Source organism: Acartia tonsa, chromosome 1 (assembly GCF_053477335.1).
Source record: "Acartia tonsa isolate MP-2025a chromosome 1, ASM5347733v1, whole genome shotgun sequence".
Classification (NCBI taxonomy): Eukaryota; Metazoa; Arthropoda; class Copepoda; order Calanoida; family Acartiidae; genus Acartia; species Acartia tonsa.
In genome coordinates, this window is record NC_137260.1 from 5,270,720 (window position 1) to 5,332,469 (window position 61,750).

The 61,750-nt window shown below is 33.2% G+C and overlaps 3 protein-coding genes and 1 long non-coding RNA gene across 4 annotated transcripts; 2 read left to right on the forward strand and 2 right to left on the reverse strand.

Moving 5' to 3' along the window:
* Nucleotides 1–12,101: 12,101 nt before the first annotated feature.
* LOC145304020 (uncharacterized) lies at nt 12,102–15,124 on the reverse strand. The gene is made up of 3 exons (XR_013873960.1): nt 13,784–15,124; nt 13,406–13,522; nt 12,102–12,915 (listed from the first exon to the last, which is right to left on the reverse strand). It is a non-coding gene; the product is annotated as an uncharacterized LOC145304020 (long non-coding RNA).
* A 3,331-nt stretch (nt 15,125–18,455) lies between these two features.
* LOC145303971 (uncharacterized) lies at nt 18,456–20,438 on the reverse strand. Its single transcript, XM_080145711.1, has 2 exons — nt 19,834–20,438; nt 18,456–19,647 (listed from the first exon to the last, which is right to left on the reverse strand). The coding sequence occupies exons 1-2, from the start codon at nt 20,419–20,421 to the stop codon at nt 18,586–18,588; spliced, it is 1,650 nt and encodes a 549-aa protein (XP_080001837.1). The 5' UTR covers nt 20,422–20,438; the 3' UTR covers nt 18,456–18,585.
* Nucleotides 20,439–22,715: 2,277 nt separating this feature from the next.
* On the forward strand, nt 22,716–28,998 carry LOC145304081 (uncharacterized). The gene is made up of 6 exons (XM_080145872.1): nt 22,716–22,759; nt 23,628–23,720; nt 24,310–24,390; nt 25,040–25,762; nt 26,283–26,351; nt 27,172–28,998. Exons 2-6 carry the CDS (start codon nt 23,697–23,699, stop codon nt 28,183–28,185), a joined length of 1,911 nt encoding a protein of 636 aa, XP_080001998.1. The 5' UTR covers nt 22,716–22,759; nt 23,628–23,696; the 3' UTR covers nt 28,186–28,998.
* An 8,238-nt stretch (nt 28,999–37,236) lies between these two features.
* Nucleotides 37,237–46,269, forward strand: LOC145304171 (uncharacterized). The gene is made up of 5 exons (XM_080145992.1): nt 37,237–37,353; nt 40,191–40,393; nt 40,818–40,912; nt 44,666–44,774; nt 45,195–46,269. The coding sequence occupies exons 1-5, from the start codon at nt 37,254–37,256 to the stop codon at nt 45,330–45,332; spliced, it is 645 nt and encodes a 214-aa protein (XP_080002118.1). The 5' UTR covers nt 37,237–37,253; the 3' UTR covers nt 45,333–46,269.
* The last annotated feature ends 15,481 nt before the right edge of the window (nt 46,270–61,750 follow it).

Sequence of the window (61,750 nt, forward strand, 5' to 3'; positions counted from 1 at the left end):
TGCTGTGCAGTAGTAGTCACCATTTGCTGCATCTCTGTATCTACCTTCCTTATACAGTCCATTAGATCCCTCTTATGCGAGGCCAACATATCTTTAATCCGATTATGACTGTCCGTCTGCCAAAGTTTCTGTGCAGTGTTCAAACTTTTGACTGATTCTCTTACAGCTTCACGAATTTTTTCCTCAATCATAGGCTTTAGAGTCACAGCAACAGAATTACTGATTTTACCTATATCTTCATCACTGAGCGGCGCCAAGCCACGTTTGTCATTCTTGCGCTCAGCCTTATTTCTCTCAACCTCAGCACGTAAATCTGGTAACTCCCTCTTTTGTTTAGGCCCAAGAGAATCTGCCCCAGCAGGCCGCTTGACCACGCCCCTTCTGGAAGTACCTTCCCCAGCATCATTATAAGCATTGCTGGCTCCCCTTCTGGAAGTACCTTCCCCAGCATCATCATAAGCCTTGCTGGCTCCCTTAGACCTGACCGACCCAGCAGCCTGATTTGGCACAAACTTACCAAATCTGCGCCGTCCATCACCAGAACAAGTATCTGCCACCTTTTCAGGCTTGTCCGTAGTAGGCTCAGTCCAACTGTCTATCTCCGAACCACTCTGATCACTGGGCAGACGATCCCTGGAATCAAGCTCAACTTCAAGACTCACGTTGCCAACATCGTCCTCATCATCATATCCAGGCTCATACCTGGGGGATTCTACATCATACTGCCTCCTGTCATCTCTTCTATACACAACATGCCGCCGATTAGATCTGCCAGCTTCCAACATCTCAACAGACGGTTCACGCTCCTCCCGCCGAGGTGGGGCAGACGGCCGCTGATACCGCCTTTCGTTTCCATCTCCATTTCCTGATAATAATCAATAATTAAATATTAACATTTTAATATTTTAATATTTTAACATTTTTCATATATAAGACGACATTCAAAACGAAATACTTTACATAAATTATATTTATCAGGGATGCCAAATTTTAATTACTGTTTTCCCGATAACGCGAAAATTTGACGCAATTACACAGTCTGCCTAGACAACCAACACACAGCAATCCAATAACCACCCCAGCAGCACCCATCACTGCCATAACAAAATGCTGCCAACTATTAGTCAACCAATCAATTGAGGAATTATACAAATGTACAAACCAATCTTCTGTCACCTCTACAACAAACGCATTTGAATTAGCAGCCAATTCCGAAAGTTTAGCCTCTTCCACAGACTCCAACACCTGTCCTTTCTCTCCCTTATCCAGCAGATGCTCAAAATTCAATGGTACCTTCAACCAACTATCCTCCAGCCGTTTAGTCTGAACCAGCTGCATTCCTGCCCCCTTATTGCCTAGATATAATCCAGGTTTAACTCTCACGAATACTGGATTTTTCCTACACTCGACAACCATTAACAAGGAAACATTTTTAACTAATCTTGTGAATGGTTCTACAGCAACAATTCTATCATCCATAAACAGAGAAAAATGACCAAGATAACACGGCAAATCTGCTCCTATAGTCACATTCAACCATCTTTTTTTACATACAGACACAAGCTCCATCTCCCCCAGATGTTGTACCAACAAATTTCCGACTTGCTTGATGTTGGAATGAAACAAATTATTCTCCCAACACCCCTGTTCTGCCTGTAAAATCCTTTCCACTTGATGATAGGAAGAAGTTAACTGTAATAATAAAGCACCATCCTCCTCTTTTTTTCGCATCCAAGGAAAGAAATTCTTTTTAGCAGTTGTAATCCACAAAACTACATCAGGAACGTTGGTATGAAAATAATGCAAATCAGTCAGAAAGTCAGAAAACTCCACTTTTTTCCCCAGTTTTAATCCCAACGAAAACTGTGGAGAAATCGCCAACCAACTTTGGCCACCCTGATTATTAGCATCATCCGCCATATTAGAAAATGTAAACAAAGTTAAATTTACAATTTCAACAGTCCGAAAATAACTAAAATAACGTCTATCTTCCTGTGATCTATTGTGAACTATCACTCGATCAAGCCCAAGCCGCAGATCAGACTCCAGACAGTGTGCCCCAATGAACTGGTCCTCAAGAAAACAACTGTTATCAGGTAACATTGAAATTTGTATATTTTTCAAATAACTTGTAATCTGAACTTCTTGAAAAGTATTAGGCACAAAGGTATTATTTAAATAAATACCATCTCCTCTGCACTGAGGGTCAATCCCATACGTCATCATATCATCATACAGGATGCTACCATTTATGAAATAAGTCAGTGACCGGTCATAAAACGCTACAGGCAACCGTCGTCCATCTATGTCTAACACCCTCTGTTCCTCCATCCTTTTACAATCTTCACTAGAAATTAACTCATCACTACTAACAACAGCTGGTGCCCCTAAATGTAGATGGCTATATTTGCCGCAATACCAGGTGTGAACCGTTCTGTCGACGTGACATTGTACCGCGGGCAAAAATCTCACTCCAACTTTTTTTTAACAGATGACCGCTGACTGTTCCATTAAACTCATGCTGACCAAATACTGTACATTCTGAAGCCCTCAACTCAGGACCGTCGCCAACACACTCCTTTACTTGCACAGATATCACATCAGCACCACAAGGTAACAAACACAATCCCCAAATTAAAAAATATTTACCTGATTTAAATTTATTATTATGACCAGACATTATTAGCTGATAACTGTTCACCAATTCACCCGCAAATATCAACTGATTTAGCCTTTCATTGCAGGGCAACTTTCTACCTACTAGCTTTGTCAGCACATATTTGTTATTAAAATAATCAAATAACAATTCATGAACTCTTATTATAATATATTTTTTTTAAAATATTTATATGTATTTTAATAATATTTTCTTTTCTCAAAAATAATTATTATCAGCTCTCCTTTCCCTACTTTCTCCGTCCTCGAGTTCCTATCTGAACATGTACCACAGGACCCCCTACCTGAGATCTTAACCTCCTCCCAGTGTCCCATAAATATTTCGCCACCCGTGATCCACTTTTCTTAATTGTAACTAATTTTTCAGGTGAAGATTGTGGCGGCGCCGTAGTCAAAAACGATTGTTCCGATGGAAGCTCAACCTCGTCAAAATTACCCTCAGCTACAGGAGCAGGCACCACAGATTCATCTGTCACTCCCACCTCTACTCCTTCACCTACAGGTATAATTTCTCTATTCTCATTCTCTGAAACTCTGTCATTATCAACCTCAACCTCACTCTCCTTCTCCTGAATCTCGTCACTCTGTCTTTCCTCTGCCAACTCAAAACCATCATTTTCAGATGACAAATACACAACATCTTCACTCTCTCTCTCCTCTACAGTTTCTTTCTCTACAGGCATATTGTCAACCTCCAAAAATATCTCATCGGACGGACAAATTTCAGGTAAAGGAAAAACGTTAAAATTAACCTCCTCCCCTAGAACTTCCGTTCGAGCATGAATTTTTCGAATTTTATCCCTAGCTACAACCTGATTTTTCTTGATGGGATTATTCCCAAAAGGTGCCAACTCATACAATGCATCCGAAAATTTCTTAACCACAATAAAAGGCCCTCCATAGAAAGACTGTAATTTCTTGGACATGTCAGTTTTTACAATATTAAAGAAAGCATAACAAACATCTGTAACTCTTAATGCTTCCCTCTGTACTCTGTGTTTATTTTGAACCTCTAAATATAACTTGGATTTTGTAGAAATTCTCTTAATTACATCCTCCATATTTTTCAGAAATTCCAAATACGACCGCGAGGATGAAGATTCAGCAGACGGAACTGGTGATAGGAAATCGAGAGGAATACGTGGCTGCCGACCAAAAACCAGAAAAAATGGAGAATATCCAGTTCTAGTACTCTTGGAACAGTTAATCACTAACGTAGCCAAAGGTAATTTTTTAGCCCAGTCCTTTGTTCCATGATTTTCATCTACTTTCAAAGCAGCATACAAACTTTGATTTTGCCTCTCTACAGGATTCGAATTTGGATTCCTGGGGGGAATTAGGACAGTATCCACCCCCAATCCTTTCATCACGCCTTTAAACACATTGCTTGTAAAATTTGTACCTCTATCCGATCTCAAAGCTCTAAATAAACCATAGGTAGGTACAAAATTTTCCAATATAGCCTTTACAGTTGTTTCAGTTTTAGCATCAACCAACGGACATGTAAAAACATATCTAGAAAATAGACAAACCATGATTAGGACAAATTTAACCGTCTGCCCCTGATGATAACATGGAGTCCAAGGTCCAACCAGATCTACGGACATATTAGCAAAAACTTCACTACTTTGAACAGAATGAGTTATAGGTGAAACATGTTTAGGATTACTTCCAGCCTTTTTCAAACATGTAATACAACTTCGTATTCTCGATTCCACAAACTTGTTCACGCCAGGCATAAAAAATCTCTCATTTATTTTACGTATTGTCTCCTGCACACCTCTATGTCCAGAACCATATCCACCATGAGCTGAATCAAATATATCATTGTATAAAGAAAGAGGCACTACAGGCCTCTCGACGAAACCCCCTTCGGCCAAAGGCTGTCTGAAAATTACAACCCCCTCTAGCACATACATGTGGCCAATAAGATTGTACAATAGTTCTTTTCTGCCCGATAACTCCGCCCTCTCATAAGACGACAACTGTCTCCTTTCCAATATCCATAACCTTATTTCATTTAGGATCTCGTCCTGCTGAAGACTACTTTGCCAGACAAACTCAACATCCGCCTCATCCTCTGCAGAATGTACCTGCATAATAGAGTAGATTTGATCCAGAAATGGTGAATCATCCAGGTAAGGATCCAAAATTTTATTATCTGTCTCTCTACACTCCTGACAATCCTTCAGTCGATGATTCTTACAATCTAACTCAGTTCTCGACAAATAATCTACGTTCACATGCTTAGTCCCCTGTCGATGGATAACTGTAAAGTCAAAGCTTTGCAAGAAAGTTATCCATCGATAGGTGACACCGTTTATTGATCCTTTAGCCCAACGTTTATAATGCACTAGTGAAATACTGTCTGTCCGAACCAAAAACTCACGAAACCTACAAAAGTGTAAAAAATTCTTTAATGCATATACTAATGCACCTAATTCTCCTTTATAGGAAGGATAATTTTGTTCTGCAGCATTACACTTCTTACTACAGACACCAAACACTCTCTCCACACCATCCTGTTCTTGCGAAATAATCCCTGCAAAATACTGAGAACTATAATCTACATCCACAATAAAAAGATTAGGATTATCCCATTGAGGATAGCCTTTACACATTTCAGTCTTGAACATTTCCATAAATTCAGTCCATACTCTGTTCAACTCTTCTGTCCACTTTATTATAGTGTCATTCCTGTGACTATCCAACATGCACGACCTCTTGGCATAATCAGCAAAATATCCTCTGTAATAATTAGTAAATCCCAAAAATTTCTGCAACTCCTTCCCTGTTCTAGGCTTGCCCCAATCCTTAATCCGTTCCAGATATGCAGGATTCATTTTCAATCCATCGGCACTAATAATATGTCCCAAATAATGGCATTCTCTAGTCAATAAATCACACTTATCTAAATTTAATTTCAGGTTGACCTGCCGAAGAACTTGAAACAGTGCCTGCAGATGCTCTACATGTTCCTCTGGACTTGATGAAAACACGATCAGATCGTCCAAGTAGCTGATACAGAATCCATACATACCTGGCAAGATAGACAGCACCTTATCCATCAGAGCACAGAACAGGCTGGGTGCATTACACAACCCAAATGGCAACCTGTTAAACAAATACATCCTGTTTGCTGCACTAAAAGCTGTCAACGGTTTAGAGTCTTCATCCATAGTCATCGAATGGTAGGCCGCTGTCAAATCAAGAGTACTGAACACCTTGCCAGAACCCAGCTTCGTCAGATTATCCGAGATCAGTGGCAGCGGCCACGCCACCCGCTTAGTCACGTTGTTGAGGTTGCGGAAGTCGATGACAAACCTCAACTTAGCCTCTGCTCCAGGTGCAGCCTTCTTTTTCACAGCAAAGATAGGACTGGACCAATCCGAGAAACCCTCCTCAATAATGCCAGCATCCAGCCATTTGGTCAACTGTTCCTTCAATTTAGCGTCGTACTCTGGATTCAAAGGAATATTTCTGGCCTTCACAGGTTTAGCTCCAGGTAACAATTCTATATTATATGTCATTAATCTACAATCACCAATATCTGAATCATTCATTGAAAAGATATCAAAATTTTCCAAACAAATTTTAATAATCCTGGGTTTCAATTCTGGATTTTCCTTAATCATCTGGTTTTCATCTAACTTCAACTTTTGAATAATAAACTGTACCCGTTCATGCATTTTTTGCCCCGACAACTTTTCTGGCTTATCCAATTCATTAATTGTTTTATTACAGGTAACATCTTGATTATCCATGATGAAACAATGCCCCATCTTCACATTTCTCAGCAAGGTAATAGGTTTTATTGACGCATTAACCACATTAACCACACAGGACCCATCTTTCCGTGGCTGATACACCCCCTCAATAATCATAATCCCATTGCCACTTGTCATCTTAGAAGAATTAGGGGACACGTACCAAAGCCCATCATTCTTTAATCCAGTCACATGCACCACAGCGGTAGATCCTCCAGGATAAAAAATCGTTTTATCCAGCAACTTCACATTATACTTCGTTGAATATAACTCTCCAAACCCACCCCCCTCCTTTATCCCTGGCAAGGTAGGTTTAGATGGAATTTCAGAATTCATTCGTCCGGACAAAATAGGAATTTTCTGTATCTCTGCCACCACCTGTTTCTGTAAACAGGAATTAATAGGAACAGATTCCCCACAAAATTCAAACTTATCTTCATCCAAACAAATATTAATTTTATTCTTTTTCAGGAAATCAGATCCAAGATTTACCAACCTACTCGTCACCTCAGGTACATAAAATATCTCCGTAAACACAGCTTGAGTTCCAGCAAATCTAAATTTCAACTCAACATATCCAATAATATTAACTTTCTTTAAATCTACTGAATATGCTGATAATTTAGCAGGACAAAACTCAACTCCATGTTTATCAAGAATTTCTCTAGATATCAAAGAATTAAAATTATTTCCTGTATCAATAATTCCTAACTCCTTCACCGGAATATCAGCCCCAGGCACAAGAAATTCTAAATCCGCACAAATAGGCATTTTCGTTATCTTCAAAAACCTCACAATCTCTTGACAACACTAGTCATTATAATTAATATATCCATATATTTTAGATATACATCATTCCACTACACAGCAGTCAGCCCCTCATCTGTCACCAACCGCCAACATACTGTTCAATTTATGAAATCCTGTACATCTCCCAAACTACCAGCATCACACAGCTACACTCCAAGCTTTTTTTTATACAGGTAAGTACCTCTCGAAGTATTCAACCTTGCATAGGTACTTATCAAAAAATAATATATAGTAGATATATATATATATATATAAATATATATATATAATGTTTTCATTAACACGATCACACCTTGACTGACGAATAAACAAGACAGTAATGCTTTATAAAGTTGAAAGCAATAATGTAAATACAAGACAGCAAAATTAACTATTTACAGTACTATAGCCTATATAATGAATATGAATAAAAGAACGCTCTATAAATTTCATCCTAGAATGAGATTTATACATCAAATCAATCATATCCATTACATAGGATATTGCTGGAAATTGTTTCTGGCTATGTCAGCAATCATAGCCTCATACTGTTTCTCATCTCTGCTCTTTTCAGAATCCACAACAGGCCCCACCTGATTGCCCCACCTATCCACAACAGGCCCCACCTGATTGACTGTCTTCTTCAGAAACTGCTCAGGTATTACCCTATTATTAGGCACTCCAGGACCCTCTTTCTTTTCGCTACCGGCTGAGAAAAACTTAGCTTTGGTCTTTCCTATGCGAGAATCAGGAGCTGGCGGCTTGCCATCTCTCTTCTGCCAGCAACTAGCCACTACATGACCTTTTTTCCCACAATACCAACAAATCATAGTTTTAGCCTTCGAATTCAGAGCCCCAATCACGTTCTCAACCTGATCCCAAGGAATATCATCATCCCCTTCAATCCACGCATTATTATCGCCAATCTCAGTCCTGCCCTCCATATCAGATACATGCACTTCACTGATTACAGGCCTAGCTTTCACCTCCCTAGAATCCTCTAGCCTCAACCCTTCCATAGCCTGAGAATAACAGGACGTTACATTTTCAGGTGATACGTGTCCAGAACGAGCCCAACTTACATAATGCTGACCTCTGCGAATCAAATAAGTCAAGAAAGCACTGTAATCTTCCAGGTAATGCATAGATTCAATGAAATTAGCCATATCTCTAGCTAAATCAGAAAACAGCAAATTCTTAGCCACATTATTATAGAAATCACGCCAAGATTGTCTAGAAATTTGACCAGGATGCATAAGCCTAAACAGACGCAATTTAGCATTGAAAAACACATCCACATTCTGACCACTCTTTTGTTTCAGGGCGTAAAAGAATTCGGTAGCCGACTCTGTATCAGCAAAGGGTATCACCAACCTTCTTATCAACAGGTAATAACCTAAAGCACTTAAGGAAGCATTAGCCTCCGGCGTAATCAACCTCCCCATCTTCTTCCCTTTGCACTCAAAAATCCTATTGTACAGGATGTCCTTGAAAAGCATAGGATCCTCCAACTTTGCGAACCTAGCAACCCTCCATAAGGATAAGAAATAATCCTCAAAATCAATATTTCCATCCCAAAATGGAGCATCCCGCACAAAATCACTATCCCACTTGACTCCTCTTACAAGACAAAACTCCTTAAACTGCTCCTCTACAGTCTGTTGGCTTACACTACCGCCGGCCACCTTTTTATAGGCCTTAAGCACTTCAGCCCTTTCCTCAATTAAAGGAAATATATCCAACAATTGATTTTCATATTCGGTCAGACAACTCTCACGAACATTCATCCAATTTCCATTCCCAACAGGACCTAAAAACTCAATCTGCGAAAACTTCAAATGTCCAGGAGCACTTTTCCCTCTTTTAGCCTCAAAATTTGTAGAATCCAATTTAGCCTCCACACTCAAACGATTAATGAAAGATGTATTAAACGAATCATCCCCCGTCGCCTTGACTGCAGATACACTAGCCCCCATACTTGTCTCATACAAAAACCCGCTAATATCCCCATCCACTGGCAATTGCGCCACCTTTTTCTTAATAGTAGCCAAATCAACATCATAACCTAACTTCTTATGCTCATCAGAGTTCTTAAACTCTTTCACCTTATTCTCCAGCCGTTTATTCGCCGCCGTTAACTTATCCACCTGATCTTTGACAGTCGTATGCTCCTGCAACATTGCCCTAACATATTTTTTTATGCTTTCAGGCACAACGTCATTCTCCACCTCGCCCAACGCCAACTCCACATTCGCATTGGCACCTGCACCAGCATCCTCAGCCGCAGCATCCTCCTCCTCCCAATGTTCGGGAGTTCCATCATCATCCTGACTGTCATTCTCCCGAGGACGTTTAGGCGGCCGTCCACGCTTGCCTTCAGTTTTACCCCGCTCTCCTTTTTCTCCATCAGCCATATCCGAGCACTGGAACTAGATCCGCCGTGAAATTTAGATCAAAAGAGTTAAAGAATGAAATTCCACAGAAACCTGAAATATAAATCAAGTTAGAAATATAAAAATTAAAACAAAACTGTGAAAAATCCGAGATAAAAAAATATCTCAAAAAGTGAGTGACTTCAAATTAAACACCACTTCCCCCCACCCTTAACTCAGCAGCAGGTCTAAATAACACGTAGCACAATAAGACTGCGCCAAATGTGATATAGACAAACAGCATAAGCTAATGATAGAGTAGACTTAATGTTCAATTCAAAATGCAAACAGATTTTCAAGTATTTATTATATTGGATTAAATGCAGTTTTTGAGTAAATAAGATTATATATTGATACTATATTTAGAAATGATTAAATATGTTAATAAGTCAAAACTACTGATTATTCAAAGCTGGATAGTTCTGAAGTAGCAGGATGTCTGTCTGTATATCAGGACACCAAACAACAGGATGACTGTCTGTTTAATTAATACAATGTATTAATTAACTATGCACTTTGAAGGGGTAGAATATCTGCCTATGCAAACTATCTAAAGTAGTAGGATGTCTGTAAATAGCTGTATTGGTCTTAATAAAGACTCGAACCCAAACCAGATAATGTTCTGTGTTAGGACTCTCAATATCAACTGACTTAAATATATTTTCTCTTTATTCTTTCTGAGAGCAATTAAAGAGCAATTAAGAGTAACAATTAACATATGGTCTGCAAACTTAAATATATGACATCACAACATAAATATATGACAATAGGATGCTGTGTTTTCTAATGTTGTCTTTCTTTTACAATATCTAGACTTTTTAACATCAACCGTTTCATCCTGATTTTTAAATTGTTTGTTATTAATGAAGAATATAAATTATATAAAGAATTTAAAAAATTTAAAGAAAAAAGAAGATATAGGTAGAAACAAGGATCACAACATACAAAAAAAGCAAAGCAAAAAATTAAATAAGTGAGCAATAGAGCAGTTGTTCAGTCATAAAAAAAATCACATGGTCATTGATCTGTTAATATGGAATCTCCACTGAAAATCATAGCAGCCGAGAAATTCACTTATCCCCCATTACCATTTTCTAAAGACAGATGGACATTTCGAATTAAAGTAGTTTTGCTATAAAGTTTTTTTTAAATAACTATTCTAATTCTAAAACCAACAATTTCCTTAATATTGGAGACAACTTCAAGAATAGGAGAAGCAGATTTTTCAATTGTTTCAATGACTTTTACATCTTCATTATTTTCTTCTAAGTGTTCTTCATCATAATTCTGATCTAAATTTGTGTTGGTAATTCCATTCAAGTTTTCTTTGTCACTGCTTCCCTCTCTTGATTCTGGAGTATTACTTACAACAGCTTTAATAGCTCTACCACTTCTGGATGTTTTCAGGATCTGTGAATGTGTTTTTTCATGTTTCATACAATCTCCAAGATCTGTAAACACTTTGTTGCATACATCACATGAATATGTTGAATCAGTTGCATTAAGTTTTGATGATTTATTTTCAACCTCTATATGATTAGGTTTTTTCTTATTTTTAGAAGTGTTATCTTTGCACTTGCCCGATTTTTTGTGTTTATGCACATAAGCATTAATTGTAAACCCTTTTTGGCAGAAATTACACGAATATGGATAAATTTTCAAGTGACATCTTGTATGTTGCATTAGTGTTTCATATCTTGTATAGCTTTTTTTACATTTATAACATTTTGGAGCTTTAAGCTGCTTGGGGTTACATTTATTAACATGCATTGTAAGATCTTCCATTTTATTAAAAACAGCCAAGCAATCATTACAAGGATAGATTTCTTTCAACTTATTTCGAAAATTATCTTTATTTTCACTTTTTTCAACTTCAATGTGTTTAGGTTCTTGCTCATTGTTAGATGATTCATAATTTATGTTATCTTTGCACTTTCCTAATTTTTTGTGTTTATGTATTCTACTATTACTTTCAAAACCTTTCTTGCAGATGTCACATGAATATGGATAAATTTTCAAGTGACGTCTTGTATGTTGCATTAGTGTATCATATCTTGTACAGCTCCTTTTACATTTAGAACATTTTGGATACTTCATCTGGTTGGGGTTACACTTACTAACATGTCTAGTAAGATCTCTGTAATCTTGAAAGAGAGTAGAGCAATCATTACAAGGATAGATTTCTTTTGATTCATTTCTAAATAAATTTTGCGGAGCAACTTTGCAATTGCCTTTAAATATCCTCTTGTGTTGATTCAAACTTGCCTTAGTCGTAAATGATTTGGAACCATAGTCACATAAGTAAACAGAACTGACACTGCTTTTTTCTTCCTTATGAATGTCACGCTTTTGGTTTGGTTCAACAGATTTTGTTTCATTCGTGTCATGTTGTTCTGTTCCATTTCTATCATAATTGTTACTGTTGGTATTATCCAAATTTTCTGTTTTCTCTTCTCTTTCATCAGAATTCTTATAATTAACATCTTTAAGAGTTCTGCCTCTTCTGGATGTTTTTAGCTTTTGTGAATGTGACTTTCCATGTTTCATACATTCCCCAGGATCACATTGAAATACAGAATCATTTATGGCGTCAAATTTTTTATCTTGAAGATCAACTTCCTCAATTTCATTGTCTGTTTCACCATTTGCTTGATTTTTTGGAAAATTTAAATTACAATTTTTCCTTTTATTAATGTGATTATTCAGTGCAGCTTCAGATTGAAATGTCTGTTTGCATGTTGTGCATGATATAGATTCAATTTTGTAACATCTGTTATATAGTTGATGTTGTAAGAAATATTTTTTTTGTACAAATATTTTTTTACATTTAACACATGTAAAATGATTTGCAATATGAATTTTTTTGTGGTAATTTAGGGTTTTAGCCAATGAAAATTCTTTTTCACAATAATCACATTTAAAAGGTTCTCGGTGTTTTGATCTTCTGTGGCTGTGCAAATTTGAGCTTGTTGTAAAAACTGCTTCACATAGATTACATGAAAAAGGTAAAATATTGAGATAGGCACGAGTATGTTGTATGAGGGTAAGTTCTCTTGAAAAAGTTTTATGACATAATGTACAAGTAGTTTTTGATTTGTCTGGGTGCTGGGAATCCCAGTGCTTATTCAATGTATCTTTATTTGAAAATCTTTTTTGGCAAACATTACATGGATATAAATCTTCAGTTTTGGTTGAATTTTTGTTTTCCAAATGAGCAGTAGCCTCACTAGAAAATGTCTTAACTTCTTTATCTAAAGCAAACATAAACAATATCAATGTACTTTGATAATAGTAACTTATTTATAACGATATTAAAATTTTTTTAAAAAGGGAGAGGTAGGTTGTGCTAAAGGCGTGAGTTTTGAGGCTTAAAAACTTTAATAACTTAAATTCCTCATTGAAAAGAACCATAGTATATAGATCTTTTCAATAAGGAATACACATATTTAGTGAATATTATCGTTCTACTACTGTTTTAAAGCCTTAAAACTCACCCCTTTACGGAATTTTAGCACAAACTACCTCCCCCTTTCTATTTAGCCTTTCCCAGTGCCCAATGACCTTTTTATAATCTTTCTATAAATCAATGTAAATCTCAAATTATTTCAAATATTATTAATTCATTATACATTCATTATATTAAAATAAATATTTTAAAAATAGTAGGTATAAAAGTCTTTCAGAAAAACATAACCTGATAAACAAATTCATAACTTTAAAAAAAATTTGAAATACTTTTACCTGTTTTTATGTCTGATTTCAAACTGTTTTTATCATTATGAGTTGTTACATCATCCGAATATTCTCTGGGGTCACTCTGGACTAATTCTTTTTTCAATAAAGAATCTTCTTGATCATCTAAAAAATATAACAAGGATTGACACGTCTTTAATCAAAGTTTTTGTAAAAGCTACTATTAACTTTATGAGGGCTTCTTAAAAAAAGATAGGAAAAAATAAGCGTTTTCTTTTTAAAAAGTCTCATCATTAGAAGATTAAAAGTGTAAATTAAACTGTTTTTGATTCTCAATATATATAACAACTATGACTAATGGTGAAATGATTGAATAAATACAACAAAATGACTCACAAGATAGCTGCTAGAATTAAATATATATACCTGTAATTCTTGACGTATTTTGATTACCAATAATATAAGAATTGTCCGAAATATCACCAAATTCAGAGGATTGTAACATAGTCCTAAAATCCCCAGTAATCATATCAACAAGGGCAGTGCTTTCTTCTTTGACCTTAACGTTTGTAATAAAAACTTCTTTAAAACGCCCAACATTTTTTGGCTTTGATTTTTCCTTTTGCAATTTTGATGACTTTTGATCTTTTATGATTGTATTAACTTTACTAGGAATAGTAGGGATAACTTCAACAGTATTTAAACTTGTGTAGTCATCAAAAATATCTTCAAGTACATCTTGATGCGCAATAGTTGACTTCTCGTGAATAACATCATCGTTATCTCCGTCTAGAAGCTCATCAACGGTAGCTTCACCAAAGTTATCATCATAATCTTGCATATCAGTAGGTACATGTTTAATATCAAAGCTGTTGTTTGACTTACCAAAATGATCATTAATGACAGAACCATCACAAGTATTTTTATCGTCAAATAATTCATCAATATCTTTATTTGTAGATTCATTATCACCATTTGAAATAGATTTTTCGTAGTTTTCATTATTGGTGTCAAAAGCTTCTTGGATACCAGGCTTATTTAAGAATTTTTTGAAGTTACTTAAACTTTGGTCAACTTCTTGTTTCAGATAGTCTGTTGGTAGATTAGTAGGATCAACTTCATTTAGATCATTGGCACTTGTATCTTTCACATTATTTTCAATTGGAATAATTGAATAATCTTGTTTTAAAGACAATAGTTTCACTAATTTAGATCTTAACTTTTTCAACTTCACTTCGACTTTTCTTTTGACATGACTCATAGTATGTTTAACATATTCTTCAGATTCTATAAAAGAAAAATCACAAACATTGCAAAAGAAATTTGAAGATTCAAATTCCTTATTAAACAGTTTATTTGAATTATTCTTTGTCTTTCTCTTAAATCTTTTCCTTTTTTCTGTTTTGCTCTTTTGTTTTTGCTTCTTGACGGTTGTATTACTATTCATTAATATAATATTCTTTGTAGCGGATATTTTGAAGCCTTTCTTAGAATGCTTCATTTTATGTTTAAGAAGGACGCCAATTTTGTGAAAAACATGACCGCACAATTCACAAGTATTTGTCACATCTCGGTTATTTACACTGCCGGAAAAATCTTTGTGATCAGAATGAGTTTTTATGTGTTGTCTCAAAGCAATGTTTTGAAAATAAGAATTATCACAAAAGTTGCATTTAAATGGCCTTTCTCCGGTATGGGTCCTTCTATGTGTTAACATATTACCTTTTTGTAAAACTTTTTATCGCATAAATCACATGGAAAAGGCAATTCGCCAAAATGCATTTTTCTATGGGTGTTAAGATCAGCAGATTGGGAGAACCGTTTATGGCATAGATCACAGGAGTATTTTTCATGTTTGGCATGACTTAATTTATGTGTAAGGAGATTAGTATTTGTATTGAATGCAAAATTTCAACTCGAACATCTTTTGTCCTGAAAAAAAGGATTTATTAAAATTTTCTTTTCTACAAAACTGCTAGGTATATTTTTGTTATGAAACAGAAATGACAATAATACATTGCTTTCCCTGTGAGTGCCTAGCCCGCATAGACCCCCTTCCTTATCTTTAAAATAAATTAATAATAAAAAGGGGTGTTAATTAGGGTGGGTCGATTTTGGACATTTTATTTTCTGAGACCAAAGCGAGGATCTGCAAATGATTTTTAAGAGTATAATACACCTCTGTACATAACAAAACACCAATATCAGAGAATCTTTTTCCACATATTTCACAAGAGTTATAAAAAAATTGAACAGGGGTTCCCCTTGGGACAAGTTACTTAAAAAACATAAAAAATAACGTCAGGTTTATAATAGGACAGGTTTTCTATAGATTCTTTTTAAAAAAATAAAGAAAACCCTCCGGTTTGCTTACAATATACACATAATCTCACGCGGAAATACCAACTAACCATACAATATATAAAAAGGCCATTCTCATGTAATTTATGTTGCAAATCACTAACTTTTTGAGATATTGTCAAATAAAAAAAGTTCGGTCAGGTCAATGTTAAAATTCTTTATCGCAATCATATCTATCCAATGCCCCATATATTCTACTAAAACATATAAAAAGATCACTACTCTAAGTACTATACTAAATATTTTATTGGTCATTCTTTGTTGTTATGTGTATTTTGTTGTATAAAAAGTTTGAAGTTCTATTAAGTAGTAAATGCTATCTAAAGTTGTATTTATGACAAAAAAGTTTTTGCCATATATAACATGCAACGAAGTTGAAAATAAAAATGAAAAACTCATTTTTTAAGGAAAATCCCTGGTCAAATCTTTTAATTTTAATCAATAACTTAATATTATGCACTACTACGTTATTTAAAATAGGAAAAACTTACAGTTCACTATTTTTTTAAAATGCACTTCGTGAAACTATCCCTTTATCCTAAATCTTAAAACCGCTAACGACCAGACATTCAAATGTATAGCTATTTGTAAATGGGTGTCAAAAATTTATTGAATCAGAACTATGGCTTCATGGTGCTCCCAGGAAGGGCATTGAGGAGTAGAATCAGGAACTTTTTACCGTTTCAAAAAATCTCGTTTCAAGCCTGAGAAAATCTGGACAATTATCAATAAACCTTTAAAAATGGTGGTTTTTTTTGTCATTTCTAAGGCTAGGAACAAGATATTTTGAAATGGACAAAAGTTCCTGATTCTACTCCTCAAGGCCTTTCCTGGGAGCACCATGCAGCCATAGTTCTGATTTAATAAATTTTTACTCTCATTTACAAATAGCTATACAATTGTATGTCTAGTCGTTGGTAAAAGGTTGGTAAATAAAGGGTAAGAAAGCAAAATAAAACTTTGACTGACTTATAGTCGGAAATTCATTATTAAACTGGGGAAATGCAAAAAAAATTACCACTCTAGCACTAAAAGGAATGGAGATAATAAGTGGATATGACTTAAATGTCGTCTTTGCATATTTTTTTTATTAATTAAATACATTTTTAAGTGGTCACGTTCAAAAATTTTTAAAATTCTTTTTCGGTCAGAAATTTTATTTAAGTTAGTTTTATCTGTTGCACATCCCCTCTTTGTCTAATTCCAATATGAACCCGCCCTAGTGTTAATTTTCGTTTCTTTACGTCTAACTCTGTGAAGCCTAATGTTACCAAAAGAACTACCCCCCTGCCATTTTAATTAAATTTTCTTTGCTCGACTTGGCACTTAAAGGGAAACCACCAACACAATGATTGAAATGGGTAGTTGCACAAAGTGCATTTAAACTTGAATTTAGTGAACAGCATTTTTTTCTGTTCAAAAGTTTAAATTACATCTTTAGGTCAAATATTTTAAAGAATTTAAATTTTCTACCAGGTAGTTTAAAAAATATCAGGACTTAAAAATCATATTTTTTGTACCTATGTATGCAACATAAATGACTGTGATGTTTTCACAAAAAAGCAAGATGACTATTTTGGTGGTGCCTAATTGATTGCTATTTATTGTAATCAGGGTTGGTAAAAACCCGATTTTTTTCAAAATAACCCTACCCAGTGGGTTTTATTAATAAAACCCAGGTTTTTTTGGGTTTTATTGTTTTGTAATGGTTATTACCTAGGTAGAGATTTCTAGATATAAGGATAAATCCTTATGATAAGGTAACAGGATGTTTGTCTGTACCAAAGGATCTCGCTAAATCGGTATGGTTCTTCTTTAAAGGGTAGCTTTTCATAGGTACAGGGAAAATTTATAACTATTTTGGGAGAAATCGTCCCTATAAAATTTCCTCCCCCACCAAAAAAAAAATATTCCTCCCATCTCAAAAAAGTATTCTTCTTTTTAAATCTTAATCTCAAGTGCCCCTAGAGGCCTCTAGGGGCGGAACCGTTAGTGTTCAATATTTTCGGTGTACATATTTTTAGGGGGGGTATTTTTTCTATGGGAAATTTATTTTTAGAGGATGGTGAGAAGCTACATTGTAATTGAGAACCATATGATATTGGTTCAGTGGTTAGAGAGTTATTTTGGTACATATAGACAGACATTCCGTTACTTATATATAAAAATAAGCAGTTAAAATGAAGTTATACAATAGTTAAAATAAAATGTTTCTATAATTTCTATTAGTTGTTTGAAAAAGTTACTCCTTATGAGTCAAAATAGGTTTAACATTATCGATAAAAGGTACATTTAAAAAAAAAAAACAATTTGGGTTTTTACTTAGTTTTTTTTTGCCAACCCTGATTGTAATACAAAATTATATATATGTTAGATGGTATTCTTGAAACTTATGCTTGCAATCAAAAATGTTGTTAAATGCACTTTCTGCAACTATCCCTTTGAATATAATGCATATGAACATCCGAAGCTTTGTCTCTTCTCTTCTTATCCTTTCCCTATATCCTTTAATTTTCTTTCTTGATCCTTTCTCGTCATCATTTTAATAAAAGAATTAGTATTGCCTCTACCAAATATTTTTTCAGGTAGGTAAAATTGTATAATGTAAATGAAAACAAATCTAAAAAAAGACCATTTCGATCAATTGAAAAAAAAATCGGAAATGTTTAAACATAAATCAACAAATTGTTTTATGTTTCCTTCTGTGTTGGTTTTGAAACAGATGTATGTACCCTAGATATAAAGTAGCTGTGCTAATAACACATGAATGTTAAGATCAAAATAGTTAATCATTAATAATAGTTAAATAATATTGTTGGATTTCAACAAACTTCGTTAATTTCCATACTATAGTCTGTTTCCAATGTTTAATCATCTATATGAAGTTCTATATGCAGTTTGTAATCTGTTTCCGATTTTATATCATCGATTAAAGTTTCTGTTTCTATTTTCAGATCCTCATTAATACTTTTCTGAGTGTCAGATTCACTACTTTCAAGAGAAGGTGAAAGCATAATCGTTGATGATAACTTCATATGTTTTTTTGATTTATTGTGTTTATATAATGTTGCGCTTGCACTAAAAGATTCCTTGCATAATTCACATTTAAAGGGCTTCTCGCCAGTGTGAGTGTTTAAATGCTCTAACATATTTCTTTGTTTAGAAAACTTCTTTTGGCAAATATCACAAGAGAATGGTTTTTCAGCTGTATGATATTCAATATGTGTCTTAAGAACACCTTTTGTTAAAAATCTCTTTTGACAAATATCACAAGAAAAGGCCATTTCGTCATGATTTCTTATGTGCATATTTAAAGAGTTTTTATAATGAAAGGTAACTCCGCATATTTCACATGAATATGCCGTCTCGCCAGAATGAACTCTTGTATGCTTATCCAAAGACCTTTGTTTGGCAAAATGTTTACCACAAATATTACAAGAAAATGGCTTTGTATGAACCCTAGAGTGTGCTATTAATTGGCTGTTGCTTGAGAAACCTCTACCACATGTGCTGCAATTGAACGGCAAGACACTATTGTGTGTAATCTTATGACTATTCAACTGACTTTTAATATAATATGACTTATCACACAAGTCACAAGAAAACAGTTTTTCGCCGGAATGAACTCGTTTGTGCTTGATCAAACTTGATTGCTGAGAAAATGATAATTCACAAAGATCACATGAGTAAGGCGTTTCACCATTATGAGTTCTTATATGAGTTTTTAGTGTTGTCATATTTACAAACGTCTTATCACAAATTTTACACTTACGGGCGTAATGTTCCCTTTTTGTATGAAGTGCTCTTGTGTGCCGTTGCATTGCTATCTTGGACTTAAATGACTTTGTGCAAAATTCACAATTAAAGCTTTCTGTGCTTTCCTCATCTTTGTTTGTCTGGGCGTCAGAGGTTTTCACGTTTTTAGTAGACTGAAAAAATAGTTAATAAAGTTTATTGGGAACAGATATATTGAAGTTTTTCTTAAGAATACAAATATTTAGACATTGATTTAGTAAAAGAAAAGATGTAGCATCAAAAGATAAAGGCTATCAAATAAATATGTTTCTTAAAATCAAAATTGATCAAACAATTATAATCTTTTGACAATGGAATACCTCTGAATGAATTTTCTTGTGAGTAATCAAAGCACTACGGAATGTAAATGTCTCTTTACAAATATCACATATAAATGGCCTCTCACCAGTATGGATCCTCTTGTGTGCAGTCAAAGTAGTCGTGGCAGAAAATGCCTTGTCACAAATGTCACATTTAAATGGCTTCTCTTTAGTATGCACACGCATGTGTACAGTCAAGCTAGAGCCTTGAACAAACCCTTTTTTACATATACCACACTCAAATGGCTTTTCTCCTGTATGAATCCTTTGGTGTACCGTTAAGGAGCCTGCTGTAGAAAATGTCTTATCACAAAAATCGCATTTGTACAGCTTTAAGCCGGAATGAATTTTTCTGTGGGCAAACAAATTACTCGAAGCAGAAAATGCCTTGTCACATAATTCACATGAGAATGGTTTTTCACCGGTGTGAGTTGTCTGGTGCCTTCTTAATCCGTCCGGCTGTGAAAATTTCTTGTTGCATACGTCACATGAATATGGCTTAACGCCTGTATGAATTCTCATGTGAATTTCAAGTCTGTATTTATTACACAGCACTTTATTACAAACTTCGCATGTACTCATTGTCATCTTGAGAGAATTCTGAAAAAAAAGAGATGATGATAATTACTAAAATCTTTAATAAATATTTATATAAAAATAACAGGATGGGAGTGTGTGACTGTTATAAAGGATCTCTTCAACGGCCGCTGATCCAATATGGTTCTCCTTTCAAAGGAAGCTTGTTATATGTAGTGGGAAGGATGAGGATCATTTTGAGGGAAGAAATCACTCTAGAAAAAAACCACAAAAAATTACCTAAATATTTAACAGAAACGCAAACTTTGATGTACAGAGACATACATACCTAATATAAATACTTTACCTACAAGATAGACATCATATATATTGCTAGAGAGACCGTCTGCAAAGGAAATTATTTTTCTGATACCATTAGCCTCATCGATCAAAAATTAAAATAAAAAAATGGCCAATATTCACAAAAATTAATATAGACAGACACACCTATAACCTAACCTAACCTAAAATAGTTGTTCTATGACGGGGGGGGGGGGGGGGGCTCAAATTTTCAAAATTAAAAAAAATAATTCTAAAAGGATGACGCCAGAATTTCAATTTTTTTTTGACAAGGTAGTTTTTAAAACATCAAGACTTGAAACATTATTTTAGACATATTCAACATAAATGGATGTTTAGGTGGTGCCTAACTGATTGCTATTTATTGTAATACAAAATTATTTTTGTTAGATGGTATTCTTTTATCTTATGCTTGCAATCAAACTTATTAAATGCACTTCATGCAACTATCCCTTTAGCCGTAAATATCAAAAGTTCATATATATGACAAAAAAAGTAATTCTGACGGGCACAAACTTACACAATTTTTTAATTACCATTGTTTTAGAGGTCCTCTGGGCTATACACAAAAGACGAGATAGCATTACAAATATTTCTTTCATGGAAAAGTAGAAACTAAGACTTTTAAAACACATGAATTTGTTAAAATATATTTATTTTGTTTATAAACATCAACAATTCACTAATGCCGCAAGGAAAAGAAACCTTACAAGTGTCGTCCTCTAAAAATATACAATTTATTCTCTAATCAAAATTTCCTTTAAACAATTTTACTTTAAATTTGCTCATGTTACAAAAAACAATAAATATTTGTCTACTTGTCCATTAAGATCTCGTTGACATCTTGATTGCATTCAACATTTTATGAAATCTTTATATAAGTCTTTATAAAAGAACCTTTAAGTTAGATTTTTCTTAATATATAAGTTAAGAACGCCTATAAAATATTATTTTTGCTTATATTTACTTAAATACTAGGGTTGCAGACAATTGTAAAACCTAAAATTTCACCTAAAAAAGATTGGGGACTTTTGTAACAAAGTATTTGACCAAGAATTTGTGGAGGAAAGTTTTTAGCAAAGACGACATTTATTTTGGTAATCGCTGCGGGGCAATTTCGCTTTACAAACATTATTTCTTTTTTTGTAAATAAAACATTAAAAACATAAAAATAATATATAATAAAGTAGTTAATTGAATATTTATATATGAAAAAAATATTTTTTAAAGAGAAAATTATCTAATTTATATTTTTACGGTTATTTTGTGTTTAAATGGAAAAATATTTTGTTTTACCTTAGCTTAAAGCGGCTACGCCCTTTTTGAAGCCTCTAGGCAATACAAAGAAAACACATCACCTTGTTTCTAGATTTAGAAATTTTAAAGTTTTGATAGATAGTGCATAACTTTTTAAGGCTAATAATTGATTAAATATGAAAATATTCTATATAAATCTTGGCTACTGCGCACCTTTAACATTTATTATAGTTGAGGGAGAGTTGTAAAACGGTCTTAAACTAGTATACTGGATCTATGAGAAACTTCCCTATAATAAAGATTTCAATTGATTCAATAACTTATACGTAAGATTTTGACGTATTAGGTATATTAATTGCACTTTTGTACTTTCTACAATAAATATGTGTTTTAAACCCAAAATTATTTTAACTCTCAATCTAAGTTGAAAAGAAAATCATTAAAGGATCAAATTTGATTATTTCCTCTATTAAATGACAGAGGAATAAAAGAAACTGTTTGGTATCTGACCTATACTTTCTTAAATAAAGAATAAATGAAGACACAATTAATAAAACTAGAAATAAAACACAAAAGGAAGATCTTCTTTCTGTTGAAACATCACGCGTGTAACGATATAAAAAAAAGTAGAAATAGAAAATTCACTTTCTTGTGATCAATATTCTAACTGGGAAATAACTAGTACTATTGGTATTGTTCAACTTAAAATTAAAATTTGATTTTTAATACCAACTAAACTTTATATTTTCAGACTTAATAATGATAAAGGTGATTAGAGGATAATAAAAACTTGGTAAGTATAAAGTTGTGGATACTCTTTAATTTGGAATGTCCTGAGCATAGACGTCCAAGCTTTTTATTTATTTTTTTTTATGGGGGGGGGTAATTCGCTTTTTTTTGGGGGGGGGGGGCCGGGGGGGTTGGGGTAAAATGGCGCGCGAAGCCGTTGCAATTTTTTTTACCCCCCAAAAATTTTTACCCCTGGGGTAAAATTTGCTTGGGGGGGGGGGGGGTAATTACCCCCCCTGAAATCTGTTGGCAGGGGTAAATTTAGTTTACCCCCCCCAAAAAAAATTTACCCCCGGGGTAAAATTTTTGGGAGGGGTAATTTAAATTTTATTAAATATTTAGTATTAAAAATGCGCGCGACGCGCTAAAATTTTTTTTATCAGAGATTTTTTATTTTTGGGGGGGTATTTACCCCCCAAAATTGTTTGGAGGGGGGGTAAATACCCCCTCATTAATGATTGGGGGTGCCCACGGTAGGGGTATATTTTAAATAGGGAGGGGGGGGGGGGGGGTAAAATGAAAATTTTTTTTGTAAAAAATCGTTTGGAGGGGGTAATCACCCCATTACCACCCCCCTTGGACGTCTATGGTCCTAAGTCTTTCCGCCTGTCTGCAAAATATAAACTTTGGGAGAAACATGAGTTTTTGTTCTGCTACTATTTTAAATACACTGACATTTAAAGTAATTCGCGAGAGGCATACATACTGAAAAATGAAGTGTTTACTGTTTAATTTATTTTTTCAAAAACTTCAATTTTTAGTAGTCAGGTTTTTGTACTTCAAACGATCGACCCTATCCTGAGGTCCTCAATATGCATATTTATCCTTTTCTTTTACCTATGATTTAAACTTTTTTTATTTTATTTACCTAGTGATCCTGGAAGATAAAAAGAAGATCTTGAAAAGCTATAAATTTTCTGGCAGCAAATCAACGATTAGAAATGTCGGAAGATGAAATGCCAGAGGTAAATAAATTAAATGGTGATTTCCCTTAAAATACATAGTCGAGCACAGACCCCCCTAGCTCTCACATTTTGAAATATAGGGTGATATTTTTTCATTTCTTTGTCTATTAGGTCCAGTTTGCTTGTACACCGTAGTCCCGAAGACACTACGAAAAAGATGTACCTTACCTTATAAAACGCAGATACTTAAAAAAGTTTTTATGTCATTTACGGTAATGATCCGATATTTACCTAAATGTAGTAATTTAGTGTAGGTGAAAAAGTTTTATGCAATTTGTTGCCCAATTTTAAAGACTTCTTTTTTTATGCCTTTTTGAATAAATACATCTAGTGTTCACTTTTTCCACCAATTAAAACAACATTTTAGCAGGTTTTTTGCTTGTTTTATATTTATATATTTTTCTCCGTATCTTTGGTGTTTTTGGTGATATTTTAAATTTTTTTGGTTAAGAATGTCAAAATCAAACTTCCTGCTGTTTTAAGGGATTTTTGTATTACTATTTTTACTTATAGATGAAATGACAGATAGCTTTTTTCATTTCAAAAAGGCACCGGTTTTCATTAAAACTATTCTTGTATTATATTTTAGAGGTCGTCCTGGCCAGTACCTACCATCACCCATGCAGGAGCCCACCATCCATCATTCATACATGAACCCAAGATTCTGTTTGTAAGATCTTCTTTCTTATTTAGCGATAGGCGTAATAACTAAAGAAGTTAAAAGTTGCTTTGACTAATGCAATGTCAGAAGCGAGACATTTATGTTAAGAGTAGGGAGAATGCATTGGCCCCAAAAAGGCGTAACCCATTACCATGCACAGTTAGGACTTCCAAACAGAGGTCGTGCAATCAAAGGGTTGGTTGTCTCGAAATAGTTGGGACGTTAGTGATTTGTACACATATATAAAGGTCTGCTCTTGCGTTGCATATTTTCAAACGTCCGCATAATATTAATCCGTTAAAAAAAGGGAGAGTTTTTAGTTCAATTAAAAAATATATTAGTAAGCTAAAAATTAAAAAAAATATACCTAGGTACCTGTAAACATGTTAAAAAGATCGATTTAGATTAACTTAAAACTTGTATATTGAACCTTTTTTTATTTTTTGTTTAAAAAATTTTATATTGCCTGTTAAATAAAAATAGGTATTTAGGAAATTTTACCAGTCTAGGATGTTATTTAATGTACTAAACATTGTTTTACATGATATCGTAATTTTAAAAGTAAAATCAATCTCTTTCCAAACTTTCTTTCTGCAAATTATTTGAATTTACTATACTTTCATCTGGATAGGTGATGATTTAAAAAAATATATTTTAGGGTCACAACGTTGAGGGTATGATAGACCGAGCAGGTGGAAATTATGATCAAAAATATAGGCAAATTTATGATCAACAGATGCAGAGACAAGCTCGTGATGACCAGAATTACAGACAAATGATTCATGAACAGAATAATAGACATATTAATCATGAACAAAATGATAGACCTATTAATTATGAACAGAACAGTAGACATATTGATTATGGACACAATGACAATGAGGAAGAAAATGTTGAACAGAATGTCAGTGATGAAGAGAATATTAGATATGCAAATGATGAACAGAATGATGAACATGTTGATGATGAACAGAACGATGGACATGTTCATGATGAACATAGCAATGGACATGTGCATGGTGAACCTGACGATGAACATGTTGAAGATAGACACAATGAAGGACATAGCGATGGACCCGACGTTGATGATGAACATAACGATGGACACGATGGTGATGAACATAACGGTAGACAAGTAGACGATGAGCAGATGCACAGACAACCTAGTGAAAGTGGTGATGACCAGACTGATATGGAATACAAGCCACAATTGCAAGAACAACATGAACCTGAAGAGAATGGTGGTCAGGATGATAATGAAGATGTTGATAACAAGGATGATATTGTGAATAGTAGTCATGAGAATATGGATAACAAGGAAGAGGGTAATAGTGGTAGGAACAGCCCAAACAGTCAAGAACCATCCCCTAAAAAGTTTAAGGTATGTTGATTTATTAGGAATCAATTCAGATATAAAATGTTATGTAGAATTTAAGATAAGAAGTGAGATAAGGAGATTATATTTTGTCGTTCTTAATGATCTAAGATAGGAATATGTTTTGCTATGTATAATAGTCCTAGGAATCTTCATAAAAAACTTATTTGAGTAAAATATGATGAAAATTATCATTTCCTAAGTTTTGATTTGATAAGCATGAAAGTTACTAAAATTAACTAAATGTTAGGGATCTTAAGGGATAGGGCAATGGACGAAAATTGATGTACATCCCTAGTAATACTGAAAAAAATACCTACCCCTTGTATAGATTGAAATAATTGGTTGAAAAGATTGAATGATGCAAACCGACCAAAGAAAATTTAATACGAGTACCCAAAGATTTTGATGGACCAGTATAAAATGTATTGTAAATGTCCAATTTCCCCTCCTAATCCCTGCCCAAATGTTAAGAACAGCGCATATTTTATATCTAATATATATATACATTTTTTAAATATTTTAGTTTGAAGATCCATCAGCTGTGAAATTGGAAGCAATTTCTGATTATTCAGATTATTTTAATTCTGCTGAGGTAAAAAGGGGGGGGGGGGCGAAAGTGACACTTTTTGAAACCAAAACTAAAAGTTAAAGGAACTCAACTAAAAAAAGAGTTACAGGTCTGACATTTTGCATGGCAGTTGCTTTATAGGGGTACAATATGGAACTGTGAAGAAACGGCGGCGCAACCGCCGAAAACCGCCGAGAAAAGGCAACAAAAATTACGACGGGAAACGGCGGTTTTCGGCGGTTGCGCCGCCGTTTCTTCACAGTTCCATATTGTACCCCTATAAAGCAACTGCCATGCAAAATCTCAGACCTGTAACCCTTTTTTTAGTTGAGTTCCTTTGTTGACTCTTAGTTTTGGTTTTAAAAAGTGTCACTTTCGCCCCCCCCCCCCTTTATAAAAATACAGTGATTGTTTCCCCTATAACGCACTTGGACCTCAATTGAACTTTTTCAAATATTTTTGATGGTTTTTGTAGGTTTGGTTAAGTAAACAAAGTACCTTCCGTAAAGAAAGAGCCCTCCGCAGAGTCTAGAAATATGTTTTTTTTTCTCTGCAAAATTAACGTATGGGGGGGGGGGGGGGAGCAGTGAAACCACCTTTTTTTACTGTGCTAAGATATCTGTTTGTTTACTTTTCTCACAAAAAGTAGTATTGTGGTAAGCTTTTAATTAATGCAGATTGTTTTTTTTAAGCTAAAAGCTTTTTTATGCAAATCAGTGAGAAATTTTGTTTTTACTGCCAAAAATATTAGTCTAGTTTTCTAGGTAAAAGCAGCTTTTTTTTGTGTAATACCTAATTCTTTAAGTTAATTACCTACTTCAGTTAATTCCTTGTTTATTTTTAGTTTCTGGATCCAAACTACCCAGCATCTGTAAAAATGGAAGCAGTACCAGATTATATCAATTCTCCAGATTATGGGGATGGCCAAGAATATTTGAATTCATTAGACAATAAAGCTAAAATGTTTCCTTGTGACTTGTGCGAGAAAGTTTATACCAGAAAAGACGGTTTGAAAGTGCACAGACGGATACACACAGGCGAGACGCCATATTCTTGTGAGGACTGTGACGGACAATTTGCCAGCAGCAGTGCTCTCATCTATCACAGAAGAAGTCATAGGGATATAAAGCCAATTCCATGTGGTTTCTGTGAAAAAGTTTTTGGGATGAAAAGTGATCTAACTAGGCATCTTAGGATCCACACGGGCGAGAAGCCGTACGCGTGCGACGAGTGCGAAAAGGCATTTTCGCAGAGTGGTGAACTGAAACGGCATAAACGAATCCACACCGGAGAACGGCCATTCTCGTGTGAAACGTGTGGCAAAGGGTTTCCCAGCAGTGGTGACCTGACTCGGCACATGCGGGTGCACACGGGCGAGAAGCCATATGGGTGTGACCAATGCGAGAGGGCGTTCGTGAAGGGCAGCGACTTGACGCGTCACAAAAGAATCCACACGGGCGAGAAGCCATATTCATGTGAATTGTGCGGCAAAATGTTTACAAACAACAGTGACCTAAATAGGCACAATAGAACTCACACGGGTGAAAAACCTTTTCCTTGCGTTGAATGCGGGATGTGCTTTGCTAGGAAATGTACGCTAAACAAACACGTAAAATCTGCACATAAAAAGCTGGAAGCCTTGGATGAGAAGGATGTGAAACTTGTTGGAAACATGGATCAGAAAAATATAAAATTTGTCGGCCATATGATGGATAATGAGCCAGAGCAAGAGCAATCTCAAAACACGATTCCTCCCCTAGAACCCTCGACCAGTTTTATTGATAGAAAACCTGACATTGAACATCTTGATAACAAAGCGGATATTCTATTAATGGAAAAGAGAGTGTTTCAAATGTAATTTTAAACCTTTTTTTAAATTATTAAACCAATCAAAATGATGAAATGCATAAATAAAGAAGGGGTGGAATGGATCTCGTAATCAAGTTATGAAAGACACCTTTAAAAGCATCCTTAAGACCAAACTTTTTTGTATACCTTCTTTAAAATTGCATACCTATGAAAACACAATTTGAAAATATTAATATTTTTTATGGGATAAGACGAAAAAGGGAGTAGTAGGTTGCGCTAAAAATCCGTAAAGGTGTGAGTTTTAAGGCTTAAAAATAGTAGTAGAACAGTAATATTCACTAAATATGTGTATTTCTTATTGAAAAGAACTATAGACAACTTAAATTTTTATTGTTCTACTACTGTTTTTGACTTAAAACTCACAACCTTTACGGATTTTTAGCGCAACCTACTCTTCCCTTTATCCCAAATTATGATAAATAAAAAAGCTTTTTTTTGTTTAAAAATAATGTAGGAATAGTTTGGAATCTGAAGGTTTGTACAACCCAATCAAGATTGAATTAAAAGAACCCAAAGTTTTTAAACAAAACTTTGGGTATCAGTATAACTTACATTCCAATGTCCTCCCCCCCCCCCCCCCCCCTTTATTTTAGACTGAAATCCTTAATTAATACCTATTAATGACTTTTAGTTAAGAAATTGAATATTTGCAAAATATATTTATTTTTGAATCATGTATCTAGAAATGTATACATGAAATTACAGCTTTATATGCTGTTTCTAGGACCTTTTGATAACTTGATTACGATATATTTCTATCAATCATCCCTGCCTCCCATTTTTAATAAGTACCTAACGAAAATTTTATTCCTAATTTATGATACATAGAACTAAATGTTTAATGCCTAACCTGAACCAAAAATGAACTTACATATATTATTTGTTTTTAAATGTTGTTTATTGAATTGTAACTACAATGCATTTAGACTTATTTTTATTTGCAATAAGGGGGGGGGGGGGTTGGATATCCCACTTCAGCACCCAACCTAAAACACATAGAAACTCAACTCAAAAAAGGATCGCTTTTACATGTACCTCATTAAAGTTATTCCTTTTTTTGTTGAGTTTTTTTTCTTTAAGGTTTAGTTACAAAAGTGGAATATTAACTCCACCCCCCCCCCCCCCTTTTTATTATCAAGTATTCGTCATCTTTTTATTATTTATATTTTTTAGCTACACCTATCTTAATAACCTTCTTTGTCCAGTTTATTTAAATTGATTTTTTACAAAGTATTTATAAACTAAGCACTCAGTGTATTTTTGTGTTTGACCAATCAGTGTATAATATGTTAAGTAGCGCAGTTACTCTATAATTTGAGTGTGTCATGTCCGTACTTCACTCTGAAACTAGAACTGTTGTTTGGGCCTATAGGTATACCTGTGGGTCTACCCTAACTCAATAAAACCTAACCTAAGTTAAAACAGTAAAAATGGCCCCACCCCCCTAATTTTCAATTAATCCTTATACTAAAGTAACAGGATGTTTGTCTGTCTGTGTGTCTGTCTGTGTGTACCGAAGGATCTCGCTAACCGCTGAACCGATTGGGTTCTCCTTAACAGGGTAGATTCTCATATCTCCTTGGAAGGTTTTTAACTATTTTGGGGGAGGGTACTACCACCCTCCCAAAAGAAATGACAAAAAATTGAAAATTTTCTTAAAATCTGGGAGACTTCAACGTAACATTAAGAGGTATCCGTAATATAAAGAATTATCGTAGACTTTAACAAATAAAAACATTTAAAGTGCCACTAGAGGCCTCTAGGGGCGTAGTTGCTAGTTTTAAAATAAAGTAGGATTGGGGGGAGGGGTGGTACTGTTCTCGCGAGGCAATTTGAGGAAGCCAAAATTTCTTCTAATTGACTTTGAACAATTTTGCACGTCCTTGTTTGAACTTCATTAAAAAAATCTTGTTTTAATATTGTTATAGGTGTCTTCAATTGTAAAAGTTTTTTCATCATTAAAACTGAATTAAAAATTAATATACTATATTTATAATTAATGTAGGTATATGTTATTTTATTTAATCCGAATAAAACTATTAAGTTATAAGTTTTGGTGGATTTTTCTTACCGTAGAAGCGCTACAATAATAAGACAATAATAATATGTAATTTTTCACGTAAAGTAAACATTTATGAAGATTTATTTCATAAGCATCTCTAGAAAGAAAAAACAATTTCGATGTACTTAACCTTTTTTCATTCTAAAGAATTTTCAAATGAAAAAAAACTTATACTCTATAAGAAGGAAAATATTAAATTTTGTACCTACTGCCCTGGTTAATAATTTCATTATTGGTGTGTCCGTATTGTAACGAGTAGCTCTAGTTTTATCTTAAATTTATGCATACAAATTAAAGTCTTGCCTGATAATTTCTGTAACAATAGAGGTATAATACTGAGAGCAAAGCAACTCGCTAGAAAGTTTCTATATTTGATTTTTTAGCCAATTGAAATAATATTGTTGTATTAAACAATTTGGAATGTTGGAGATTCCCAAGAATTGGTATTGGGAAATAAGTGAAGCTTCTCTACAATTACGTTTTCAAACATAGGTACGTATTGTTGTTAGTTCATATAGAAGCTATGCATTAGGAAGGATTAAAAAACTACCTTTATTTTAAAAATAGGGGAGGGGGTTCTGTTGTCGCTAGGTACTTTGAGAGAAAGCACTTTGTTTCTACAATATTAAAATCACATTGCTCTAAAAGTGATTTGTTTAGCTTTGCTGAAATGGATGTTTTCATCCTTGTTTTGCATATAATGTACATAATTTTGACTACAAATAAAAATTTATTTACGTAAGTGTACTTGTACAGCAGTGTTCAAAGTGCATTTCTTGTCAGAGAGAGGGGATAAAGGGCTGTTTACTACTAAAGTCTCCAAAATTTTCTTATTCATTGGCTTTATAACTTTGGGGACTTTTTCATTTGTTGGTTTATTAAATTGAGTGTCCATACATACGTTTTAAACACTAATTGTAATCTACAGAAGGGTAATTTTGTGTATTAACATAGGGGATGTACATTAATTATTCGGCCATTGTCTTATCCCCCATGATCCCTGATTTCTCATATCTTAGGATTGATTTTAGGCTTTTTAAAATCAACCAATGGTGTCACTTATATTAACACAGCCAAGTAGCAGAAAAAAGTTTAGAAGCAGAAGAAAGAGGTCTTTGAAAAATGAAGGGAGGTAGTTGTCTGTATTACATCTATACTATAGATCTGTTGCCTGCTGTAAACAAGTTTGCCTATTTACCTCGCTGTAACAGAAAAAGGTTACGAAATAAGTGCAATTTTTAACATGTGACTTCATTTTAGATGTGTAGCATCTTTATAAGTCTCTCATAAGGCCGCAAGGCTGCTTAAAGTTTTAGGATTGGTTATGCATTTATTGGTCTTTTATTATGACAAACAAATTTAGTGGATATATTTATGATAACTTTTTTCTTATTTTTATACCTAGCTGTTTTCAAATTTTTGTATTCCTACCATCTCTTTGCACATTTCTTTCTCAACATAATAGCGGCTACGCCCCTAGAGACCTCATTCAACTCAACTACATTTTTAATTTTAGTGTATAGATAGATAAATTTTAAAAATGTGGGGGGGGGGGCGGTAGGGGAATCTAGGAGTTATTTTCTTGGGATGGTTGGTGGTACCTTCCCTTACAATTGTTATAAACATTCCCAGGACCTATGAGAAGCTACATTGTAAAGGAGAACTATATCGTTTCAGCGGTTAGCAAGATCATTCGGTACGCATCAACAAACATAAATCATGTTATTTTTTATAAAAGGATATCTATTTTTTTCACAATATCTTACTTTGGATTACATATATACTAGCGGATTCGCCCCTAGCTGCGACCACCAAATTTTAAATTAACTGCCTAAAAAAATATTTAGGTTAATTTTTTTTTGCGGGGGGGGGTTGTGGGTGTCCCATCCCCTATAAAAATAGCTTAAAACCATCACAGGACCAGTTGGTATAATCCCTGAAGAGTAGAGCCCAATTTATTCGGCAGTGATTACCGAGATCTTAAGCTTCAGACGGACGGACGGATAGACATCAAGCTACTTTGTAGGTTGTATTACTAGTTGCTACGCCCCCTAGAGGCCTCTAGGTCAATTGAGGAGGAGAGAGTCGAATTTAATAATTCAATTTCTTATTTTTCATTTTTTTTTTTGGGGGGGGGGTTGGGGGTGTCCCACCCCCCAAGAAAATAGTTATAAACCTTCCCGGGACCTATGAGAAGCTACCCTGTTAACGAGAACCCGATCGGTTCAGCGGTTAGCGAGATCCTTCGGTACAAACATACAAACACACACACAAACATCCTGTTACTTTATTATAAGGATAGATATATTTATTATTTCCATTTTCTTTCACTTACCCGAGACAAACGCTTAATTACTCTTTTAATTACATCTGTATTGTGTTGCAAAAATAGAGAAAAATATCCATTAATAATTTCTTTGTCCGTTATAATTAACTGAAATGTCTCATTACAGAGACATTACCAAGAACAAAATGGAATAAGACAATTGACGATAATTTTCTCGTATTCATTCGAATCCGGTGGATATGAACCAGTTCTCATCCATACGAAGTAAACTATGTCTAGCATCGTATTATATCCAGCTTTCTACGAATATAAAAATGTACAATCATAAGATTAAAATCAGTTTTTTAGCCCGTGCCTTCGGCACATTGCGGCTAAAAATACTAGTTTTAATCTTATAATTGTACATTCTAAATATATCCGCGGAAAGCTGTTTATAATACGATGCGAGAAATAACTATTATTACAATGTACAGTACAAACGCAATTATGATAAACAAAATAACCACACTTTTTGTGTTTCTTGTTTATTGTATGTGTGTCTGCAAAAGTAGTAGGTTGTATTTTTGTCTGTTGAATCTAAGCGATTTGTGTTATGTACCTGGGGTTGTATTTGTAAAAACTCTAGGGCCATCAGGGAGTAGGGAGGGGACAATGGATCGAATATTCAATTTTTAGGAGTCTCAGACTTTGGGTTCTGGTTTAAAGGGAATGTGCAAAAATTTAGCAGTTTCTACTAGCGCATCAAATGCCGCTAATTCGCCGAGTTATTTTGAATATAGCAGACAAAAATTTTTTTATGACATGGATGGTAAAAAACGAAATTTCTCCAAAAAATATCATTTCATAGATAAAAACTTTATTGTGATATTTGTGTAATAAACAATCTAAGAACCCTTATCTAACAACCTAAATTTTATTCTTGTACATAGTGGAATTTAAATCTAGGAATATGGGTTGAATGAGTTCTAGGGAGATTTTTCTAGTAATTATTAATTACAGAATGGTTACGTCATTTTTTAATCTAATTTTCAAATGAGTGCTTTTTTTCTTTGAACTTTTTTCTTATTTTATAGATTTCTACATTTTATTAACACACCATTTACAATTTCCTTAAAATTTTCTGGATTAATCTGAATTTTATGGTCTTTCAGCGAAAATTCTTAAATTGAATTGATTGCTCATTGTCCCCTCCCTTACTCCCGAGGACCATAATCTTTTTTTCATTTGTTATATAGAAAGAAGATTTATTTATAACAATTTATGTTTTGGTTAAATTGGGGAAATTTTTTTTCCTGTCAACAAGTAGTTATTCATCGTGTCGTATTATAGACAGCTTTCTAAGAATATTCAGTGGATTGTGACTGAGGACTGGTTCTAATCTGGTGGATATTAATCGGTTTGAAAGCCATACTGGAAAAGATGTTTACACATCAACAGAAAAGGAACGATTGCATACATTCATAGCGAAGCCAGTATAGCTGTTTGTTGTTTATTTATTGCAAAGAGTTGTTCGTCAGTCTGACTGTCTATTTTGTGCGAAATTTAGTAACTGCAAATAAAGAAATTCAGATGTACAGACCTTACACATAAAAGCTTTGCCTTTTATTGTGATCAGAAACAGATAAAAATATTAATTGGCGCCGCCAATTGCCGTTTTTCCGCCGAAAATGGCGGTATCCGTTATTTGCCGTTTTTCGGCGATGGTCAGAAAAGTAAATAATAAAAGTTCCACCTAAAAGTTGGTGATCCTAGCTTTAAAATTGGCCGCTCTACAATTTTTTTAATAATTAGCGGCTGGCCGCTAAAAAACGGCTAAGGAGCGGTCTGACCGCTATGACTAGAAAAAGTAATTTTCTCTAAATATGCACATAAACCACCAGAAAAAAATTGTATGTCTCTAACTGTAACAGGAGCCGAGATAGAGGGGGGGGGGGTCAAATAAGCCCCCCCCCCCCCATCTATTAAGGTAGGAATTGGGGCCCGATCTGTAAGGGTTAAAAATGTATCTAATGCAAGAGAACGTTACATTTACGCAACTTTAGCCGGGTTTTATAAGTCCAACTGATTCTTTCAAATCTCAGTACATTTTATGAATATTAGAGGATGCTAGTTTACTGTTATACTCCATTATATTACGTTTCTTGGACTGAGATTTAGGCTTTCACAGACTGAATGACGTTCACCCCTTTCTATAGGTGTCAATTCAGAACATCTTATACTAAATTTTTTCTTTAAAATTTGTATTAAAAGAAAGGCAAGAACGATTTAAATTTAGGAAAAGTTTTGAAACTCTTATTTCATAGGAAAATTGTTTCATTTGGAAAATCGGAGTTTAAACACATTTATTAGATAAAACACTTATTTGATCGGTGTTTCGGACATACTGATAAATATTCAACAAAAATGTTTGTTTTGTTACAGGAATCCTCTAGAAGACGAGGTAAAAATATTTCCAGTATGGCTTCGAATCCGAATAATATCCGCTGGATTTGAAATGGATCTCAGTCATACAGAAAAATCATGTATAGCATTTATACTATTTTACAGATAATTTTCAACGAATATCAATAAAAATCATTAGCCCGGGCCTTCGGGCTTTTTATTTTATAATTTAACATTTTTATATCTATACTCATTACTCAAGTCGTGTACGTTTTATTGTTTTTCTTGCTATTCTAATATGAATACAGACAATCTTGTTTCATTATGAAAACATCTTATGCAATGACACGAGAACATAGATTAATATATAAACTTTATGCAGGAAAAGATAATTGTAAAAAGTATCCTCCTTAAAGATGATAATAGTTATTTATTGCATCGCATTCATGTAATGCAAAGAAAAGAAATAGCTACCTAAGCTCTCAACTATTATAATCTATGTTGAGTAAGAATGATTACAAGCAAAGAAAAGAATTAGCTACCTAACCTCTCAACTATTATAATCTTTGCTGAGTAAGAATGATTACATGCAAAGAAAAGAAATAGCTACCTAACCTTGCAACTATTATAATCTATGTTGAGTAAGAATGATTACAAGCAAAGAAAATAAATAGCTGCCTACCCTCTCAACTGTTATAATCTATGTTGAGTAAGAATGATTACAAACAAAGAAAAGAAATAGCTACCTACCCTCTCAACTATTAAATCTATGTTTGAGTAAGAATGATTACATGCAAAGAAAAGAAATAGCTACCTAACCTCATAACTATTATAATCTATGCTGAGTAAGAATGATTACAAGCAAAGAAAAGTAATAGCTACCTAACCTCACAACTATTATAATCTATGCTAAGTAAGAATGATTACATGCAAAGAAAAGAAATAGCTACCTAACCTCACAACTATTATAATCTATGTTGAGTAAGAATGATTACATGCAAAGAAAAGAAAGAGCTACCTAACCTCACAACTAATATAATCTAAGCTGAGTAAGAATGATTACATGCAAAGAAAAGAAATAGCTACCTAACCTCACAACTAATATAATCTAAGTTGAGTAAGAATGATTACATGCAAAGAAAAGAAGTAGAGTGTGAAAGAGAAACAGATAAGATAACTAATAATTAATGGGATATGCTTCACAAATTGAACACAGACGAAAGGACAAATATGAATATATGCAAAAGTACACGAGAAAGATTGTTTTGAAATTTAAAAGGAAATTAAGATGTTTTGAAAGATTTTTTCGCATTGCATAATCAAAAAAGGAGAGAAAAAATTATTTTTAAATGAGATAGAGGACATAATAAGATTCTATTATATGAAATAATGCCTTTTTTTCTTTTTTTTTTGCTAATTATTGAACCGATTAAGTTCTCCATTTAAAGAAAGCTTCGCATAGGTCTTGGTATGGGTATTTAAACATAAGTCTTGGGGTGGTTTTATGCCATTTTTCTGCTTTCCCTACTATTTCGAAGATGCTAGAGGCGGAGTTGCTAAAGTTAAATTCTAGTGATAAAATCTTCTTTTAACGAAAGTATTATCATGGTTCAATCCTAAAATGCATCAAAATGTTTTAATACTTTTACAGTTTTGTAGAAAGCACAACAAATCTCGTTCGATACATACATAACAGTCGGGTTCTAGAATCAAAAATACTTATCATTATCACAGTAAACCAGAAGAATTACCTGTACATATATTGTGCTGTGATAATAATGTACAACACATCTATGGAAATCACCAAGATTTGAGTCGCCTAAAAAAACCTGTAGACAAATCAGTTGCAGTTCTTATTTAATTGTGTCAAAGAGTGTGTTTTTAAATGCATTGTTTAAGTCAAATGTACATTAATTATTATGTTGTTTGTAAACATTAAATTATAAAAAAAAAATAATGGGATAGACGTAGCTTCTCTAAAACTAGAGCATTTCTCGTCGTAACAATTACTTTACCCTAGTGTTAAATTGATATTTCTGCTTGTAAAAAGGCGCAACTTGTTAAAAAGCAATTTATAATCGATATATTATTTCTTGGATATTGCACTATATTTTCATGCACTCCGAAAAAGTGATGCTCGAAGCTGGCTAAAATAACGATTCCCCCCATCCACCCCTTTTACTCCATCCCCTCCCCTGCTAATGGACGAACTAACTGACCAATAAGTAAGGTTTATTTAAAGCAAGCTAAATTGACGACAAATCTTCCCCTGTCAATATATCCACGTATATCATATATCCATTATTATCTCCCATTTCAGAGAATCATGGTCGATTTTAGAGGCTTCAACCTGAACAACCTGAAGTTTAACATTAAGTTGGAAAATCTTCCATTTGCTGAGAATGAAAAGGCTCTCCAACTTATTAAGGAAAAATCAATTATTAATATTATAAAAATAAAGTTTTATATCATTAGTATTAACTGTAAGTGTGTCTGCCTGTGTGTCTTAACTTAAAATCTCACTCTTCGCTCGACCGATATGTATTTATGTATGTAGCCTTGATTCTCTGAAGTTAGGATTCAGATGCACGAGGAGATTGGAGGTGAGAATCCTTTGACCAATCCTAGATTGGTAAGCTGAGTGGATGCTGTGAGTATTGGTGCAAAAAATGGGGACAAATTTTAAATTGATTTGATGGGGCTAATTATTTACGTCACAAGTGAGAGGAAAGAAAAGGGAAGGAGGAAAGAAACCCCCTAGAAAAGAGATGGGGGTATGGCGTCACACGCCAAAACAATTTGAAATTTGTCCCCATTTTTTGCACCAATACTCACAGCATCAGCTGAGTGTATTCTATGTTACATTACAAGCTGACCCGCAATTCTCGTGGAAGCTACTCAATTATTACATCACCCTGGCCTATAGTTTCGGCAGGTGTTCCATATTAAGCCACCCTAATTAATGGCACTCTCATATGAGGAGAATGGACGAGGGAAAGCAAGAGTACAGTTGCTTAATATGTATGATCCTAACTTCCTACAAATCTCCCTCCTTACAACCTAAGGGCATCTCAGGGAAGGTTGCGTAATTATATTCTGACAAATTGCAACAGCATTGATTTTTCATCCAAGTGAAATATCTATGAGGGGACTTGAACTCGGATTTTCCCAACCACAGCGTAGTGCGCTAACCACTACTCTATGGGACACCATCCGCTCGACCGATATGGCTTAAGGTCCAGGTAAGATATATATTTTTGCTAAAAAAACTTTCTAAAACCAAAATATAAAGTGTCTGATCGACTTATCCCTATTTCACAAAAGTGCCTCTAGAGGCCTCTAGTACTAATATTACAGTCAGGTTGTAAAGATAAATCTTAATAACAATAAGACCTAATAGACTATACTTTACCAGAACTTTCCTCTAATTAGAAAATTACTAACACGATTTTAGAGTCTTGAATAACAAGGATGACAACATCCATAAAAGCGAAGCACTGAAACGATAGGACAAACGGACATTAACACTTGTATAGTGTCAGAACTAAATATTCAGAATATAAATCAATAAGAGTCAAAGCAATATTGTGAGTAAAATTGTTCAAAAACTTTTTGATACAGGATAATGCTTGTGTACATACTTACATTTTTAGGACTTGATTATAGAGTTGCATTGCTTATAATATTGTACTTTGTCGTCCCAGAAATCAGGATAATTAGATCACATAAAAATTTGTTGTTAAGAAAGTAAAAAATCAACATGTTTAAAATGGACGTACAGACATTCTGGTAATGATTATGGACATTCCTGAATTAACGAAAAAAGCTATCCATCTCGGACAGACGGACGGACCGACCGACCCTAATTATAGAAAAGCTTCGCTTTTAAAAATTTAATAGTAATTAAATAAGTTAATACATACATACAGAAAGACAGTTATCTAAAAAAAAATCTGCAAAAACTCTAAAAACTAATATTCTCTGACAATGGTGTGAAATTGGAGTTATTAAAGTTTTCTACTCTGCTGTGAAAAGCTTTATCTCTGTTAATAGAAAAAGATGCATTTTTTAAAAACAAGTTGAAGAATGGTAAGTTTATAAAAAAAAATTACATATAAAATTCTTACTTCCCTGGGAGTTAGGAGACACTGATTCCAAGTTTTATAAATATGTTATCTTATTCATTGGCTTAAAAACTTTATCTACATTTATTAAAATTTGATGGGTTAATTCCATACCAGGTTAATTGTCAACCGATAATTTTTATAATTATTAGGGATGTACAATATTTATTGTTCATTGTCTTATCCCTCAACATCCCTGCTTCCAACCACTTTTTACATTTTATTTTCGGAGAGGAAAGTGTAATGGGTCTAGAGGTATATTTTCTATATTTTTATTTGGAAGCAATTTCTACAATTTCTTTCCTTTTCCAGTATGACCTCAAAACAAATTCTGGTTCTCAGCTATACTGAAAATTCATGTATAGCATCGAATTATAGACATTTTCCACGAATAATAAAATAAAAAAAACCATATGATTAATACCATATGATTTTTGTTAGCCCGGGCCTTCGGTTCCTCGGGGATAACAAAACTAGTTTGTATCTTACCTATAATTTTTCATTTTATTATATATGAAAATCTGCCTGTAATACGATTTTTGTTTCTACAGTTACAAATAATAACATACTTGTTTTGTCTGTAAATGATAGGTGACTGAAACAAGGAGCAAACTAAAAGTTATTCAACAAAAACTTTTTAGTGTTTGCATTTGAGATGTTAGGAGCTTAGCTACTCTATAACTAGCTCAAGTAGCGTTTATTTGTTAATCTGCTCACAAACTCGTAATTCCAGAGAGAGAGGGGACAATGGGCAGTTTAATACACTAATCTCCAAAGTTTTTTAATACCGCTTTCCTTTTCATTGACTTTAAAACATTGGGGACTTTAGTGAATTTTAATTGGTTAGTTTATTAAGATGAGTGTTCGCTGTTCAAACGTTCTAATCACTAATTTTGCGCTTTTTAAGGCGTAATTTTGTGTATCATCAAGGGGGATGTACACCTATGGTGTTTTATTCCTAAAACAGCCGCTAAATATAAATTTAGCTGCATCCAAATTGATCAAATACAAAAACTTAATTTTAAAAAATTGTTTACTGGTGCTATACAATAAAAAAACTTATTTTTGAAGATTTTTCTTTAAGATTTGATATCATATGCACAAGTAAAGTTCAGGTTGTTAAATAATTTGATTTAATTAGTCAGTGGTATTGAACTCTGAAACCTGGAAGAATGGCGGCCATTTTGTCACCTTCTACGCGCAGTACTTTCTTCACAACAAGCTCAGCCAATCAGAGACCATAAAGAACCTGTTTCAGACAAAATTGAACCAATCAGATGCTTTGATAACAAACCTGCAGCCTGTTATTGATGTTAACAAGTATGTCCTGCCTATATCTTCAGTAAGTATTAAATTAAAGTTATAAATAAATCTCTATAAAAAATCACCAAACTTTTCCATTTCAAAATATAATGTATTATAGTCAGTTTCGAACTAGCTCTTAATTTAGTTTAATTATTTTTTTTACATATTTTTAAGATTAACGCAATCATTGAATTAACATCATTACTTGCAGTTGTCAGGTTCGAGTCTAGATTAAACGGGTCATACTAGAGACTTAAAAATTGTACCTAACGCTGCCATTAAGAGTTGGGGGAATACCAGGGAACCTTGAAATTATTAATGTAATAGCGCAACTCATTTCCGTTCACAGTTAAGACTTACAGACAAAGTTCGTGCAATCAAAGGGTTGATTGTCTGTTGGATCTTTTTTTACCTAATACTCTGCGTATTTTGTCACAAATAAACATCTTATTTTATTATAGGTACTGTCAGGCCTCCTAACATCAGGTGCATTACAGCGTAACTCACTCTACACTTCACTCCTTGTGTATCCTTCTGACTTCCATTGGCAAGCCAGGTACAGTTAAAGGTTAAATCGCAAAAGGATTACTATTATATAATATTGATTTAACAAGGATGACAACATCCATAAAAACGAAGCTCTGAAATGGAAGGACAAACGAACATTAACACTAGTAGAGTGTCAGAATTGAATAAACTGAATATCAATAGATAAGCTTATATGTACAAAATTGTAAGTAAATTTGTTGCAAAACTGATTAAATACATAATACTGTTTAAGGACATACTGACGTTTTTAGGACTTGATTATAGAGATGCTTCGCTTATTACATTGTACCTTATTGTAACAGGAATCAATATTCAAAGAATCAGATGAATGATTTTAATATAGAAAATTTTTTTGTCAAAAAGTAAAAAATCAACTTGTTTTAAATGGACGTACGGACTTTCTGGTAGATATTATAGAGCTGCTTTGCTTTCTAAGTCGTACCTAACTGTTAAAGGAATCAGCATACAAAGTTTGAAATCACGGACCGACCCTAATTATAGAAAAGCTTCGCTTTTAGAAAATAGCGACACTATTATTTACCTGATATTTATGTCTACAATATGACATTGACCACCAATTACAATTCTTAGGTCTATGTATATGTAACTAGCATCTTAGGAATGGCAGTAAAATAGCCAAAAACCATCCAGGATTTATGTTAAGCTTCTGTAAAAAGAAAGAAACTCAATCGGGTCAATGGTTAACGAGATCTTATCAGACAAACAGAAAACTTGATGCTTACATAATACAAACTGTAAAACTGAGTATCAGGTTGATAAATGTTCCTCCCTTTCTGACCGTTTACCACATAATTTAGCTCCCACACCCAGCGTATATCTTTATATTAGGTGTTCTAACACTCTCGCTAATATAGTTTACAACATAGTTTAGCTCCAACACCCAGTGTTTATTTTCATATTATAGGTGTTCTAACATTCTCTTTAATAAAGTTTAGCATATAATTTAGCTCCCACACCCAGTGTATATTTTTATATTATAGGTGTTCTAACACTCAAGCTATTATAATTTACAACATAGTTTAGCTCCCACACCCAAAAAATAATTTTATATTAGGTGTTCTAACATCCCCACAGTATTTACAGTAATGGATTTATTATTACTTGGATGTTACACCAGATTATTATGTACTTAATAAAGTAAAACTTGTAGCTGGCTAAAATAACAATCCTCCCCATCCACCCTCTTTGCCCAATCCTCTTTGATTCTACTGGATAAACAACCTGACCAGTAAATGATGTCCTTTTTAGTAACAATTTTTTTCCTGCCATTTTAACCACGCATATTCTACATCTACTGTACGTGTACGGTTAATACTATACACCTGATTATAATTTTTTATGTAGAAACATTAATTTTCTGTGACATGAAATTTGACAAAAAATAAGCTAATTACTATGGTATATAAAATTCAAAAGATTGATCCTCTTTTTTTGTTTGCAAGGTGTTTTATCCATTCCAATTACCTGCAGTGAATTATAGATTATGTAACTTTTTTGAGACAATCTTAAAAAATACAATGTATTGAAGTAAACAACTAGTAAGCCTCATAAGGTTTATGGGTGGATACGTTTTTATAGGATAAAACCCTACTATAAGGACTCTAGATAGGTTTCAGTGGTTTCTAAGATATTACTCGACACATTTACATACATCCTGCTACTTTAACGTATCATGAAATATTGTTAAAACACCTAATTTTTTCCAGAGGTAGCTTACTTTTATGATTCTCATTTATCTCCCTCTGCTCTCCTTTTCATTACTCTGAAAAAGATCGACTTACTGATATCACAATATGGTCAACAGGTGAACATTATATAAAAGTAATAGGATGACTGTCTGTTCTGTAAGTACTTAAATATACCATTAACCGCTAGACCGATCTAAATCTTCTTTGCAGATTGGTCTTTTCTTATAGGTAAAAGGGAAGATTTTTAACTAGTATTGGAAAGGAAAGCTCAACCCTTAGAGAGAAACCACACTCCAAGAAAATTATATCCCAACCCGATTCAAAGAAAAAAAAATATTTCCTATTTTTAAAAATAAATTTAAGGGAGACCAATGTACCCCCTCCCTGCCTCTTTAAAGTGCTCCTAGAGGCCTCTAGTTTTTAAAGAATCCCAGCTTCTCTGTAATCCACAAAAGTAATTTAAAACAAAATGTTTAACAAAGAAAAAAGAAACATTATATTAAAAAAAAAGAAAAAAGAAAGAGAATATGATATCGGAATACATAGTATAGAGTAAAAAACAGAAACAGTTCATACAACCATTGACAGACAGGATCGAGTCCATATCGAGTCACTAACTGTTATAGAGTAGCTTTACAACTTTAAAAAGTTTTCAGTATCTTTGTGTGTTTTCATAGTTTAAACCTCCTTAGGGATTTAGTTTTATGTCCAAATTATCTCTGGATGGAGGGGGATAATAAAACCAGGAGTTCCTTCATATTAACTAATATTTAGTTTTATATACAAATTATCTCTGGATAGAGGGGGATAATAAAACTTGGAGTTCCTTCATAGTATTTAATATTTAATTTATATACAAATTATCTCTGGATAGAGGGGGATAATAAAACTAGGAGTTCCTTCATAGTAACTAATATTTAGTTTTATATACAAATTATTTCTGGATAGAGGGGGATAATAAAACTTGGAGTTCCTTCATAGTAACTAATATTTAGTTTTATATACAAATTATCTCTGGATAGAGGGGGATAATAAAACTAGGAGTTCCTTTAAAGTAACTAATATTTAGTTTTATATACAAATTATCTCTGGATAGAGGGGGATAATAAAACTAGGAGTTCCTTTAAAGTAACTAATATTTAGTTTTATATACAAATTATCTCTGGATAGAGGGGTATTTTAAAACTAGGATAAAACTAGTTATTTATCGCATCGTATTTTAGACAGCTTTCGGCGTTATTAAAAGGAAAAAATAAAAGGTAAAGTTATTTTTCTTAGACCCGAGTGCCGCAGGCCCACCTTTAACAAAACTGGTGTTAATTTTATGATTTTTATTTTAACATTCTAGAAAAATTGTCTTAATACGATGCTATATATGATTTGATTTTTCAGTATGGCTAAGAACTAGTTGTAATCCAGTGGATATTAATTGGTTTCAAGGCCATACTGGAAAAGCTGTTTTAATTTTGAATTTGACATGAAAGTATGAATACCCTTAAAGAAAAGTAAGCCATGCAGCCTTCATGATGTAAAATTGTAAAATCTTCAACATTAACTTTTTATAGTCCCAGAGCAAGCAACATATGTGAGGCTATGGTCAGGGAGGGTGGGGACATTGGATTGTAAATTATACTAGTCCCCAAAGTTTTATAAAGTTAAATCTTGATTGGGTTGAACAAACCAGCTGTTTCTAAAGTTTCTCTCAAATAGTTTAAATCTAGAGAAAGGGCAATTTTGAACATGAATTTCGAGTCTCATTCATTAAGCTTCTTAATATGACAAGGGTTATAATCAGGGAGGAGGGGACATTGGGGCTGTTTATTACACTTAACCCCAAAGTTTTATAATAACGTTTCTTATTTCTTAGCTTAACAAAATTGGGGACTTTAATGAATTTGATTGGTTGACATATTAAGTCAGTGTCCAAACGTTTCAACCACTAATTGTAATCTACAGAAGAAAAAATTTTGTGTATCATCATTGGGTATATACATAAATTTATGAGTCATTATCTTATCCCTTAGATCCATAAAATATGATTCTAATTTCAGGGCAATCCTAGCTACCTACCTGACCCTAAACTGTTTAATCCTGCACTTGGAGGAGCCAGCAAATTATTTGATCAAAAATACAGAATTGTGCATGGAGCAAAGACCACAGGTTTCTACAATTTAATTCCTTATATAAAAGTAACAGAATGACTGTCTGTATGTAATAAAGAATCTAGGATGGTTTATAACTATTCTTTTTTTTTTTTGGGGGGGGGGGGGTTGTACCACCAACTTTCCAAGAGAACTACCAAGAGCTGAAGTTTAAGATAATTCTTTTAATGAATAAGTAGGTATATTGTACTCGAATATATTGACAGGGGAAAATTTATCGTCAATTTAGCTTGCTATTATGGACCCCATTTATTGAACATTTGACTCATCCAGCAGAATGGAAGGGGTTGGGGTAAAGGTGATGGATGGGCGTTTCGTTATTTTAGCCATCTGTGAGAATCACTTTATCAGAGTACATGAAAATGTGGTGCTACATCCAAATACTAATAGATCCATTATTCTAAATCATATTTTTCAGAAGTCAGCAATGCTCATTGACAACACAACAGACACCACACAAGATTTAACAGAAGATGCAACCAATGAACCACAGGCTGACAAAGGAGGATTTAAAATCAGAATTTTCTTGAACTCGGCAAGAATTGAAGTTTCATGAGTGTACTGTGTTCATTTACAAACCACAGAGAAAAAGAATTATGTTATTTAAGTATACAAAAGTTATAAAAGTATTATTGTTAAAAACTCCAAAAACTTACAAATTTAATTTCAAAATTAATTTTACTGGGATTACCTATTCTTATTCTTTATCTAATTTTGTTAAACCAACCATTTTTCCTAATAATTAAATCTAAGGGGCAATAGCTCAAAATCTTTTAGTTCTTTCCCTTTATTTATTCACATTCTACCTTGCCCCTGTAGACATAGAAACCTTATTTATTTTCTATATTTATCTTACTCTGTTACCTATTGATTATTCTAAAGAAAGTTTTCATTCAAAGTTGTTGATCTAAAGTTTTGAAGAACTAGCAAAGAAAATGTTTACTTATAAACTTTTCTTTAAATAAAGGAATAGGGTTAGATAATCAGTTATTTTAAACGACAAGAATGATGTATCTTTAAAATCGATATATTATTACTTGGATGTTTTACCCGATTTTCATCCACTCTGATAAAGTAATACTCGCAGCTGGCTAAAACAATACACTCTCTTTACCCAATCCCATCCCTGGAGGAACGAACTGGCCAGTAAATGAGGTCTATATTAGTAGGATTAATTGAAGACAAATCCTCCCCTGTCAATATATCAACGTGTATTTTATATTCATTATCTTAGACAATTTCTTTTCGTCCTCTTGTCTATTTTCTTTTAAACTCTTTATGCAGAAATAAATGATAGGAAACACACTAATTAAAAGTTAGAAATCAATAAAAAGCTCTAATTATCTTTCCCGATACCATTTACTAAGATGTATTCTGTATTTATCTTGTGAGAATGGTTGCAAAAATGTGCTTTAAAATTTAGATACTTTATTCATTTAATATTATATTTATTGTTAAAATTTATTATTGTTAATCATATTAAATAAATATATGAAGCAAATTTCCTTTGATTTTAGTATTAGCTATCAGGGATATAAGTGATAAGACAATGCCTGATAAATTCATGTACATCCCCAATGATGATATACAAAATTACCGCTCCTGTAGATTAAATTAGTGGTTGAAACGTTTGGGCTCTTAACTTAATGAACCAACCAGTAAAAGTTCAATAACAGTCTCGAAGGTTTTTAATCCAACGAATAAGAAAACCAATCCAATAGAATAAAAGTCCCTAAATTTGTTAAGCCAATGAAATAGAAAACGTCATGATAAGACTTTGGGGACTAGTGTAATAAACAACCCAATGTATCCTCCCACACTGATTTGATATATAATGTTTTGGTCTGATTGAATTTGGGTTTTAGTATTGTTGGTATCTATATTTAATTTTGATTGCTTGGTTTCAAACTAGTATTGTCAAAACTTTTTAACCAATAATATAAATCTACAGAAGAGGTAACTTTGTTTATCATCAATTTATTGACCATTGCCTTATCCTTTAAGCTCCCTAGATACTGTAATTGCATAAATGCAATACCATGAATGTAAATACCAAGTTTCTTCAAAGGTAAAATAAATCAGGGATCCAAGGGGATAAGACACTGGCCGAAAAATTAATGTACTTCCCCAATGATGATACACAAAATTACGCCATTTGTAGATTACAATTAGTGGTTGGGCGTTCTCCTCTTAGAAATATTTTTTTTTCAGTTGAAAAATTTTCAAAATGATATAATTATTACCAGCCAACGAATAAGAAAACGATATTTAAAGACTTTGGGAACTAGTGTAATTAACATCCAAATGTCCCCTTCTTACCAGAAAATAAATACATGTAATTCAAATTATGTGCATTACAGGAAAGAGTTTCATAGATAAAAATATATTGTGAGATCCTTTTAATTCAAATTAGCGACAACGCCCCTAACATATAAGAAACTCTGTTATCTAGAATGGGGACGCGGCCAGAACCACCAGAATATTTGAAAATGAAGGAAAAAGTCTAAAAATCTGAGGACCTATATTCAGCTTTTATAAATAGGAGAACCCTATCAGTAGAGTGGTGAGAGAGATCTTAAGGGACTAACCAAAACCTTACCTGTAAGTTTTGTATATTATTTCTTTGTAAACCATTAAATCTTCCGATTCATGGAGTATAGCGGCGAAGCTTTTAATTTGTATTGAAACTAACAGCTTCGTCTAAGAGGGAGGGGGTCGCTCCCTTCTTTAAACTCTGTTGATTTTTCTCTGAATGTATGTGTTTTATTGTATCATAAAATATTGAAAATATCTTTATACTCGAAAAAGTTATTAAAAGTTCCAGGAAATCTAAATTTCAAATATAGCCTAATATATAACATAAGTTTTCGTAAAATATTATTTCCTATGAAATCAATATGATTTTATAACGTTTTCAAATGCAAATGTTTTTTTTTAGAAATGTTTTGAAACAACTCAAATCTATTTCAAATTTATGAAAAAAATAATAATAGGATTATTAAAATTGATAAACACTTAATAATAGAGATAATCTAGAGACATATTATCAAAATCAGCCAATAGGAGAACAGTCGAGGCATGTCATTCGTTGAAATTGTGTACAGATTTTGCAACGATTTCAAGGCAATTTTTTTCATTTCATTTCCATAATGAGTCAGCTATAGTCGCATTTCTTAAGAAACAGCTTATAGGTATATTAAATTAACTAGCGGCTTCGCCCCTAAAAAAAAAAAAGAAGAACCAAGGAAACTTCTACACAAAAAAAAATGGGAGAGGGATTTTTTGTTTTGGGGGATTGGAGGTGTCCCACCCCCCCAAGAAAATAGCCTAAAACCACCACAGGACCAGTAGGTATATTCCCTGAAAAGTAGAATCCGATCGGTTCAGTGGTTACCGAGATCTTAAGCTTCAGACGGACGGACAGACATCAAGCTACTTTGTATTATAGATAGGTTATATCGTGTAAATATTTCTCCGCTCACCTCTTTAAATTCCATTAGGATGCTGTAAATCTTTTATTGAGTTATACGCTTGGGGATATAAGGGATATTACAATGGAGAATTAATTTTTGTATACTCCCGCCTATCCATTAAAGTAACTCAAATTTTAAGTCAACGAATTAGAGAACTTGTTTGTAAACTTACTTTCGGGACAATATAATTAAAAATTCCATTGTAACCTCCTCCTGGTAAAACCCCCAATAGATTTAGATAAAATCTAATAAAATGTTTCAGATAAATTTCTAATAGACAGACCAATTCTGTTTTCTAAATGGGATATAAATAAAATATGGTTCCAAGAGTTTGAATTCTTTATTAGCACAGTTCTATATCACCCTAGGTAAGACTTTGTTAAGACTGTTATATTGCTATGTAGAATTTATTGGGAATTAACTAAAAATATAACAAAATAAATCATTTAACGTCTTAATGTATATTAATATTATATATGGGAAGCTAGTCGAAAGCTATGTCTTGTTGGTATGTTAATGCATTTAAATATTGCTATTCTTTGAACAGATTAAGATAGCTTTACAAAATTAGTTATACATGGTCAAATGTCTTCATTTTAACAAATTTAAATTTTAAGCATTCGACAAACAAATTCGATTCAGTATAAAAAGATAACTGGATGTCTGTATATAGCTTAACATAAACTGCTGGACTGATATTGTTCTCAATTATAGTGGAGCATCTTATAAATCTAGAAAAGATTTATAACTATTTTTGGGGAGGGTACATACACCCACCCAAGAGAATCGCCTCTGGAAAGATATATCTCCCTTTAATGACAAATTGATTTATATTTTTTCTTTTAAAATCTATAATTGTAAGAAGATAGTCGCCTCATCACCCCTTCTATCTCCAAGTGCCCTTAGAGGCCTCTAGGGGTTTAAAAGTTAGTAATAGTGATAAAATAGAATAACAAAAAAGAAATTTAATTTTATTTATTTTGAAAAATAAGTTTGATTTATTGTTTTATCAAGTTGGTGAGTTCAGGTTCATAAAGAATGAAAAGATGTTTCCACAACAAAACAAACAAAATTAGAATTTTATAATACAATGTAATGATACCTCTAATACAGCTTATACCAACAACAAAATTAATTCAAAAAAAAACACGAAACCTATACGTCTAATTCAGCTGGGGGACAACACATAGTAAAATTGTCCATTTGTCACCCAAATATTATTTTACATTTATTTCGCTTGTTTGTTATACTCTATTCCTGCCTCTAATATCTTTTGTTAGTAGCTCAGCCGCTTTCAAATAAGGGGCATGTCCTTAACATTACTTTAGCTTACTTAGTTATGTGATTTTTATAGTTTTATTTTTATTTACAGTTTATAATAAACTGTAACATATTTTTATAATTAATTTAAATTTTATAGATAACCCTGTTATTAATTAATTAAAAACATTATTCAAAAGTCTTTTTAAAAATACACTAAACTTTGTGTATTTTTTGCACCTTGATATAAACAAAGCATTTGACTAATTTTCATTGATTTTTATTATAATTAATTGGTTGTTGAACTTACATGAAAGTTAGAGTCATAATTATTTTTCTCATGGTGCCAATTGCCCTTAGTGCAAGTAAAAGAACTCTATTCTGTGGTTTTGCAAGAAAATCTAAAATAAGATAAATTGTTTGCCTCTGAATCGGAAAACATTTTATAAAACACAAGATGAGTTATTCCTATATATTTTAAACATCGTATAGTCACAGTAATTCATCTACCTGTTACAGACTGTGACTAAGATCTTATATAACATTGTTAAAACATCTTTTAAAGAAGAAAACTTGTAGATCTTCATCATTTAGTTTATATGGAGAATAGCAAGTATATAAATTGTACGGAGCTGGATCTTTAAATCGTTTTAGAGGTGCGCTGAATCGGGGCGATTCAAAGGTGAACCGGAGGTGCGCTGATGGTGCGCCACAGCTTTAAAAAATGGATTTTTAAAAGGTTTTTGGCGTGGTGTTGCTAGATCGCTGGCAACACTCAATAAAATATCGATCAGTACAACTTTATTACTTAAGCCGTGTCAGTACGGTATTTTATATAAAATGCCGTGTTAGTAAGGTATTTTATATAAAACAATATATAATTTATTTTAAAAATAACTATAAAAATGATAGTTTTGTAATAAAATATTAAAGTTATTAAAAAAAGATATTTATTTATTAAATAAATCACCCAAGATTGGCGCACTAATGGTACTTGCTGAGTACCATTGGCGCGCTGGTACAGCGCCACTGGCCGCGCCAATTAGCCCCATGCCATTTCGATTTAAAGATTGTTATTAATAATCTGATGGTGCGCTGAAATGAATCGCCCTGGTTCAGCGCACCTATAAATGATTTAAAGATCCAGCTCGGATTTACAGAGAAGACCATAATAAACAGTACTTAAAGTTTTTAGGCCAACCAATATGATAACGTGGATATAACACTTTGGGTACCAGTGTAATTTACAATCATAATTTTTTTAAAGAATGTTTTATAATTCTTATATTATGTTAGGTAAGGTTAAGAAAGGACTAAAAGAGTTCCATATGGATAGCACCCGATACGGATACGGATTTACACAGAATCTAAAAATAGTTTTTATCTATAATACAAAGTAGCTTGATGTCTGTCCGTCCCTTAAGATCTCGGAAACCACTAAACCGATCAGATTCTACTCTTGAGGGAATATACCTACTGGTCCTGTGGTGGTTTTAGGCTATCTTGTTGGGGGGTGGAACTCCCCTAACCCACCAAAAATAAAAATAAAATATCCCTCCCCAATTTAAAAAAATATATTTGAAATTAGTTTGTGAGCTCCAGTAGTACTTAATTTTTTTTTAAAGCCGCTAGTTCTAAAAAAAAGCAATAGGGGTGGGGGAGGGGGATGCCAGGTTCGTCGGTCATGTCATTGAATCATTGTTTTATATTTACGAAAAATAGTTGCATTGGATAATTGTGATTCTTGATTGAATTAATCTTATTTCTTGTTTATCCAAATATCTTTGCAAAATCTTGCAAATATTACATAACATTTCTTTTATAATTAAGAAGTTTTTATCATTGGAAAAGTACATCAATTTATCGACCATTGTCTTTTCAATGAACCCTCTTTACTTTGAAACAAATAGGAACTTGATGAAACATTTTTTTGAAACTATTTTGCAATGGCTCGATAACTTAGTAAAAGTAGTAGGGCGTTTAAATAGATTAAACTATACGTGGATATTTGTCGTCAATTTAGATCCTAACATTTATTGTTCCGTTCGTTCATCCAGTAGTAGGGGAGTGAATGGGATGAAGAAGGTAGATGGAAGGATCGTTATTTTAGCCAGCTACATTTTTCATGTTGTTAGAGTGTTAGAGTACATGGTAATCTGGTGTAAGATCCAATTAATAATAAATCCATTGGTGTTTAATAACTGATGGATTGGAACAGGTTTATATAGAAAGTTAGAAAATTGATATATTAATCAAGAAAATCCAAAAATTAAAATAATTCTGTTATATTACTCCAATTGGAGTAAACTGAGTTTGACATGTAGCAATTTATTACGGATATAAAAAGCAAATAAAATGGTTTTTGCTCTGCATTCCAAAAATATTTCATTTCAAACTATATACCAAGATATTATTAAAAGCGAAGAGTTTCTACATTTATGTTCCGTACGTTCGCTTGTCTAATTCTAGAGCTGCACCTCAGGACCTATAATAAGCTTCTCTGTAAAGGAGAACCATATCGGTTCAGCGGTTAGCGATATCCTTCGTTATAGACAAAAAAGCTTACTACTTTATATAAAAGAATATATTACAATCTTTGCATGAATATCATTGTATAAAGTAACAGGATCTCTGTGTGTTTGTACCACATGATCTCGCTAACCGCGGAACCAATATGGTTCTCCTTTACAATGTAGCTTCTCATAAACCCTGGGAAACTATTTTTTAAGAGTGAGGGGGTATACTTTTTCCTTTTGAAACAAAAGTAAAAAATCTTCGAATTCGAATTCAACCCCCAATAGAGTATCTATCTAATTCCATTAAAATTTTCTATCTTACATTAAACATAATATAACATATCAACATGATATTTGTATACACCTAAAACTCTTCCTATAAATGAAAAAAGATAAAATCAAAGTGTAAGATGTTTCACCTTATATGTCTTCAAAGAAATGGATAGATATTCACAAAATCTTTAGTTGTGTTCTTATACAAGATTAAAATAAAAAAAAACTGAAAAAATTGTGTATAAAAGGGAAGTGAGGAGACATTGAACTCTAAATTACGAGAAAGCCTAAAGTGTCATGTGTGACGTCATAAAAATCCATCTCTTTTTGGGGGGTTTCCATTTCCACTTCTCCTCTCATCCTTCCTTTGTAGACGTATTTTTTTGACAGAACACATGACACTTTAGGCTTTCTCTAAATTACACTACTACCCAAATTAAAAAGATAAAAATATTCCTTTACAAGTTTGTTAGTTTATTCAATCTTAATTGGTTTGTGCAACCCCTCAAAAAATTTTCAAAATATATTGATGAAAGATTATGCCTGTCTCGTGATATTTCTTGCTCAATATATTTTTCTTTTCTCCCCCCCACCCCTCCTCTTCAGCAATGCTTCCCTTTTTTGTCCACCACTATTTTTTTATGATTTCTAAAGTTATATTTTCATTCAGAAGGTACCTTATTACATGGATCTAAAGGGACAAGCCAATGGCCGATAAATTGATGTTCTTTACTAATTATGATACACAAAATTACCCCTTCTGTAGATTAAAACTAATGAATCAACCAATTAAAATTCACTTTAGTCCCCAAATTTGTCATGCCAACGAAGAAGAAAACGTTATTATAAAAGTTTGGGGACTAGTGCAATAGACAGCCCATTGTCCCCTCCCTCTAGGACCTTATTATGATCGTTCAATTGTGTTTTTTTTCAGCTTGTAACTTTCCCTCTAGCCTCTTGAAGGAATGGGAGCTTGGGACATAAAACTTCTCTAAGAACAACAATATACTACTTTAAGAATACTAGCGGCTACGCCCCCTAGAAGCCTCTAGGGGCACTGCACTGGTAGGAGAAGGAAAAGTCGACCTCATCCTATTTTAAATTTGAGTTTTAAAAGAGTTATAAAATTTTTTTGTGGGAGAGGGTGGTGAAGACAACCTCTCGAAAAATAGTTTAAAACCTTTCCAGGACCTATAATTGTAAAGGAGAACAATATCGGTTCAGCGGTTAGCGAGATCCTTCGGGACAGACAAAAAAACGCTTACTACTTATATAATAGGATAGAACTAGTAAATTTGATTCCAAGAGTAGCTTCATTTACTGGCCATTAGTAATCTAACTCTAATGAAGGCCTATTATAGTAATGGATATATTATTACTTGAATGTTACACAAGATTTTTCTGTTCTCTAATAAAGTGAAACTCACAACGGGCTAAAATAATGATGCCCCCACCCCATCCACCTCTTTTATCCTATCCCCTCCATTCAACCTAGATTAACAAACTGACCAATAAATGAGTCTAAGTAAATAGAATTTCAAGTGTAGCTACTCCTCGGGTCTATTTTAGTCCTTAGAACCAGTCTCCTCTTGATTGTAGTAAATTGAATTCCAAGTGTAGCTTCTTCTAAGGTCTATTTTAGTCCTTAGAACCAGACTTCTCTTGATTATAGTAAATTGAACTCCAATTGTAGCTTCTTCTCGGATCTGTTTTAGTCCTTATAACTAGTCTTCTATAGTATATTGATTTCCAATTGTAAGTTCTTCTTGGGTCTATTTTAGTCCTTAGAACCAGTCTATTCTTGATTATATAGTAAATTGAATTCCAAGTGTAGCTTCTTCTCAGGTCTATTTCAGTCCTTAGAACCAGTCTTCTCTTGATTATAGTAAATTGAATACCAAGTGTAGCTTCTTCTCGGGTCTATTTTAGTCCTTAGAACCAGTCTTCTCTTGATTGTAGTAAATTGAATTCCAAGTGTAGCTTCTTCTCGGGTCTATTTTAGTCCCTAGAACCAGTCTACTCTTGATTATATAGTAAATTGAATTCCAAGTGTAGCTTCTTCTCCGGTCTATTTTAGTCCTTAGAACTAGTCTCCTCTAGATATAGTAAATTGAATTCCAAGTGTAGCTTCTTCTCAGGTCTATTTCAGTCCTTAGAACCAGTCTACTCTTGATTATAGTAAATTGAATTCCAAGTGTAGCTTCTTCTCAGGTCTATTTCAGTCCTTAGAACCAGTCTATTCTTGATTATAGTAAATTGAATTTCAAGTGTAGCTTCTTCTCGGGTCTATCTTAGTCCTTAGAACCAGTCTTCTCTTGATTATAGTAAATTGAATTTCAAGTGTAGCTTCTTCTCAGGTCTATTTAAGTCCGTAGAACCAGTCTCCTCTTGATTATAGTAAATTAAATTCCATTTGTAGCTTCTTTTTAGGTCTATTTTAGTCCTTAGAACCAGTCTCCTCTTGATTATAATAAATTGAATTCCAAGTGTAGCTTCTTCTTGGGTCTATTTTAGTCCTTAGAACCAGTCTACTCTTGATTATAATAAATTGAATTCCTAATGTAGCTTTTTCCCGGGTCTATTTTAGTCCCTAGAACCAGTCTCCTCTTAATTATATAGTAAATTGAATTCCAAAGGTAGCTTCTTCTTAGGTCTATTTTACTCCTTAGAACCAGACTACTTTGGGTTTATTTTTAGTCCTTAGAACCAGTCTACTCTTGATTGTAGTAAATTGAATTCCAAGTGTAGCTTCTTCTTGGGTCTATTTTAGTCCTTAGAACCAGCCTTCTCTTGATTATAGTAAATTAAATTCCATGTGTAGCTTCTTCTCGGGTCTATTTTAGTCCTTAGAACCAGTCTTTTATGGTATATTGATTACCAAGTTTAGCTTCTTCTTTGGTCTATTTTAGTCCCTAGAAGCAGTCTTCTATGGTATATTGATTTCCAAGTTATCTTCTTCTTGGGTCTATTTTAGTCCTTAGAACCAGCCTTCTCTTGATTATATAGTAAATTGAATTCCAAGTGTAGCTTCTTCTTGGGTCGGCCAGAAAGACTTTTCAGAAATAAAGTTATCATGGAATAGTTATTTATTGCATCGTATTAAAGACAGTTTTCCGCGTATATTAAATTATAAGATCAAAACAAAAAAACTGGTATTGATTTTATGATTTTTAATTTATAATTCGTAGAAAATTGTCTGTAATACTTTGTAATACTTGATTTTTCAGTATGGCTAACAATTTCTAATCCGGCGGATATTATTTATTATGATCAGGATGGTGTTATAGCATATTTAAAGAGTAAATCACTAGTGGCTTCGCCCCAATAGGTTGGGCTAAACCCCTACAATTAATATTAGTATATATAGTTTTTTCACAAACCTCTAAAGGCCTCTAGAGGCATAACTGCAAGTATTGAAGTTTATATATATAATTCCTGCCTTTATATCTGGAAATATATATTGTATTATACACTATACCTACCTTTAGATTCTTTTCTGGATAAATCAGATTTATCATTTATGTCAGACAGATATCAAGGAAAGGAAAAGTACCTTCTACAAAATAAATAACAAAACTAATTTTTACTTGGAAATATTAGTTTCCTTTTTTGGTTGCCAGGATTTAGTTTAATCACAGAAGTTTAACCAATTTTTTTTGATAGATTTTGGCTATGAAAAGGGGTGATTTAATGTAAAAATGCCATTAGTTTCAGGCATTCTAACTTAATGCTTAAAATAAGCTCATAATTTTGCTTCTAGCTGGTGAAATTTAATAGTGAGTTTTCTGATATGAGGGCTAGAAATTTTTTCAATATTTTCTACTTTCTGATATTTTTTTTTAGTAGAGCCGGAGGCTTCAAATTTGGGTTGTTGGGTCACTTATGGCAGTCTTACAGCAGTTAAAGTGGTTTAAATACTGCAGGCTTCCTTTAATATAAAAAAATGTTATAAGACTGAAGATTTATGATATTTCGAATGTCTAAAAATACATGAATTGTTTTACTATGTTTTTGAACCTTTCCTGACATGCTATGGTCAGTAAGTAATATGTATCTATGTCTATTTTTATATTTATTTATGTAAGTAGGGTTTGTTTGTCAGGTAGTTTTCTTGTGAATAAGATACATACGCAGTCCATTTGTCTGTAAATTTGTCTTTTTACTTCTAAAAAAGGAAAAGAATTGAAGGATTTTCAATTAATTTGTTCTAAGAGCAGTGTAATGATTAAGTAACCTTTAGGCTTTATCGTGGTTATTGAGCAGCTATAATAGTTATTTCTCGCATCTTATTATAAACGGCTTTCCAAGGATATAGAATGTACAATTATAAGATTAAAACTAGTTTTTTTTTAGCCCAGAGGTGCCGAAGGTTTTAATCTTATGATTGTACATTTTTATATTCGTAGAAAGCTGGATATAATGCGATGCTAGACATAGTTTTTTCGTATGGATGAGAACTGGTTCCTATCCACCGGATTCGAATGAATACGAGAAAAAGTTATAATATAGATATTCAATTATGCATAAAACTTTTCCATATCAATAATAGTACACCCATAATACTGAGCTAACAGTGGCAAAGGTACAGGTTTTATCGAATCAAAATTATACAGGGAGGGCGAGGACATTAGATTGTAAATTATACTGGTACCCAAAGTTTTTTAACTCGTTGTCTACAAAAACAAAATTAAAATTTGATTGTTTGATTGTTTTAAAACAGTAGTGTACAAACTTTTCAACCAAGACATCTAGAGAATGGGAACACAGTAATAGTGTCTGACTGATTATGACGTAACAAAAAAAATAGCTAATGAGAGGCTTCTATAAATTTTACCATTGGTCAATAACGGCCTCTCATTGGCTAATTTTTTTTGTTACGTCATAATCAGTCAGACACTATTACTGTGTTCAGAGAATGGTAATATTGTTGATCATCATTGAGGATGTACGTACATCAATTTAAGGTCCATTGTCTAATCCTAAAGGATCTCTGATATTTTATGATTCAATCACAAACCGAGTTTTATATTTTTATTTGACTTTTTTCATATTGCTACACAATGCTCAGTTGCTTCAGAATTCTTCGAATCCAGCTGCGATTTGCAGTTTTAATGTACAAAGTTAGGAAATATTTGAAATGAACATAAAAATAAGCAATATTATTGTCTTACAGGGAATTAAAGATAGGTGAATAGGAAGTAAGCAGTCCATTTTTTATACATAACAAGGGTCGGTCCGACCGTTTGTTATGACGGCTCTACCATTCAAATAACTCTTTAAGTTTGCCCGGTCTAGTCTCTACGGTTTATATAAATGTAGTTTCCACAATAATAGTTTGCTGTTAATTTTCTGAAATAGTTTTATCTTTTTCTTGCTACGATATTAATAAATAATTCCTGTTTTTTCATTTTATTTATTCATCCTACTGTCGCATTGTGCCTAGAGAAATATTATCTGATATATATTACTTTTCCTGAATGAATATTATGAAAATAATATCAATTGTATAGTTAAAATGTCTACCCGCCAGTCTGCTTGTAAGAAATATCATTACTATTAAAGATAGATGTTTAAATTTTCTTGTAAAGATTTCCTTGACAATGATCATCGAACTTTAGAGCTCAGTTTGTTATGTTCACCAGGTAACCTCATATAAAAGTAACAGGATGTCTGTCTGTATGCCTGAACTAAAGGATCTCGATGTTGGCATCCTTGTTTTTCCTGTAGGTCAAAGATTAGAATTAATCTTAGTGAATTGGTAAAACTTTTCTGTGTGTCCAAAATAAGAAATAGTTATGTTTACTCTTACCTTTAGATGGACCACTCACACACCACCCTCTCGAAAGGGGCGTCGTAGCTCAGTGGTAACGCACTGAGTTACGGTGATGAGAGTTTGAGTTCTCATCCCCGAAACTCGAATTTCTCAGTTGAATACATTCTCGCAACTTCCCCTGGTTGTGTAAGAAGGGGATTATTAAGTTTGGATACTCAATATTCACGTACATAATATCAGTACTACCCTTATCTCAAGCTCCTCTGCGGTGAGCGTCATTCATTACGGCGGTGACTTAAATTGGGACACCTGTCATACTCGGCGAGGGTGAGGTAATAATGAGTAGCTCTCATAAGATAGCGGGTCAAGTCATAATGTGCTTGAACGTGGAGCTTGATTGCCCTAGTGGTTTTACAAAAGTGTCTCAGCCTACTCCATAACTACTTAGGTCTAAACCCTAAGAAACTATGGCTAATCAATCAATCAATTAAGGTAGTTATCTGGATTATACATCTATACAAATACATTTCTGTAAAAGATAAGAATTAATCTTAGTAAATTTGTAAGACTTTTCTGTGTACAACATATAAAAAGGTTTGGTTTACCAGGGATCTAAAGGAATGATACAATTGCCGATAAATTAATGTACATCCCCAATGATGATACACAAAATTACCCCTTCTGTTGATTACAATAAGTGGTTAAAACGTTTGAATACTTAATGACCCAACCAATCAAAATTCAATAAAAGTCCCCAAAGTTGTTAAGCAAACAAATAAGAAAATGTTATCATTAAAAATTTGGGGACTAGAGAAAAAATCAGCCCAATGAACCCCGCCCCTTCCTGTGCACTATTAACAATAGATGGACCCTTATCCCCCCTTCCTACTTTTTTTTTGATTATCGGGGAGGGGGGACCAGGATGAACCAACTATAGACCACTCCCCCCACGTCCCAATCTAAACCAATACATACCGGGGTAATCTACCCTAATAAAGATTTTTTGGTCAAAAGGTTGTTTGTATTAAAATGAGAGAAACTGTCAAAAAAGTTTCTTTTATAATTTGTTAGTGTACACTTATTCAATAAATGTTTGATACCTAATATGCATATAATTTTGTTAGTGATAGATATAAATGTTTCTATAAGGTATTTTATACTGCACAGAAATATACTAATAATTATCTCAATTTAAGTTTCAGGTACAATTAGTATGAGATTATTCAAAATGAATCTTTAATTAGTGCTTTTATCTTGCGACTTAATTAGTGTAAATTTGACATTTGACATTTGACAAATCAACGAATCACCATTTTATATTTTATATATTTTTTTAAAAAATAAAGGGTAAGGATATGATCATTTACTGATGTACATACATACAAGCGGCGACTATGCCCCTAGAGGCCTTTAGAGCAATAGAGGGAAAATGGGGGGTGAGTTGACCCTAGAGGCTGGAGGTACTTTTCTTCAAAAAAAAAGTTTGAAACCTTTCCTGGACCTATGAGAAGCTTCACAGTAAATAAGGTCCATATCGGTTCAGCAGTTAAATATCTCTAGCCACCCATACACATAGACATCCTGTTATTTTTTTAATAGAAATGACTAATATTTTATGCCTTTTTTTTAAAAATGTGTTCAGAGCTGGATCTTTAATTGTGTAGCCGTTGCCGTAGCCGTGGCCAAAGGTACAGCCACTAACCTAATAGCAATCATTAAATCACAACCACTTTTTTATTTTTAGTAAAAATATGAAGAAAAAATAATAATAATAATAATATGTAAAAACTTCAAACATGATTTATTGGCAGCACTGGTAGTGGCGACGGTTACGGTTACGACTACGGTCACGACTAAGGCCATGACTACGGCCACGGCAACGGCTACACATTTAAAGATCCAGCTCTGAATTTTAATGTCTTGATAAAAGAAAATTTGCTTTTTTTCTATGTTAAAAATAAAATGAAATTTGCATAAAGCTGAAGGCTTCTGTATATTGAAGAGCTTTCCTTGATATACCTAGTTTTTACATTAGAGATAAAATAGACTGCCTAAACTTTAGGAGATTTTTTAGCCCTTAGGGACCGGGATAAATTTCTGTAATACGATGCTACACACGATTTTTTAGTATGAATGAGAACCGGTCCTAATTCAGCAGATATTAACAGATTTTGAAACCATACTGGAAATTCGTTTATCTTTTTTATATTATGTAATAGTCCTCTCAATATTTACCAAAGCATGGAAAAGAAAAAAATCTAAAAGGTCTAAAATTTACTCTTGTGATATATGCTCTGTCAAGTATTTCTTTAAAACAACAATTTATAAAGAAAATCGCTTAACCCTTTTAAGTATTATACATATAAGGCAATGTTTTGAAAGTAAAACGTAACATTTTATATGCAATGCACTGGGAATTTTTAGTTTTTTTTCTCAATGTTTTTAAATATTTTTTTTAATGTTTATTTTATGTTTTGAAAACAACCTTAAGAACATTAAGAAAAAAATCCTCCAATGAAAACATACGGCAATTCTTATCTTTCTATTGCTAACGTATAAATGTACATTGTCTTAGTTATCGAAGATGGTTTAAGTCCCTCCACAGATTATGACGTCATACTATAGAATAGCCAATGATAGGCCAGTATACACTGTATTTTACCAATGGTAAAATTTATGCTGTCTCTCATTGGTTATTTTATCGTATGACGTCATAATCTGTTGACTTTTATCATCTTCTTAATTATCTACTTTTATAGAAAATCATTTTTAATAACAAAAAATGTAGTTAAAAACCTAATTATCTACATTTATAGAAAATCATTGTTAAAAACGAAAAATGTAGTTAAAAACTTAAAATGTATCTGTTCAAAAAAATAAACAGTTGTGTGCTGTGCATTGTTGAACAATTTAAAGTATTTTTGTGTGGACACTTTTCTGTATTGATATGTAAATTTAAAATCTTTGTAATACACACTTTTATATTACCACAATATCTAGACATTAATATCAATGGATATAGGATATACTGTCAGGGGGAAAATTTGTCGTCTATTTAGGCTGCTAACATGTACCTCATTTATTGGTTAGTTTGTTCATACAGTAGAAGGATAGGGGATTGGGTAGTAGTGCTTGATGGGGGTTATCATTATTTTAGCAAGCTGTGAGTATCACTTTATTACATGAAAATCTGGTGCAACATACAAGTAATAATATATCGATTTCAAGACTTTAATAAAAATGGATATATGATATACGCAAAAATTTGTCATCAATTTAGCTTGCTTTATCAACTATTTTAAATATCTTATTATATGGAAGAAAGGAAAAAAAGATAAGCGCCTCTATCCGTACCAAATTGTGGTCGGATTGTCCTGCAATTTGTTACTATTGATTCTATTAAGCGATTGATCCCTTGGTTGGAGGGGGGGGGGGGGGCGTTTAACGGCTACCCCTATTATATTAGTTTCTATGAAAGCTAGAAGGCTAAAATGTTTTCATATTTTGCCTCCTTCACCCTTTGTTTTTAGATTATTTTTTACTTTAAAAATTTAAACGGCAGCAATTTTCTTATTTCTGGAGAGTCAGGACCTGCAGGATTTTACCTGGAACCTGAAATCTGGAAACATCCCTCTATCTTTCACACACAAAAAATGAGATAGAAAAAAATGGAAGGGGG

Coding starts and splice junctions, on each gene's coding strand:
- LOC145303971 (XM_080145711.1), bottom strand. CDS start 20,421: ATGACAATGAGTACATGCGAAGTTTGTAATAAAGTGCTGTGTAATAAA. Junction 19,648..19,833: donor ACAAGAAAATTCATTCAGAG/GTATTCCATTGT, acceptor CTATTTTTTCAG/TCTACTAAAAACGTGAAAAC.
- LOC145304081 (XM_080145872.1), top strand. CDS start 23,697: ATGTCGGAAGATGAAATGCCAGAG. Junction 24,391..25,039: donor ATGAACCCAAGATTCTGTTT/GTAAGATCTTCT, acceptor AATATATTTTAG/GGTCACAACGTTGAGGGTAT. Junction 26,352..27,171: donor ATTATTTTAATTCTGCTGAG/GTAAAAAGGGGG, acceptor GTTTATTTTTAG/TTTCTGGATCCAAACTACCC.
- LOC145304171 (XM_080145992.1), top strand. CDS start 37,254: ATGGTCGATTTTAGAGGCTTCAACCTGAACAACCTGAAGTTTAACATT. Junction 37,354..40,190: donor AAAGGCTCTCCAACTTATTA/AGGAAAAATCAA, acceptor TTTGATTTAATT/AGTCAGTGGTATTGAACTCT. Junction 40,394..40,817: donor ATGTCCTGCCTATATCTTCA/GTAAGTATTAAA, acceptor ATTTTATTATAG/GTACTGTCAGGCCTCCTAAC.